This window comes from Oreochromis niloticus, linkage group LG6 (genome assembly GCF_001858045.2).
Source record: "Oreochromis niloticus isolate F11D_XX linkage group LG6, O_niloticus_UMD_NMBU, whole genome shotgun sequence".
Lineage (NCBI taxonomy): Eukaryota > Metazoa > Chordata > Actinopteri > Cichliformes > Cichlidae > Oreochromis > Oreochromis niloticus.
The window spans coordinates 4,789,291-4,861,221 of NC_031971.2; the positions used below are offsets into that span (position 1 = coordinate 4,789,291).

The 71,931-nt window shown below is 42.6% G+C and overlaps 2 protein-coding genes and 1 long non-coding RNA gene across 8 annotated transcripts; 1 reads left to right on the plus strand and 2 right to left on the minus strand.

The window, feature by feature from the left end:
• Positions 1-1,464: 1,464 nt before the first annotated feature.
• On the minus strand, positions 1,465-33,545 carry LOC100702690 (E3 ubiquitin-protein ligase TRIM41). Of its 6 annotated transcripts, XM_019355289.2 has the most exons (13): positions 33,414-33,544; positions 32,855-33,000; positions 30,506-30,732; positions 29,572-30,094; positions 23,470-23,623; positions 18,843-18,938; positions 18,409-18,498; positions 18,143-18,286; positions 16,701-16,848; positions 16,391-16,435; positions 3,696-3,722; positions 3,284-3,459; positions 1,465-2,947 (listed from the first exon to the last, which is right to left on the minus strand). In XM_019355289.2, the coding sequence occupies exons 4-13, from the start codon at positions 30,081-30,083 to the stop codon at positions 2,924-2,926; spliced, it is 1,416 nt and encodes a 471-aa protein (XP_019210834.1). In that variant the 5' UTR covers positions 30,084-30,094; positions 30,506-30,732; positions 32,855-33,000; positions 33,414-33,544; the 3' UTR covers positions 1,465-2,923. The 6 variants fall into 6 exon arrangements, with proteins under 6 accessions (XP_019210834.1, XP_019210835.1, XP_005465415.2 ...); XM_019355290.2 differs by lacking the exon at positions 32,855-33,000; XM_005465358.4 differs by lacking the exons at positions 30,506-30,732; positions 32,855-33,000 and having other exon boundaries at positions 33,414-33,542.
• Positions 3,730-6,009, plus strand: LOC109199941 (uncharacterized). The gene is made up of 4 exons (XR_002060196.2): positions 3,730-5,401; positions 5,500-5,562; positions 5,664-5,726; positions 5,838-6,009. It is a non-coding gene; the product is annotated as an uncharacterized LOC109199941 (long non-coding RNA).
• A 4,551-nt stretch (positions 33,546-38,096) lies between the features above and the next one.
• Positions 38,097-57,579, minus strand: LOC106096490 (zinc finger protein 638). The gene is made up of 24 exons (XM_025908148.1): positions 55,867-57,579; positions 53,745-53,806; positions 53,047-53,076; positions 52,347-52,540; positions 49,763-49,870; positions 49,405-49,583; positions 48,647-48,862; positions 48,354-48,452; positions 48,041-48,078; positions 47,535-47,581; positions 46,169-46,200; positions 45,942-46,061; positions 45,317-45,448; positions 45,117-45,158; positions 44,118-44,252; positions 43,541-43,705; positions 43,030-43,428; positions 42,472-42,945; positions 42,246-42,383; positions 39,772-39,973; positions 39,449-39,691; positions 39,137-39,262; positions 38,848-38,969; positions 38,097-38,544 (listed from the first exon to the last, which is right to left on the minus strand). The coding sequence occupies exons 1-24, from the start codon at positions 57,196-57,198 to the stop codon at positions 38,476-38,478; spliced, it is 4,704 nt and encodes a 1,567-aa protein (XP_025763933.1). The 5' UTR covers positions 57,199-57,579; the 3' UTR covers positions 38,097-38,475.
• Positions 57,580-71,931: the final 14,352 nt, after the last annotated feature.

Genomic DNA, 71,931 nt, shown 5'->3' on the forward strand with positions numbered 1-71,931 from the left:
CTCTCTGATTCTCAACTGAAGAAGTGTTTTAGAATACATCTCCTGACAGTACTTCAACCTCGGCTTGATTCAAACACTTCAAGAACTTTGTAGAACTGTACAGAGACGAGGCAGAAGTATGTACTGTCGTGCAAAAAGAACAGAACCTTGGTTCGTATTTATCCTCCCTTTCTCTTAAACACAGTGGGCGAGTCAGCCACGGCATTATTCTGGTATCATTACCAGAACTGGTTTCTTACAGAGTCCTTCCAGGCATGCATGCCAGTGAGATCTCTCAGGTCACCAGAGGTCTTTTTCCTGTCCTGTCTGGCAGCTTTTCCAATCACAGTTATGATCTGAATGCTCTGTTGTGCCAAACACACGTTGCTTTTCCAGGATCAGCTCTATAACTTCTCTATGGGCTCGTTTGGTTATTTATTCATGTTATTTCAGTTATTACATATATGTGGTGTACAGGATGACCCTAACTGTCACAGCTGTAAGAAAAGTAAACATACATGGACCACAGAAATTTAAATGTGCACAGGCATATAAATCAACAATATATAAAACAGTGTGGAGTGGGAGTGATGGAGTATGTAACAGCCCCCAGGAGCCAGAGACAGACAGAGATGGATTCGGGAGAGCCGGGCCATCCGCAGCCACACATTTGGGTGGTTTGTGCACGGGCATCCCAGCAGGAGAAGGAGAGAGGCCCTACAGGGGTCAGGGGTCAGGGGTTAGTTTTTGGGAGCAAGCAGACCGGAGATCAGCTACATCTGTGCTGAGATTCAAAACCAGACTCACATCCTTCTTCTCAGTATCGGTGTGTGTGTGTGTGTGTGTGTGTGTGTGTGTGTAGCACCAAAGTTAAGCATCTTAAAGTCTTTAACCAGAAACAACCTTTTTCTGTCTCAGATAACATCAACATTTTGCACTGTGACCGTCTAAAAGTCATCCATGGAAATAATTCCAAACATTCGAACCATGCTTGTCACATGTCACAGAAAGGAACAAGGAAATGACAAAGACATGTTTGAAGTCGCTAAGATAGCTGCGACAAGTAGATCCTTTTTTTCTGCATATCAGAGAGAGTGCAGTGCCACAGTACGTCGACCTCTGCGACCAGCGCCCCTGTACAGGAAGTCTGGACTGGATCTCTGCCCCACTGTCCGAGTGCCATCCCTGCTTTTCTTTGATAAAAGAAAGGCGAGCCTCCGTCAGCCACATTCATTGTGGCAGCTTGGTAATTAACTGGTTTCATTTTAGGGTTCTGGACAGTAGGTCACATGGGTCTGTAACCAGTAATAGCTATTCACACTGAAACTGGTTAATGCTCAAATTCTTACCTTCACTGTTTCACAAAAGGGAATGTCCACAATTTAGTCTTTTAGTTGCAGAAATTTTTTTAAAGCATTTTAGCTGAAGAAAAGCAAAAGCAGAATCAAATTATATTAATAATCACATAATAATGATCAAATCACATCAATTATACTTATTTAATTAATCTAAGAATTTATAAAGACAAAATAATAATCAAGAACAGTGACAGAGGTGTCAAACATCACATTACATTAGTGCTGCCGTGCTCCGAATCACATATGTGTAAAACCCTAATTCAAAAATTCCACTGATTCTACTTCCAAATGATTTGTAAATCAATAGAATACAGAATAGGACATTAACACATAGAACATATTGTCACGCCCCGCTCTGGGGGTACAGGAGCACAACATAAGGGTTAAAAAAGGTGCCCTGGTCCCCAAATTCAGAAACAGCCAAGTCACAGATAAAGGTGAGGTTTATTGCTACACCAGTCGTACCAAAACTGAAAGCAGGAACTCCAGGGTGAACCAAAAGCTACCTAAACTAGACAAGGACAAGCGCTATCCCAAACTCCCAAATTTAATAAACAAGAGAAAACGTACAAGAATAAATGGGCAGTTCAACACTTCTGCTTCAGTGCTGTTTACAAATGGACAAAGCTATTTACAGTACTATACACTAAACCTAGTTGTTGTCAGAACACACACCAGGATTAAATACTATGAGTTTGGCAGCTGAGGACAGGTCTGCCGGAGACAGCGGCAGCCATGTGTACGGCCCTGTCCCACTAAAGTCCTAAAGTCCAACTTTACGAACACAATGAAGTGTTTCTTTTTGAGGACGCAGCTTTCAGGTCTGTGCAGCAGTCTCTAAACGTCTGACGACTGAGGAGAGCACTTTCTGATATAACAGTCCTGGCTCTGCTTTGGTGTCATTTTTGTTTCGTAATGTAGTAAGTGTGCCTTTCCAGAAGTGTAAACTGCCAATTCCACAGGCACTAATGCGACTCCATGCCATCAGCTGAGGCTGATAGCAGGCCAGATGGCCTCGCTCGTCTTTAGTTTGAAGGATGCAGTGTCTGTATTTTCCAGAAAGAATTTCACATTTTGTGCCAATATTAATCACAATGGCAGCTTTAGGATATGCTAACCAAAGGCCATATTCTTCTTTATTGTGCTGCAAAGAATAAAATGATCAACTGATCTTTATTAGTTGCAGATGTTTCTGTATCCAAGTCTTGAAGCAGTACTTTGAAGCACTTGATACAGTTTATCATTCTGTCATTGCAACAGGACAGATGATTAGTGGAGCCTCATTTCGTCCTGATTTATTTGTACAGGGGCTGAAGAATGGATGGATGGTGTCAGAAAAACTATCTGTGAATGTAAACATTAGCACTTTGGCATCTACATTGTAGAAGGACAACAGTCCCTTGTCATAGTCAACATAGATTCCGACCCGAGATGGTCTGATGTGAACCGTCAAGTTGGTCGATGGTTCTGTTCGGAAGGCATACTCGGACTGATCCCGGAGACTGAGAAACCAGTATCCATGGGCGGGGCTCACGGTGATTTTACCCTTACGGTTGATGGACCGACTGGCCACGCCCAGGTCCCAATCAGTCTTCCCCCCCTACCTCCACCTGTAAGAGGACATTATGGTAATGATGCCACAATTAATTTAGAGATTGGACACCGAATCCGCAGTGCATGAAGTGCGCTTTGATCTTTAACGTGGATGTCATAGTTTTTCCAGTTATGATGGGAGATCCCCCATATGTTAAAAAAAGAAAAAAAAACACGAATTAAACAGTAAGTTAGCAAAAAAGAAACACATATTCACACAAAACCTTCTTACTAAATTCAAGATGTCATAAAGTTCCCTTTGCTCATGTCTCCATGTCCCCATCAGATGGACTGCTTTGTTTGTACATAGAGACAGAGTTTAAACTAAAAGAGCTTGTTTCCATATTGCCTACCTCCCAGTAATGGCGCCCTGAGTTGAAGCCCTGGTTGGCCAGCACACACACTACCCGGTCAAAGCGTTTCAGGTTGTCTGGTACCACCTGATGGCGATCTCCACAGTGAACCCTCTTCCCATCTGCTGAGACGGTGAGACGTGGGTGGGCTGTGGTGGGATCCAAAGTGATGTCAACTGACAGATACAGTGATAGAGCAATGGTTAGTTCTTCCATCCTGTAACACTGCTGACTTAACTTGAGTTCAGGTTAAGGACAGAATGATGTCCGGTACTTTAGAACACACAAGTTTGACAGAAAACTGTAAATGCCAAAATATAAGAGACTGTCGTTAAAATGGAGTTTCTAAAAACCTGCCAGTTTAGCTCGGGGCTCAAACAAAAGTAAACGCTAAAAGGATTTAAGCCCTTACCTGTATATTCTTGAACCCTCCTAACCTCTGCAAAGAAAATGTGATAAATTTACTTCTTGACATTTTCTTCAAGTCATTTATTTGAAGAAGAATATTAGTAGTAATACGATGGCACAAGTTCAAAATGGCGGCCAACCAAACCGGTTTGGCCGGTTTCGTGCGTGTGCGCATGTGTGTTCAGGTGCTGGGGGTATGCGAGTTCATGTGTGGAAACACACAGGGTGTCAGAGAGGTTATATGAGTTCATGTGTTTTTAACTTAATTTAATCAAACCATAAGGTTTTTAATTAAACTATTTTTTGTCACTTTGGCGTGTCTCAACATTCATTTATACAGACATATGTGTCCTTAAGAGCAATTCTTTGTTTTTGCGTGTAGGGGTGGAAGCTGTTTTTGTTCACAGTGCGCTTTAACAAAGTGCGAATGCTTTATATTTACATCTAGTCAAAAGTGTTGGTAATAGTGTTTTAATCACACTAATTTTGTGATTCTGACAATGTCTCAGCAGGCAGTGATGCAAGTATTTTATTTTATAAACCACTCAAATGGGAATTTCTTCTGAATGGACAATGTCAGCCTGTTCACAAGTCTTTCATTTAATCAAACCACTAGTTTTAATTTAACTAGTTTTTACGCATCTACTGGGGTTTCTTTCACGGGTTGATGCGATCATTTTATTTAAAAATCAGGATTTCGGAATGTTGAACTAAGAGGGAGATGGAGCCAGCTAGTTTTTAACACAGTAAATGGTCACAAATAACATTCAGACCCTTTAGAAAATAAATGCTATAAGCAGGCAGTATCACTCTTTTCAAACTAATCGTGTTTTAATCAAACTCATTTTGTGATTCTGATGTTACAGCAGGCAGTGATGCAACCATTTTATTTATTTAAAAACGGATCATTTTCTTCCGTAAGGAGTTTCATGGTTTCAGAGTAGTTTTTAACACAACAGATGGTCGCAAATAACATTCAGCCCTTTAGAAAATAAATGCTGCAGTGATACTTCTAAAACCAGTCGCACAGACCCGCTCCGTCTTTTCAACAGCCGGTTAATTGTTTGAATTTGTTCAGGATTGCAAAAGCCCACTGAGGGTATCATTTAATTGTTGTGATTCCTTAGGAAAAGGTAAAAGATAGGTGTATCACTTAGCTGTTGAGAGTACCATGTGAACAAGGGCCTGACCTATTGTTTAAAGTGGCCGGTATCGGCTCTTTTTGTAATTCCTCGAGAAGGTAAAAAGGTAAAAGGGGCAGGTGTAGCAGTCGGGTGGGGACCCCGCCTATTGTCTGAAGTATCGGCTCATTTGTAATTCCTTGAGAAGGCAAAAGCCCTGAAGGGTCTCATTTAAATTGGCTGGAGACATACCTTTCTTTTTGGAAACACCCATCCTATATAAGACACGCTCAGAGCCTGAAACCCTTAGCCATTTACCCGTCAAGATTCGCTGCGGAGCATACCATTTTCTTTGAGATCATCAAAACTAACATCGTTCTTTATAACAAGGACATCGTAAACGGTAAGTAAAACAAAACCTATTATTGTATTTTTAAAGGTGTTATGTTAACATATTATAGGATATTCAAACAATTTTTTTTCCTAAAACAAAAGCTTAATTTTTAGGAGTTCGGGAGAACGGCGCAGGACCCGTTTCTTTAGAAACGGGCGCTTTTACAGCTGGAACGAGTTCTCTAACAAGCACAAGGTGTGTACAGAATTACGGTATTTTTAAATGTATGTATGTTTTAAACTTGCGATTGTTTTAAATTATGTAATAACAGCGTTTTTCTTTGATCGTTCCAGGGTTAACAAACTGAGCAGGAAAACATTCAGACACAGAGACCACAGAGCCCAACCTTACAACAGGTGTGTATACAACGGGATGTATAGTTGTGTATTTAAAAAACAACAACAAATGGATTTAAGCAATTACAAATGTTCTAAAACCGACCGTTTTACACATACAGAGCCACGCCAGAGAACCGTGTGTGTGGAGAAGCAGGACCGTCCGGAATAACGCACACTACAAGGTAAGCATAGGTATATATAAATGAGATAAAAAGAGATAGAGAGGGAGACACGCTTATTCTGTTGAAATGGGTACATGTATAAAAGGTTTTAACACATGTCTATCTTCACAGGCTGCAGAACAGTACCCCTCCTCATAATGATCAGGACACCGTACGATCCCTGACGTTTTTGGAACGTTTAAGCAGTATCGACCTCCCAGAACAACAAAAACCTGGAGCTTTGTACAACAGCGGAGAGTCAGAACCGATCTTCATCAGCGGACCTGCAACACCCCCGAGTGAGTGGCTGCCTCGCGATTTCTCTGATGTTTTTGAGTACAGTATATCAGATTTTGATCTAGTTCATATACCCACCATCCCAGAATGTGCCAGAAATAGCGATGATTCACTCATAGATTTTGAAGAAAACAGTATAACAGACTCTCAAATATCTGCGGCTTATGATGCTTACATGAACGTTGCAGACGCTCAGCCTGCTGAACAGACCTATTCTGCTTCAAAAAACGATATACTATCTTTGATCGATGCTAAACTCAGCCAACAAGCGGTACAGAGGGATGTGCAAGAAATAGCAGCTAAACTCAATCAACATCAAGCACAGGGCAACTTGCATGAAATAGCTGGTGGTCTAACTAGTACCCGGCAGGCAATAAACAGTACCTGGGGTTTATTAGATCTCATTAGTACCCGCTTTTTAAATCGCTGACTTTTAAAATCCACACCATGGACCCACCCCATAAATTATTCAAACACAATGATGGTACCTCCACTCGAGCTAAATGCTTTGACTTTGAGGCTTATAACCAGTGGGCTGCGCAAATAGTAAACAAATGCCAAGTTTTGCATGCAAGACTTAGTAGTGTAGCTGCATCATCCTCATCCGATACACGTCCTTGTCAGACTGTTCCTACGCCGGCTATTGCTGCTAGGGCTATTGTTGTTAATAATGCTGATTGTACACCCGCTGTTGCACGGGCCGCTGCTGTTACTGATGCTAACCGTATAGCTGGTGCTGCTGGTGATTTTGCGTCTGATGCACAACCTAGCCGGGTCACCTCTGCTGCTGCTACTGCAGTTGCTATTGAGCCTGTTACCGCTTCTACTAATACTTCTGCCACACATGCGTGTCCGGGCGCCGCTGCTGATGCTGCAACACCACACACCCCCTCAATCATTGCAAATTTCTCACAAATAGATACTACAGTAATCGAGCCCGTTGTGCAGCCTGGGTCTGGCAGTCGCTCTCAGCCACACATTAGAGAGATACCTAATTTTAATGCTCGTGAATTGCGTGAGCGCCTTGATTTTAGGGGTATAAGTCTCGATCATCCAGAACAAGTGCCTGCGCGAGTGCTTAGCCAATGTGATATACAGAGCTGTGGCTGGATCCCAACAGGGCAGCGTTCTAAACGTGGTCCTGCGTGGCCCCTCGCTGGCTTCAGATGTTCAGGCTGTTTTAAATGCTGATGATCGGTATAATCCGGAGCTGTTTCTCGATCAAATTGCACAAGTTATGCAGAGTAATGATGCATCACCGATAGGTGATGATGGATTAGAGTTTATTGTCACGGTAGCTCAGAACAGTAGTGGCGGGGCTCGCTTAAGACTGGCGCACATACCTTATGATGAGATTCTCTCAAAGAAAGGCAGACATTTATACATACCAAACAACACACACAACAATTTGTGCTTCTCCCTATGCATAGCACATTCATTAAACTCATCATCCTCTGAGCATGAAAAACTTGCTACAGCTAAACAGATACATGCTGAAGTAGGTCTATGCGACACACAGCAAGTATCATTCTCTGATGTCGGTAAATTTGAGAAGCACTTCAACATTAAGATTGTAATCTATTACCACACAGAAGGGTGTAAACGCCTGGAATGTTTTTTCACACATGAAGAGCCAAACACAAACACGTTGATGATGTATCTCCATAATCAACATTACCACCTGATTTTAAACCCGCCCACTTTTTTGGGGGGATCCTATGTGTGTAATTTCTGTTACAGTATATATAATACACCATTACAGCACAGCTGTAAACATAGATGTAACACATGCTACACACTCTGTCAACATCACAGGGGTCCCACAGTGAAATGCAGCAACTGTAACCGCATCTGCAAATCACAACACTGTTACCAGCAACACAAATTACCTGAATTAAAACACAACATGATCCCCTGTGATAATATGAAACATTGCATGCACTGCGGCAACACATATAGAGAATCCAAGAAATTGCCACACAAATGTGCGCAGCCTAGATGCGAGCACTGCCGCGAACCTAAATTAGCAGGAGACTCCGACCATCAGTGTTTCATACAGCCTGTTGAAAAACAGAAGCCTAGCGATAAATACATTTTATATGATTTTGAGACGCGGTACCACAACGGTAAACACGAGGCTAACTTTGTGTGTGCGTCTGATTTGAAGGGCAATAAGTTCACATTTAATACATTAAAATGTGTGGAGGCGTTTGTGCAGCATTACAGACGCCCAAGGTTTCGTGGGTACACTTTCATAGCACATAATGCATCTGGCTTTGATAATTACATACTCCTGGAGTACTTTGTCAGACAGAGCATAACACCTAGTGTCATAATGAACGGCAGCTGTGTGATTTTGATGCATGACCGGGACTATGACCAGCGGTGGATTGATTCGTTCAGCTTTTTGCCCATGGGCCTTGCCAAAATACCCTCTGCCTTAGGTTTTCAAGACCTGCAGAAGGGCCATTTCCACACAGGTTTAACACGAGGGATAATAAGCATTATGTGGGCCCGTACCCAGACCCCTCCTTCTACGGCTATGAGCACGTCTGAAAGCGATAAGGTGCGATTCATGGAATGGTACCAGGTTGCCTCACAGAATCCCTTTGATTTTCAGGCTGAACTCAGGCGTTACTGTGTTAACGATGTTGATGTCCTGCGTAAAGCATGCAGCATATATCGTGACACTCTATTGGGTTGTACTCAAGTTGATCCATTCACGTATACCACCTTGGCTGCATTTAGTATGGGTGTGTATAAAACGCTGTTTCTGCCTAGAGACACGCTCGCTCTCACATATGATGGGGCATACGTTGAGCAGAATAAAACGTTTTCTAACGTCTCTATCGAATGGCTTCAATATGTGTCCCACACCACCAACACAGTGGTAAAACAGGCTCTCAGAGGAGGCGAACAGAGGGTTGGGCTGTATTTTGTGGACCCCACAAGTAATACTGTCATGATCCTGGGTCCTTTTGACCCAGCGTTTTGTGTTTCCTATTATTGTAATTTTGGTTCTGTTCTTCCTCGGTTAGTGTTCATTCTTTTCTACCCGTGTATCCCTGTGTTTAGTCTGCGTTTTTGAGTCTGTGTCATTACGTGTATGTGTTTCCTGTTTTACTTTAAAAGTCTCTGTCTTATCTCAGTGTGTTCAGTTTACTTTTCCCCTGTCTCGTCAGGTCGGATTACTCCCAGCTGTGCCCTCCTTTTGTGTCTCATTCCCTCGTTATCCTTCTGTGTATTTAAACCTCGTGTCTGCCTCTGTTAGTTGCTGGTTCGTCTGTGTTGTTTCCCCTCAGTCTCCCTGCGTCTCTCCGTTTGTATTTCCCCGGACCTTCCTGCACCTTCGTTTCTGGTTTGTTTTGTTAGTTTTACCCAGTTTAGGTTTTCCGGTTTCATGTTCACCTGCCATTGCTGTTTGTACCCACTGCTGTAAATAAATACTCACCTGCACCAGAGCTGCCGCCTTTTGGGTCCTCTCTACAAACTCCACACGCCTGCCACACCGGGCGTGACAAATACAGCTTATGAATTTGCAGGATGTTTTCACCACGGATGTGTTAAATGTTACCCCGAGAGTGAAGTAAATCCTGTCAGCAAAGCATCCTATGGACTGCTGCATCGCATGTTTTGTGACAAAGTGGATGCACTGAGATCACAACACAGTTTGAGCGTAATAGTGATGTGGGAATGTGAATGGGCTGCCTTGAAGCAGACAGACCCCACAGTTATGGCTTTCATGCACACATAGAGAAAGCCAGAACGCCTGAATCCCCGAGACGCCCTTTTTGGTGGTCGCACGAATGCTCTAAAGCTGTAACACAAGACTGCATGTGATGAAAAAATATTTTACTACGACTTCACCAGTCTCTATCCCACAGTGCAGTCTAAAAAAGACTATCCTGTAGGACACCCTCAAGTCATTTACACCAACTTCGACAAGCTAGAAAATTATTTCGGCTTTGTTAAATGCACAGTGCTCCCACCTAAGGGTCTTTTTCACCCCGTCCTACCCTACAGGTGCCACGGCAAACTGATGTTTCCACTCTGCAGTATGTGTGCTGAAGACCAGAACCAGCACACTGCATGCGGGCACAGTGACAGCGAACGGGTGTTGAAAGGCACTTGGGTCTCATTTGAGCTTGAAAAAGCTGTTGAGAAGGGATACAGGGTTCTTTCTATTGATGAGGTGTGGCATTTTCCCAATAAGACCGACACATTGTTTAAAGACTATGTGAAAGCCTTTCTAAAACTAAAACAGGAGGCCTCGGGGTATCCAGAACACGTGAAGACACCTGACGAACAGCAGAAGTACATAGACGAGTATTATGAGGAGGGTATAATGCTAGACCCATCCAAGATTTGTGTAAATAAAGCTGTTCGTAACTGTAACAAGCTGTTGCTAAACTCGTTATGGGGTCGTTTCAGCATGAGGTCAAACATGGCATCATCTGAGCTCATTACAGACCCTTCCAGATTTAGCCAGCTAATGTTTAGCGACCAGTACGACGTGCGACAGTTTTGTTTCATCTCTGACGATGTCGCAATGGTGCAATGGCGCCACGCCGATGGTAGAGCTTCCCGTGTGAAGGACGTTAATGTCTTTGTCGGGGCCATGACCACTGCACACGCCAGACTCATGCTGTATGATTTGCTAGACAACTTGCAGCAGCGCGTGCTGTATTGTGACACAGACAGTGTCATTTTCATGGCACGCCCTGGCGACTGGATGCCTCCTCTAAGGCCGTTTCTGGGGGATCTCACAAGCGAATTAGATTCTGGAGAGGGTGGTGTGGAGGATTACATAGCGGAATTTGTTTCCGGTGGGCCAAAATGCTACGCATATCACACATCGCTGGGCAAGACCCAGGTCAAATGTAAAGGCGTGACACTGAATGCATTAAACTCCAAAGTTGTCACCCACGACTCCTTGAAAGGTTTAGTCCACAAGTTTGTAGCCAATCAGACATCAGACGCACACCTAGTTGCCGTGTCTGATAGCATCAGATGTGATAAAAAGAAACTTCATTTGAAGAACGAAACCGTTGTGAAGAAAGTTAAAGTTGTTTACAATAAGCGCCGTGTGCTCCCAGACTATGCAACCCTACCTTATGGATTTTAAATTAGATCAGGGGTTTGATGCCAGGTTGCAGCACCCGTTCAGCATGGTGGTCAGCGGTCCCAGTAACTGTGGCAAGACTTTTTTTGTTAAAAGCGTCATTGAAAACTCTTCCCGGATTATATCACACAGCATTGATAACATTGTGTATATATACTCATGCTGGCAGCCACTATATGACCAACTTCTTAAGATAAGAGCCATAAACTTTGTTAATGGTATACCCGAATCTCTGGCTGATGACATGCTTCTGCCTACAGACAAGAACAATTTGTTAATTATAGACGATGTAATGAACGATGCCGCTAACAATTTAGAAGTACAAAATGTGTTCACAAAGTATGTGCATCATAGGAATTTGAGTTGTATATATCTAGTTCAGAATTTGTTTATTCAAGGAAAATCCAGTAGAACCATATCCTTGAACACTAACTACCTAATATTGTTTAAAAATCCGAGAGATAAATATCAGGTTATGCTTTTAGGTAGGCAAATGTTTCCTGGTAATACTAAATATTTTATAGAATCGTTTAATGATGCCACATCCACAACATACGGGTATCTTTTAATAGACTATAAAGCTAAGACACTGGACCATTTAAGTCTCAGAACAAATTTACTATCAGACGGTCCGGTTGTTTACATTCCAAAACAAAAATCAGCAAAGAGGTGAAAGGATGTCATCACGCCTGCGGAGGAATCTGTCTCTTTTGGAGATGATATACAAGGCTCCCCCTACTCTACGCAGAGTCATTATTAGTAATTCAAACTTAGATTTCATCAGTGCGTTGTGTGAGATAGCCTTTAACGTATTGCATGGTAACATTCCACTGACCAATCAGCAATACAAACAGCTAAAAAAGAAAAAAACAATAATCAGACTGTCTCCAAAAGTTGAATCTGTTCATCTGGATGTAGACTTCTTCAGTCTTCAGAGACTGAAGAAGTCACTTGGATGAGTGACGAAACGTTTCTCCCACAAAACGCTACGTCCAGATGAACAGATTCAACTTTTGGAGATTTACTTTCCTGGATGATTGAGAATGCATCAAGAAATAATCAGACTGATTGCTGACAAAAAGATCAAAACTTTGAAAAAGAGAAAGACAATCAACCAATCTGGAGGGTTTTTACTGCCGTTATTAGGGGCGGCAATCCCTTTCATAACCAGTCTGATAGCAAACAGGTGAAAATGGAACATGTGCAAAAGATGTTTTTGGTGCCCCAACACCAGTTGGACTTAATAAAGCAACAGCAGCAGTAGCAGCACACAGGCAGCATCAGACAACAGGCTCAGAATGAGTTGGACAAGGAGATGTTTCATGTGTTACAAGATTCTGACATAGATGTATATGAGAAAGCTAAAAAGTACAGCGATATTCTCCAAAGATACCTTACGCTTGTGAGACAAGGTGCCCGTGAAAAGAATGTATTGTCTTTATCACTACCGGAACAATTTAACAGGGGTGTGCAACCCCAGTCGGCGGACACATCGGCTGTTCATGGTGATGCAGGGGTGAGGGATCTTGTTGCGGAGAATGTTTTAACACATATACCTAAAAGGAGTAGGATGAATGCAGAACTTATTCTATCAGCGGTGAGCCGTTCGCCAAACTTGATTTCTTACAATGACAAAGGCGAAATTGTTGTTGATAAACACACCATCCCGGGTTCACACATTTATGATCTGATTAAAGCCGTCACAACCACACACACACCTTCTGAGGGTTTGAGACCTATCGGCTGGACAGAGTTTTTAAAAGCTGTCTCAGATTTAAACGTACCGTTATCAGCCATATCTAACACCGGCATACGTAAGACCATCGCCATGTATAAAACCGATCACACAGTGCCTGAAGACCCTGGTTTTTTAAAACACACACCAAAAAAGAACACCCCTGGCGGACCGCTGCGACATAGTACACTAAAAAAAATAAAGAATAAAAAAAATAAATTAAAGGGGGGTCCTCGAGTTTAACTGCTATTTCTTGCACATCCCTCTGTACCGCTTGTTGGCTGAGTTTAGCATCGATCAAAGATAGTATATCGTTTTTTGAAGCAGAATAGGTCTGTTCAGCAGGCTGAGCGTCTGCAACGTTCATGTAAGCATCATAAGCCGCAGATATTTGAGAGTCTGTTATACCGTTTTCTTCAAAATCTATGAGTGAATCATCGCTATTTCTGGCACATTCTGGGATGGTGGGTATATGAACTAGATCAAAATCTGATATACTGTACTCAAAAACATCAGAGAAATCGCGAGGCAGCCACTCACTCGGGGTGTTGCAGGTCCGCTGATGAAGATCGGTTCTGACTCTCCGCTGTTGTACAAAGCTCCAGGTTTTTGTTGTTCTGGGAGGTCGATACTGCTTAAACGTTCCAAAAACGTCAGGGATCGTACGGTGTCCTGATCATTATGAGGAGGGGTACTGTTCTGCAGCCTGTGAAGATAGACATGTGTTAAAACCTTTTATACATGTACCCATTTCAACAGAATAAGCGTGTCTCCCTCTCTATCTCTTTTTATCTCATTTATATATACCTATGCTTACCTTGTAGTGTGCGTTATTCCGGACGGTCCTGCTTCTCCACACACACGGTTCTCTGGCGTGGCTCTGTATGTGTAAAACGGTCGGTTTTAGAACATTTGTAATTGCTTAAATCCATTTGTTGTTGTTTTTTAAATACACAACTATACATCCCGTTGTATACACACCTGTTGTAAGGTTGGGCTCTGTGGTCTCTGTGTCTGAATGTTTTCCTGCTCAGTTTGGGTCTCTCCAAAGATCCTCAGGATCTTCTATACAGGCACTGTGGAGAGTATCCTCACACAGAACATGACAGCGTGGTTCGGGAACAGCTGTGTGAAGGACCAAAAAGCTCTCCAGAGAGTGATCCGTACAGCAGAACGCTGCTGCAGGATTGCTCTCCCCCCACTTCAGGACACCTACACCAGGAGATGCCGGACTAGAGCAACGCAGATACTGAAGGACCCGTCCCATCCTGGCAACAAACTGTTCCAACTTCTACAATCTGGTAGAAGGTTCCGCATCATCCGGGCAAGGACAGAGAGACTCAAGAAGAGCTTTTATCCTCAAGCCATCCGGGCCCTAAACCAACACCCCCCCCCCACACACACACACACACACATGCCATCTCACATCATCTATAATTGACTGAGACTCTGCTCCAGACACTCAATTCCTTTAACTTCCTTTAACTTTAAATATGTTTATATTGTCCATTCTGTAAAATAGTCAGATGTCTATTCATATTAATGTACAGAATTCACCTGCTTGCTGCTTCTACTGCACATTCACCCAATGTATATACTATATATATATATTTATAATGTTATCCCTCTACCCCCCCCCCATGTTTTTGCACATGTCGAGGAGCGTGTCAGGATACATTTCACTGTGTGTTATACTTGTATAACTATGCATGTGACAAATAAAGAACCTTGAACCTTGAACCTTGTTAACCCTGGAACGATCAAAGAAAAACGCTGTTATTACATAATTTAAAACAATCGCAAGTTTAAAACATACATACATTTAAAAATACCGTAATTCTGTACACACCTTGTGCTTGTTAGAGAACTCGTTCCAGCTGTAAAAGCGCCCGTTTCTAAAGAAACGGGTCCTGCGCCGTTCTCCCGAACTCCTAAAAATTAAGCTTTTGTTTTAGGAAAAAAAATTGTTTGAATATCCTATAATATGTTAACATAACACCTTTAAAAATACAATAATAGGTTTTGTTTTACTTACCGTTTACGATGTCCTTGTTATAAAGAACGATGTTAGTTTTGATGATCTCAAAGAAAATGGTATGCTCCGCAGCGAATCTTGACGGGTAAATGGCTAAGGGTTTCAGGCTCTGAGCGTGTCTTATATAGGATGGGTGTTTCCAAAAAGAAAGGTATGTCTCCAGCCAATTTAAATGAGACCCTTCAGGGCTTTTGCCTTCTCAAGGAATTACAAATGAGCTGATACTTCAGACAATAGGCGGGGTCCCCACCCGACTGCTACACCTGCCCCTTTTACCTTTTTACCTTCTCGAGGAATTACAAAAAGAGCCGATACCGGCCACTTTAAACAATAGGTCGGGCCCTTGTTCACATGGTACTCTCAACAGCTAAGTGATACACCTATCTTTTACCTTTTCCTAAGGAATCACAACAATTAAATGATACCCTCAGTGGGCTTTTGCAATCCTGAACAAATTCAAACAATTAACCGGCTGTTGAAAAGACGGAGCGGGTCTGTGCGACTGGTTTTAGAAGTATCACTGCAGCATTTATTTTCTAAAGGGCTGAATGTTATTTGCGACCATCTGTTGTGTTAAAAACTACTCTGAAACCATGAAACTCCTTACGGAAGAAAATGATCCGTTTTTAAATAAATAAAATGGTTGCATCACTGCCTGCTGTGACATCAGAATCACAAAATGAGTTTGATTAAAACACAGTTAGTTTGAAAAGAGCGATACTGGCTGCTTTGGAGAGAAAAGGCAACGTGTTTTAAAAGCAGCCCAATAGCTTTTATTTTCTAAAGGGTCTGAATGTTATTTGTGACCATTTACTGTGTTAAAAACTAGCAGCCTCTGTCTCCCTCTTGGATCAACATTCCAAAATCCCGATTTTTAAATAAAATGATCGCATCAACCCGTGAAAGAAACCCCAGTAGATGCGTAAAACTAGTTAGATTAAAAACTAGTGGTTTGATTAAATGAAACGCTTGTGAACATGGTGACATTACCCATTCAGCAGAAATTCCCATTTGAGCCATTTTTAAAATAAAATACTTGCATCACTGCATGCTGTGACATCAGAATCACAAAATGAGTGTGATTAAAACACGATTACCAACACTTTTGACTAGATGTAAATAAAAAGCATTCGGGCTTTGTTAAGGAGCACTGTGAAGCAAAACAGCTTCCGCCCCTACACGCAAAAACAAAGAATTGCTTTTAAGAACACATATGTCTGCATAACTGAATGTTGAGACACGCCAAAGCGATAAAAATAGTTTAATTAAAAACCCTAATTAAAAACACATGAACTCATATAACCTCTCTGACACCCTGTGTGTTTCCACACATGAACTCGCATACCCCCAGCACCTGAACGCGCATGTGCACGTGCACAAAACCGGTCAAACCGGTTGTCAAACCGGTTTGGTGGGCTGCCATTTTGAACTAATGCCATCTTATTACTACTAATATTAACATATAAAGAATTGTGTGCTGTCATTAAAACACTTACTCGGGTTGGGTCTAGATAAAGACTGGTTTGATGACGCCTGCTGACCTATCAGTAAGGAGAGACACATTTTTGTAATGTTCAGTTAATATTTGATGTTTGTTAATGAAAACATGACCATTCAGAGTTTGAACGTAGAACTACAGTAATGCTATGATGTTCTTTTTTTGGCTACCAAAATACCAAATTGAAGATGTTGCTGTTGTACAGACATTCCATTGAGTTGTAAAGGTTTAGGAGACACTATATGCATTTTGAATTTTCAGCATGACTTTACTGCCCAGTTTAACTTGAGGTGGGAATGAAGACTTACAGATTTCTGGCAGTATTCGCAGCTCTTTGTGAAACTGCTCCATCATCTGATTGACAGACCTGAGAATCACACCTGACGTCAGCTGAGATGACACAGAGACTCCGGACCAATTCTTAGCCTGCCGAGGTGCAGACAGGGCAGGGTACGTCTGCAGGGGGACAGGAATGTCATAAAGACATATAGTTTATGTTACATATCATGTTAATCATACTATATGCTCAAAGTAGCCAAATTCCAGTTAGTTAGGGCCAAATGACTAATTCCAATAATCACCTATTTCATTTTCAGCTGCGGTGTAGGAAAAGGTCCACCCTGGCTGCACTCTCTTCTGCACCTCTCTTATGCACTGTCCTTCAAAATCATTCATGTACTCCTTACATGTACCTCTCATTGAACTCTGTCCAGGTTCTACTAACCTTCATTCTCTCTTCTCTCCAGAGCATATCTGCTTGTTTTCAGACTCTCGTCCATGCACTCCCTCCCCTCACTGCAGATTACATCTGCAAACATCAGTAGTTTCTGCTGGAAAGGTAGTTGGCAGTGGTTCCTGGAGTTTGTACCAAAAACCTCCCAGTAAATGCTTTGGTGCTAGCAGATTGCTACTGACTACCTACTGGCTGAGCAGGAGTATAAAAACCAAACCAGAAATGCCTACAAAGTAGAAGTCGTGCCTCAGCCACAGCCAATGTGTTTCAAAAGACACAACATTTAGTTTAAGCCTAATCTTCTCTTTTTCTTGTTTGTACAACCTTTTTCACTGTTTCACTTCAGCTCGGAGAATCTGTCACTTCCAGTAAACTACAGTGCTACAATATGCTGCTGACCAAATCAATCACAAACTTTTTTGCCAGCTGGTTGGGGAATGCACCATCTTTTCTAATGACCGGTCGACTGGTCCAAGGCTTGAGGAAGAAATTTCCCACTGACTAACAGCAACCTCTGGCAACTGAATGGGCAACACTCATCAGCTTTATTCACTCGTTCCCGATGCCACCACGAGCACCTCTACAACCCTCTCCTCCCTGGTCACGTGTCTGCACCCTAACAAACACTGCTTATACTGAACTGTTTTGTGAGCGTGACTGGGGCGCCTGAGCTTTTAGTACAATTTGTGTAACTGTGGCTCTCAAAGCTCAAAATTATCTGACAATCATTTGGTAGTTTTATGCAAACAATAACATAAAAGCATCAGCAGTAAAGAAAAAAAGTGAGTGAAGAAGACATTTTCATGTCTCCCAGCAGCTAGTGCCTCTAGCATGATGAGTAAGGGCTGATCCAGGGTTTCACATTTCTGCATCTCAGTTCTCACCTCATCAGTATATTCCTTAACTGGACTTATAGCTACTTTCTGGATCTGTTATTGTGAGTAACTGGTGGAGCACTGCAAATGTATTACGTCTGTATTATTTTATCTGGTGCCTCATTTCATTATTTATTCATACCTTGAGAAAGAATATGTAGTCCTCAGACAGAGCCAGCTGACTTAGTGTTGTGCTCCTCCGTTTAAGCTCAGCTATTTCTTCTTCCAGCTCTCTCAGCATACTCTGAGCTCTGTGTTCTGCTGCTCGAAGAGTCATCTCTATCACCTGGGTGAAACAGAAAGTGTGTGTTCATGAATATACCTACAAATGTCTCGTCTACTTTGCGTTCATTTAAATAACTAAAGGTCCTTAGTGTGTGCAGTATGATTGTCTCTGTAGTTGGTCACCTCCAAGACTTCAGCTTGGCAGTGCTCCACGCTGGAGATCAGCTTGGAAAAAGCACAAACGGCTCCATCCGTCTCTCTCTCGACAGCATCCTGATTAAAGCACAAACAGCAACAGACACCAGCGGAAAAGTAGAAAAGAAGAATTCAGAGACAACCATAAATCCAAAACGTGACAAACTAAAGCGTGCTCAGTCATCGTATCTGTTCTGTCATTTTCTTTTCTGAGAAATTTCATTAGACATGAACGTGTGAACGCAAACTGTTTTTAAGGACAAATGTCAGCTAAAGATTTCTGCTCTCTGATTGGCTCCTGGGACAATATAGCATGCTATCTTAACAAAACAAACAAACAAAGTGCACGTGTTAGAGAATAAATATATACAATCCTTAAGCGAAGATTCTTCCTGCAGTCGTACTGACACCACATCACTCACCTTTATCTCTCGCAGGGAGCTGTGTATCTCCTCCACTTTTCTCTCTCTCTCACTGATGAGCTCCTTTAGCTCCGCCTCAGTAATACCTAACTGAGCCTGTATGAGACAGGAAACACACACTGTGTCCAATAACCAACACATTAAACATGTTCTGCTGCAGTTGCATGTATATAGTTTGTTGGTCAAAGACAGTTTATATAACTTTGATTTAAAATCAGCTGTGGGAGTGTCAACTGACAAACACTGAATATATGATTGAAGTGCAGATCTTCAGCTTTAATTCAATGGGTTTGACAAAAACTGTGGAACCAGGTATCTGTGTTACTGCTGATAGAAGTAGTATGAAATCTAATGAGTGAGGGCTGCACTCACTGCTCAGATTCACCCAAATGCTGCAAACATGATTGGATAATGAGCTAAAGCAAAAGCATTCGAAGAGTTTATCAAGATAAAGAAATGGGATATTATAGCAAAGTCTGTCACCCTAACTCAACTCTATAGAGCAGCTTATTGAATACAAAACTGAAGGCACAGACACACACGAACGAGCAGCAACTGGAGATGGTTACAGTTTAGGGTTCGAAACATCAGGCAGCCATTTTCATTAAAATATTAAATACAGGCCTTATATTTAGATGTATGTGAATTAATACATAATTCAACTTTTAAAATGTTTAAAATAATCTAGTTCACCTTGAGCCTCTGAAAAAGCGAGACTGTGTAAAAATACTTTTAATTACTGAACAGTGAGTGTAGTAGTTTTGCTAAAGCTGCTGAATGAAAGCTGAAAGCCTGCAGCCACATCTGGATTCATTTCAATCCACTGTGGTACTGCAGACGCAAAACTAGAGACACACTTCTAACAGAGTGTGGATGATAGCACAGCTGTGTGCTCCAGACAAGAGTTTATCAATGAGGATGTTCACAGCTCCACGTGATACTCTGACCTTTGGACATGCCAGTCCAAACTGGAATGCAGTGCAGAGATGGTCGGAGGAGAGCGAGGAGGCTCTTAAGGATTGTTTTGAGTCGACTGTGTGGGAGGTGATCTGTGACGACCACGGAGAGGACATCGACAGCCTTACTACATGCATTACTGACTATATTAATTTCTGTGTGGATAACACCGTACCTACCAGGACTGTACGGTGTTTCTCCAACAACAAACCTTGGATTACTCCAGAAATTAAAGCTGTCCTCAAGCAGAAGAGGAGGGCCTTCAAATCCAAAGACAAAGAGGAGTTGAAAAGGGTGCAGAGAGAGCTGAGGGGACTGATAAGGAATGGGAAGGACAGCTACAGGCAGAAGATGGAGAACCAGCTTCAGCAAAACAACGTTGGTGAAGTCTGGAGAGGCCTCAGAACCATCTCAGGCCACAAACATCAGAACTCTCTGCCTGGGAGGGATGTGAGGTGGGCAAATGAACTGAATCATTTCTTCAACAGATTTGATTCATCCATGAGGCAGTCTCCAACATTGGCTGCAGACTCACCCACCCCCACTGCTGCTGTTCCACCTCAGACACTTCACACCTCCTCTATTCACCCTGCTCACCCCTCCCCACCCCCAACAACAGCATCCAATACACACTCAACACAAGGCTCCAGCCTGTCTCTCTCAACCACCCAGGTTAGGAGGGAACTAAGGAGGATTAAAGCCAAGAAGGCAGCGGGTCCAGATGGCATCAGCTCGAGGGTCTGCGAAGACCAACTGTGTGGGGTGATGGAGCACCTCTTCAACCTGAGCCTGAGGCTGGGAAGAGTCCCACAGCTCTGGAAAACCTCCTGTGTTGTACCAGTGCCAAAGACTTCACGCCCCAAGGACCTCAACAGCTACAGGCCGGTGGCTCTGACATCCCACCTGATGAAGACCCTGGAGCGGCTGGTCCTGGCTCAGCTTCGGCGCCTGGTGAGCTCATCACTGGACCCACTTCAGTTTGCCTACCAGCCTGGCACTGGAGCGGATGATGCTATCATTCACCTCCTACATCGTTCCCTCGCTCACCTGGAGACCGCTTGGAGCACTGTGAGAATCATGTTCTTTGATTTTTCCAGTGCCTTCAACACCATTCTTCCCCCGGTTCTGAAGGACAAGCTGGAGAACTCTGGAGTGGACCATCACCTCACTACCTGGATTTTGGACTACCTCACCGACCGACCACAGTATGTGAGGACTCAGGGCTGTGTGTCGGACAGGGTCGTCTGCAGTACGGGGGCCCCACAGGGAACGGTTCTGGCTCCGTTCCTCTTCACCATCTACACTGCAGACTTCTCCCACAACTCCACCCAGTGCTTCCTGCAGAAGTTCTCTGATGACTCTGCAATAGTCGGCCTCATCACTGATGGGGACGACAAGGAGTACAGAGGACTGACTCAAGACTTTGTGGACTGGTGCCAGCTGAACTACCTCCAGATCAACGCCAGTAAAACCAAGGAGCTGGTGGTAGACTTCTGCAGGCACAAACATTCTCCACTGCAACCACTGAACATCCAAGGTATGGACATTGAGGCTGTGGACAGCTACAGGTACCTTGGTGTTCATCTGAACAACAAACTGGACTGGACTCTGTAAGGAAATGAGGTGTTATTTTTTTTATTTCAGTTTACTATTTCTAGTTTCATTATTTTGTTATTGCTATTGCATCATAATCATATAACAAGCATTTGCATTGACGCATTTATTAATAGTGATATTGCATTTAGATGTTTAAACATATTGGCACCCAATTAAGCTTTATTACAGGTGCAGTTATAACCACTTTAAACTGTTGAGTTGGATTTATAATCTTAAATGTTTATATGGAGACTGCATTGTGAAAGAGTAACTCTGTGCCAAAATAAGACAGGAAGTTACATGTTTTTGAAGTTACATGCTTTGCAGGAAGTGAAACCGAAACCAGAGTCTGAGTGAAAGTTAGTCTGAGGAGCAGTTTCGATGATGCTATTATCTTTTATACTTTTATGTCTTTTGATTAAGCTTTTAGTAGAGGTTCTTGATTAAAACATTTATTCAGTAGAGTACACACACATAGTTTCGGTTCGGTTATTACATACACGAGAGCGGCTTCTGTCTCTCTGTCTGGGGAGAGGTCAGGAGCTAGTCGGCGAGGTGAAATGGGGTGCGATTGTGGTTAGCACATAGACACACACGTAACCACACACACACACACACACACACTTAGTTAGAGGGAATCATTTGTAGGTGAAAGTTTAAGCATGTTTTGCTAGGGTTGCAGTTTTATGTTGGTGTACGTGACTGTTTGATGAAGAAGCAGGTGCACGATGCGAGAGCTGAGCGGGCTTGCGGGAAACCACCGGGGAGAAGATGGAAGCCAGTGTTCTTTTAATTGTGTCACAAGTTGTCAAACAGAACATTTGTGGTTTTGAGTTGACGTATCCATGTAATTTACGCAAGAGGGGGCGTTCTAATACCCCGATGTATAAAACTGTGTTCTGAAGTTTTGGAGATAGAGATCAATGCTGTCTGCGTACAGGATTTATCTCTCCACATGTGTCATTAAATCATTCGTTGACTCCAACTGACTGGGTCAGTGTGTTATTCCGATCTCCACCATCTCTCTCTCCTCAAAATGAACCTTAACAACTCATAACTCAGACGCCCTCTACAGGAAAGGGCAGAGCAGACTGTACCTGCTGCGGAGACTCAGGTCGTTTGGAGTGGAGGGCCCACTCCTGAAGACCTTCTATGACTCTGTGGTGGCCTCAGCCATCTTTTATGGTGTGGTCTGCTGGGGCGGCAGCATCTCTGCTGGGGACAGGAAGAGACTGAACAGGCTGATCCGCAGGGCCAGCTCTGTTCTAGGATGCCCTCTGGACCCAGTGGAGGTGGTGAGTGACAGGAGAATGGTGTCTAAGCTGTCATCACTGATGGACAACATCTCCCACCCCATGCATGAGAGTGTGACAGCACTGAGCAGCTCCTTCAGTGGGAGACTGTGGCACCCACGGTGTGGGACGGAGAGATTTCGCAGGTCTTTCCTCCCCACTGCTGTCAGACTCCACAACAAAGACTTTAACTGATCAAACACACACATCCACACATGTGCAATAACACTAATGTGCAATAATCTTTTCTGGCATCGTTGTATTTTTACTCAGTTGTATATAGCATTTGTATTCTATTTTTATCTTATTGTATATTTTATTCTATTTTATTCTGCTGTATATAGTATTTTATTTTATTCTATTCTGTACAGTTGTGTACTGTATTTATTCTTATTGTATTCTAATTTTTGCTATATAACTTTTGCACTGTCCACTTCCTGCTGTGACAAAACAAATTTCCCACGTGTGGGACTAATAAAGGCTATCTTATCTTATCTTATCCTATCTTATCTTATCTTAATTCATCGTTCCAGTTATTCTGTTGTGAAAATTAGATTCATGTCATGACAGCATATCAGGAGCCTGTGAGGAAAAAACCTTCAACATTTTGAACATTAAAGAAATACATATCAACATCACAATAACTGTAAAATTTCCCAAACGTACAACAAAGCTGCAACAAATCCCCCGCAGCATGATGGTTTACTCTTCTCAAAAAGAACTTTTACTAAACCAGTCAGTGAGGCCCAGTTAGCTGTGAGCTAACCACCACATGCACAAACCTTCTTCAAGTGCCACTCTCGTTTGGCGGGGGTGATGTTGTGTCCTAGGTGATCTGACGTCTCCACACACGTGCTGCACACGCACACGTTATCAGTGCGACAGAAGAATTCCAGACCTCTCAGGTGGATGGGGCACGGCGGCAGATCCGAGTCACTGGACATGTCGACATTTGAATAAATGTGACTGATTAACCTGTCTGTCGTTTGGTTTGCAGGACATATTATTCAGTTGTTTACAGTTTGACACGTGTATGGTTACATTTAGCTGTTAACACTAGATAAAAGGTTTCCATGCTCTTTCTGTTTTTCTTATTTCCTGTCATATGTACACTGTTACTACATGCAAACACTGCTCTAAACAATCTGTTTCACACACTTTTTTCCCCGACCTACATGAACATGATGTCATACAGACGAGATATCTTAAGATCACAGAACTCTTTGTAAACACAGCACAACCACTCACCTCCTGTTCAAACCCACTGTCTAAAACAAGACACTTGTTTTAGACAGTGGGTGACCTGAGCAACACCCAGTATAAAACAAAAGATGCTTTCGAGCTGTGAGCAATGCAAAAATACTCCAGTGGTCTAAAAATGAGAATAGGAGGCCGGAAACGTGCACCATACATGTTTCTGTTGGCCAGCTCTTGTAAATATCAGTACTAAAACCTTGTCTCACTTGAGGACTAATACGATTAGTAATGGTTAAGAAGTCTCAGTACTCCTTCCAAGAGGACAACCATTACTAGAGTCTCCGTCTGTTGTTTTAAAAGTGAAGAAGCCTCGTGGAGGACAGGCCGGATGTCTTCACGAACCTAAAGAAGTCCACTTGCCTTCTCTTCAATCATTGAAACTGCTGAGTTGGTTTAATAACATGTATATTTCAATAAGTGATGACACATTTGAACCTTTTTCTTTTTTTCAAAAAAGGACTGAGTGAAGGGGCTCAGGTGATTCTAACGTAAACAACGACTCTCGTGCTATTAATCGTAACAAAGGGAATCTCTGTGGGTTTGGACTGTTTATCAAACAGGCATAAACATAAAATGTGCTTGATACTGTAAAGTAGTTTTGTTGTAAAGTTCAACAATCAGATATGAGCAGGAACTCGGCGTGGTAAGGAAGGACTCCCTTAGAGCAGGGGTCGGAGACTATCAGAAGCATTTTAGCTCAAACTACCAAACAGCCACGTGAGATGGATGTTTATTCACATAAAATCTATGAGTATGTATTTGATTGTTTTTTTCATTTTTCGATTTCTCGCTCCCTCATCAGGTCTGCTTGTCCAGTGCTGTTGTTGAATCATCCCATCAAAGCGTTTCTGCCGTTGTGGCATCAAGCTAATGTGTCCACTAAGTAAATCTGCTCCTCTCTGTGGTAGCCTTATAGCATTTACAGTGGTATGCAAACGTTTGGGCACCCTTGATCATTTTCATGATTTTCCTTCATACATCATTGGTTATTTGGATCAGCAGTTTCATTTCCCAGTACCTGCACTGGCCACACAGCCCCACAGCATGATGGAACCACCATCACATTTTACTGTGGGTAGCAAGTGTTTCTCTTGGAATGCTGTGTTCTGTTTCCTCCATGCATAACGCCTCTTGTTATATCGAAATAACTCAATTTTAGTTTCATCAGTCCACAGCACCTTAGAATAGAATAGAATAGAATAGAATAGAATAGAATAGAATTCAACTTTATTGTCATTGCACATGCACAGGTACAGGGCAACGAAATGCAGTTTGCATCCATCCAGAAGTGCTTTAGCCGTGATATAGATATATTACAATATATATTAGCAATAATATAGATATGTAAGTATATTACAGAAATGGGTCTATTATGGTATGTTATAATGTACACGGTATGAAGTATGTTATGAATATGCTATAACTATAAGTATGTACAGGCTGTAGTGAGTACAAGCTATGTACAGGCTATGAACAGGATATAAATATGAAATAAAAACTATACAGAAATATGAGATATACAGTTATACAGAAATGTGAACTATGTAAGTTATAAACAGTTGTAGGATTAAAAATTATTGTATGTACAGAATGATTATTTACACAGAACTATACAGTAGTGCAGTTAAGATAAGTGAGATATGTGGATAATTTCTACAGAGGCTATATAAAGTGCTAGTGGTTGTGAGTAGGGCTGGGTATCGTCACTGATTTCTAGAATCGATTCAATTCCGATTCACAAGGTCCCGAATCGATTCGATCCACGATTCGATTCACGATTCGATTCAATTCGATTTAAATCAGGGAAATTTTGACAGTATATTATAATTCAGATCAGTACATTTACATATTTTTGTATCAATAAAAAGGAAGCTGACACACGCAAGACTTTATCAAAGGTGTGAGCGTCACAGCAGATGCCTTTGTGTCAAAGTAACTGAAGATAAAACACAGAAAAACATGAAGGTGGTTTTCCTGGCCTGGGATTTTATAAAAATATTCTGCAGTACATCAAAAACGAAAGAAAACCATTAATCAACACATGAACATTACCTCTGACGTTACAGCGGTTTTATTAGAGACACGGTTAAGCGTTTTGCATTTTGCATAATTTTAAAAAGTTTAAATTGGTTCAGTATTGAACGGCAGAAATTAGGTTTTCTTTTCGGAAGTATGTAAAAGGGAAATAAAACAGCGGCGACAGTGCTGTAAACAACAGTAGACTTGTGCGTAACAAGCAAGCGAATAATGCAGAAAACAGATTTTTAGACGGGAAACTGTTCTTGAAGTACAGAGAGAGAGAGAGAGAGAGAGAGCTGTGCATCGTGGTGGAAGCAAAACAGTAAAAGTCAGAGTTGTTGTTGTTTATGTGAAGCGTAGTTTGGATCTTCTTTTGCTGCTGGTTCGGTCAATATTGTTTGGAGAGAGATCAAACTAACAGCTTTAGAATCAGCGCAAAAAGGGCGTGAACACAAAGCGCGGACCCGCCGACAGATCAGAATCAGCGAGCTGTCGGCTTTCAGCCCCGACCGTGAGAAAGGCAACATCTCACTGATTATGATCCGCGTGTCGCGCTATGTGCTTACGTCTTTGTGCAGAATCCGTGTTTCTGCTCTCACTTACTGTCTTAGCTGTTTGGTGGTTGTTGAAATTTTGTGAGATTTCACCAGAGATTCTGGCATTTCGGGCAAAATAAATTTATATTAAAAAATCGATTCAGGATTTTAATGAATCGATTTTACGTTATCCAAGCCAGAATCGATTTTAATCGATAAATCGATTATAAAAACCCACCCCTAGTTGTGAGTGGTGGTTCAGTCCATGTTATTATTGTGTGTATGAGGGTACGGTTGTCCATTGTGTGTGTGTGTAGGTGGTTGTGGGTGATTGTATGTTCAGTCCATGAGTTTAACGTGGGTCAGATGTCAGGAGGCAGAGTTCAGGAGTCTGACAGCTGTTCCGGTCCCTGGTGGTCTTAGTCCGGAGGCTCCTGTAGCGCCTCCCAGAGGGCAGGAGGGTGAAGAGTCCATGTGATGGGTGACTGGGGTCTCTGATGATTTTCCCAGCCCTTTTCAGACACCGCTTCCTGTAGATGTCCTTTATGGCAGGAAGTGGTGCTCCGGCGATGCGCTGGGCAGTTTTCACGACCCTCTGCAACGCCTTCCGGTCCGAGGCAGAGCAGTTCCCGTACCAGACTGTTATACAGTTGGTCAGGATGCTCTCGATGGTGCAGCGATAGAAGTTCACCAGGATGTCTGAGGACAGGTGGTTCTTCCTCAGAGTCCTCAAGAAGAAGAGGCGCTGGTGAGCCTTCTTGACCAGCTTGGAGCAGTTGGTCGTCCAGATGAGATCCTCGGAGATGTGGACTCCCAGGAACTTGAAGCTGCTCACACGCTCCACAGCCATCCCCTTAATGTGGATGGGTGGATGTGGGTCAGCATTCCTCCTGTAGTCCACGATGGGCTCCTTAGTCTTCTCGGTGTTAAGCAGCAGGTTGTTTCTGTCGCACCACTCAGCCAGACGATCCACCTCCTCCCTGTAGGCGGTCTCATCGTTGTCACTGATGAGGCCAATCACCGTGGTGTCATCTGCAAACTTAATGATGGTGTTGGAACCATCAGCAGGTCTGCAGTCGTGGGTGAAGAGGGAGTAGAGGAAAGGGCTCATCACACAGCCTTGTGGTACACCGGTGTTCATTGTGATTGTAGATGAGCAGCGGTTATCCAGCCGGACATGTTGGGGGCGGTTGGTCAGGAAGTCCAGTAACCATTTGCAGATGAGGGAACTGATGCCCAGGTCTGTCAGTTTCCTGATGAGTTGTGAGGGGTGGATTGTATTGAATGCTGAACTGAAGTCTATAAACAGCATTCTGGCGTAGGTGTTGTTGTTGTCCAGGTGTGAGAGGACAGAGTGCAGTGCGATGGAGACTGCATCCTCTGTGCTCCTGTTCTGGCGGTATGCGAATTGGTGGGGGTCCAGGGTGGGGGGGAGACAGGATTTGAAGTGTGCTAAGACCAGCTGCTCTAAGCACTTAGTGATGATGGGGGTGAGGGCTACTGGTCGGTAGTCATTGAGGCTAGATGGGTTGGAGTTCTTGGGTATCGGGACGATGGAGGTGGATTTGAAGCAGGCCGGTACCACAGCGTGGGCCAAGGACCTTATTAGCATACCTCAAGCGACTCTGTTTGTGGCATGTGCACTTCTTCTGCATCACTCTCCCATACAGCATCTCCTTGTGCAAACTGCGCTGAATAGTTGAACGATGCACAGTGACACCATCTGCAGCAAGATGATGTTGCAGGTCTTTGGAGCTGGTCTGTGGGTTGACTCTGACTGTTCTCACCATCCTTCGTCACATTTTTCTTGAACTGTCACTTCGGGCCTTAACTAGAACTGAGCCTGTGGTCTTCCATTTCCTCAATATGTTCCTCACAGTGGAAACTGACAGCTGAAATCTCCGAGATAGCTTTTTGTATCCTTCCCCTAAACCATGATGTTGAACAATCTTTGTTTTCAGGTCATTTGAGAGTTGTTTTGAGGCTCCCATGTAGCCACTCTCAAGAGAAGATGCAAAGAGGAGAAAAACTTGCAATTGGCCACCCTAAATACCCTTCCTCATGACTGGATTCACCTGTGTATGTAGGTCAAGGGTCAATGAGCTTACCAAACAAATTTTATGTTTCAATAATTAGTGCTAAAGGTATTCAAATCAATAAAACAACAAGGGTGCACCTGCCTAATTTAGTTTAAGTAACTATTGCACACTTTCTGTAAATCCTATAAACTTCATTTCACTTCTCAAATATCATTGTGTTCGTCTGCTATATGACATATTTAAATGAAATTGCTGATCCAGACAACCAATGATTTATGAAGGAAAAACATGAAAATTATCAGGGGTGCCCAAACCTTTGCATATTATTGTATTCAATTCAATTCAATTCAATTTTATTTATATAGCGCCAAATCACAACAACAGTCACCTCTGTGTGCGTATGACTCTGTGTAGAGGATATGAAAATTTCCATCTTTGATGGCAGAAACAAACCCCCACATACCTCACCACTACAGGCATAGACCTAAAAAGTTTTAAAGTCAAATTTGGAAAAACAATAAAAAATAAATAATTTATTCTTTGTTCTGGCATCACTCTCACAAACATCCCGCTGACACACTAATGACAAACCTTTCTCTGGATGATGGTTTGTTACTATTTGGTAACTTCATGAATGTCTCTTTACATATGTGAAGTCATTTATTGAGTCCAACTTTACAGACTTATTGTGGCCCTCAGGTAACTGCTGCTGTGATTTGGACATATATAAATGAAACTGAACAGATATTTATCAGTAGAGCAGGTCAGTGTTAGTGGTTTAATCCCTGGCTGCACCAGTCTGCGTGCCAAATCTCCTCAGGCAAGACAGTAACCCCAAGCAGCTGACACATCCATCAGAGTGTGAATGTGTGACTGCTACATGAGAAGCACTGAAGTGTAGAAAAAGGTGGCTGCATGAATGGGTGAATGAGGCATGTATAAAGCACTTGGAAAACATAAGATCCAGTCCATTTACTATCAATGTGGTTCAGTCAAATATATTGTAATGCAATATTTTAGTATATTTCGGTACCTGGGGTAAGGTGGTGGGGGGTCGTGATGCTCCGTCCTGACAAAGGGAGCACCATCTCGACTCTGGCTTTGGGGGAGTGGAGCGTGATTCAGCCCGGGGTCTGGCAGGCGCTGAAAACGTGACATCATTTCTGCAAAGATGTTCTCGGGCATCTCCCTCTGCCTCTGGAATCCGGGTGACAGTGGTTGATTATGATGGGAAGGGGACCTGGAAGGCTCCATTCCTCCAAGTCTTTCAGCCACAGGAGAGCTGGCCATCTGCTTGAATTGTTCAGTTATTTCCTTCAGGGTCAGGTTGATATGGAGCTCTGGTCTCTTGAGGAAGGACTCTTTGCAGAGAGGGCACTGGTATGTTTTTGCACTCCGTTTGCTTCCGTCCCAGTAGGAGGAAATGCAGGTTTGGCAGAAACTGTGTCCACATGGTGTTGTGACCGGTTTGTTGAATACTTCCAGACAGATAGAGCAGGTGAACTGGTCTTCAGACAGGAAGGCAGCAGGTAGTGACATAGCCATTTAGTTTTAAGCTGCATATAGTGACAGACAGAAGATCAGAAAAATATTAAACCGTAAGGATCAGCAAACTATCGAATAAATGCCCCAGACATGAATTTCAAAAGCTTTACTGTTCAGATCTCATCTAATTCTTGTTGCCACAGGAAAAGACTGAGTTTATACGTTGATATCATTTTACAGAACTGGTCTGAGTGTGGAGCTTTTTCATGGGAACTCCAAACTACACTGAATCAGAACCAGAACTCTTTAATTATCCCTGAAAATATGTGGTCCCAGTTGCTTGAGGCAGTGAGAACAGTAACCGACTAAATAATACAATATGTTATAAAGTTACAAAATAGAAACAAAATAGTTTTAAGAGATACTAATAGCCAAGTATATTAAATATATATACATAGATATGTATGGTTAACATCCCGTACTTTGTTATTTTCTCTGTAGAGGATGTGATAGTAAGGCTGGAACTACTGCACTGTATCCTGTGAATGAAATGGAGGAGTTGTACAGAGATATCCACAGACAGGAAAGATATCCTCTGTTGTTTAGTGGTGCATTATGGGTAATCTCATTCTGCTCCTGTGATTGGCCAGCGAGTGATGGAGTGGGTGGGAGGTATTATCTTGGGCAACATCCACCTCTCCAATACAAGCTGAAATGATAAACTTAGAATTATTAGATGTTTTTATCTACCCATCCACCTGTTCTTCAAAGTGTCTGACACACCCAAGCCACGCCCTCTGACCAGCTTCCTTCATTTCCTGTCGAAGCACCTGTTGGTCACTGCTATGAAAGATGGGAGCCATATTCCATTCAGCAAGTCCCAGCTAATTTACTCAAAATTCATGACCGCAGACGAGGAACAGTCATGTTACACAATAATATACAGGACAATGACAGTATTGCTGCAAAAACTCGCTGCCCGTCTTGCTTTCATTCACAGGGTTTTCGTCAGACCCAAGTTTTCATCAGAAAACCTGGATCATCCTGAAACCTGGATGAGCTGGACTGATAGGTTAGTTTCACTCGTCCAGCCTGGATATCTGCAGTCTGATACAGCCTAATAGCCCCAGTCTTAGCTCATGTATTACTATCATTAAAATTATCTCATTGTACCAGTCTAAAGCTCGACTTCAGCAATATCCATCAAGAATCAAAAGTGAAGGACAAACAGGTGCCGAGAGGATTCATGCCCCTTTTTGCTGGGTAACATATAACCTAAGTGTACTCTAAAACATTCACTGTTCGCCTAATCCATCAACTTATTCAGAAGCTCTTTTAGAGCTGTTGGCAGCATGGACATAATACGTGAGACTCTCAGTGTGAGTGCGCACTTCCTTAACTTAAACACACTAAAGCTAAAACACACAGTGAAAATATACAAAGGAGTAGTTGCGCAAGATCAAGAAATTCAGGCTCGGCTGGAATATTCTTGGCCAGGACGTCATCATTACCGAGTTAAACGAGGCAATGAGGAAAAAATCCTGCAAGTCATTCGTGTCTCTTTAGTGTATGTTGTACTGAGATCAGCTGACTCTGATTGGCTGGAGGATATGTATTTATGTCGTATAAGCACATCGCTCCAACATTCAACAATAAACTGTTATTTTATGAATAAGAAAAGTGAAAGGAAGCCTGCTTATGTCACAGTGACCTCATGAGTGTGATCTTTCTGTTAGTTTCTTTATACCAGACAGAAATGTGCTGTCGTGTTAAATTAGCAGAATGGAAGCTTCACAGATCCAAAAATCAGCTGCTTTTTGTACAGCACTGGAAAAAATGATGGAACACAATCTATGAGTGCTTTAGGAAGGTAAAGAAGCAAAATAAAATCAATAACAGACAGATTTACTGGCACATGAATACGTGCAAACAGCTGCAGTACAGGAAGCACCACCACCGCATTGTTGAGCCATTGCTCAGACATTTGGTAAACAATCTGAAGACAGTGATCATTACTGAAATATGGAAGACATCAGAGAGCTGTCGTGTATCTTAAAGCGTCCTCAGAGAGAAGATGATAACATTTTATGAAAAGTAATGTGTAAAATCATAACTGTGTGTAACACTTTATACCAATGCTTTATATTAACACTGGTGAACCTATGATGGAGGTGAAGAGGAAGTTTTGTGTTGTCCTTTCAGTCACAACCCACTGTGCTAAGAAAAAGTATAGGTCACAATTAAATGTATGACATTAATAATCACTTTTTTTATTAGACAAAGATGAACTTAACTGAATACAAAACGTGGTTTTTAAATGGTGATTTAGCCACGCCTACCCAGCCCTATGTGAAAAAGTGCCAAATGGCCATCATGAGAGAAAATCACTGTTGACCAATAAGAACACAAAGACCATGTAAATTTGAAATAACCATGTTGACGATCCCAGAGACTTTGGGGGAAATTCTGGTATAAAACCAAAAAGCTGATAGCAAGAGTCAAACAGGGTGGTGGAGCTGTTTTACTGCAACTAATGGAACAAATATTTACTGTATGTATTTGAAACTGATCAACAGTCAGTGTGACCGACAATGACGCAGTCCATCACTAGTTGTGCTTCTGTTAATGTTTTTGGTTTATAAATCCATTTTTGGTAAAAACATCATGATTTACATAAAACAAAAGAAAAAAAGTAACGATACACCAGATGAGCTTTGGAGGAAAATGTGTTCTAAACACGGCGCACACATGTCAACAACAGACTGTACAATTATTGACCACACTGGTGTCAAAGGCTTATATAAAGTTTCATGTGACATAACGACCCACACCCACGGCTGCCTTTCTCTGCTGATTTCTTTCACGTCATCATGAAACAGATTTGGAGCATCAGACAGCACACGCTATCCAAGCTTGATCCTTTCTGTTCTCATGTGTTGAGTATGCTTCAAGGTTGCGTAATACAGCTCGATAACACCTGTTGGCAGAACCATTTCCTGAAGTTACATAGTGAGATCATTTAGCTCTGATATTAAAGCTGTAAAGCTCCAGTATAAACAGGTATTATCTGCCATGTATGACTTTCATATGCTCAGATAATTTTGTGATCTGTTGAACAAAGACGTGATTTATGAGTTCTCCACCAACAGCCATGTTTTTACACACTTGTAATCACCTATCGAGTGTAACCGTGCTCTCTGTGGACCGTCCTCTGGATGATAACATTAAATATCAGTACTTATGTTACATACAGGCATATACAAAGCTTCCTTTGACATAGTACACAGACAGATGACGCTCTACAGGCTGCTGGGCGCACTAATCCTATTCAGACACTAACTAACAACAGGAACAGAGTCCAGAGTTCATATGTTAGTTAACATGTCTTACCTGCAGTTTCAGGAGAGAGGTTATATTTGAGTGTTTGTACGAGATGTTCCCTGTGGCTCGTTGCTCTCCTTCTCTTGCTCCTGTCAGTCTGGATTTCACTTTTCACATTCGTGTCATTTTTCCTTACTTCATTGTTTTGTCGATCCCTCCTCTTAACCCCCCCACCCACGACATTTATCCAAACAGACCTGCTCGACAGGTGCAGCTGTAGAGGTATGCAGTTTTAAATAAGCTCTGTCTCACAGCTCTTTAGCAAACACAGCTCTAATTAGATAATGCACAAGAAACATACAGGACACTTGATAAAATGCCCACATCAGACTTTTGTACACTGTAATGACGCGTGTTTGTTCTGGGAGTTGAAACAATAAAGAGATAAAGTCTGTTTGAGATGCTTCATTACATGCACATGGGTACTCATCTGCATGCAAAAAAGGAAGAATGATGAACACATGTGGGACCAGATATCTGTAACTGCACGTGAATGTATACCTGACACGAACCAAGTAGGTACAGAAACCGATGTATATGTCAGACTGAGTGTAAGTGTATAGGCATGTATATGTGTCTATGTGTGTCAAAGTGAGAGTGTATGGGAGAAAAACCTCCTAACACATCTCTTAGGAGCAAGCACTTGTTGGTATACACTGGGAGCTGGGCGAACTCCAGGCCTCGAGGGCCGGTGTCCTGCATGTTTTAGATGTGTCCTTGATCCAACACAGCTGATGTAAATGGCTTCAAGTTCTCCAGAGGCCTGGTAATTAAATAATCATGTGATTCAGGTGTGTTGACCCAGGGTGAGTTCTAAAATCTGCAGGAAAACCAGCCCTCGAGGCCTGGAGTTCCCCACCCTGGTACAAACGGATATATTCTATTAATTTAGCATTTTTACCTAACATGTGTCATCATGTTTTCTGCTGATGTAGGCCCATTAAAGGTGTTAGGTGTCGTGTTTTTTAAGCCCTGACTCTTTATAATCTACCACCTTGGAAATAGCATGCACAGGTATTTTGCATAGTCAGGCTTCTGCTCAGAACATTTAAATAAATGTGTTGATAACATATATTATAATTTAACAGATTTAAATATCAAAATGAATTATTTCTAATTAGGGGCAATAATGCAGTAAGCATCTTTTATTATCTAAACAAAGAGGTAAAGTATAGTCATTTCCATTTAAATGCACAGAAAGAAACAGAAATCCTATAAATCATACAAATGTTATTCCATGTTATGTAACTACAGCCCAGCCCATGCAGCAGTATATTAATGACTAACCTCGTATTGTGGATGGATTATCTCAGGAAGTGACAGCAGAGCTGTACGTTTGAATGTTTCAGAAATCTCTCAGTCAGAACATGCTATATCATGTTTAGCTGGAAACCAGCGAGCTAACTTCCTGCTAACTTCTAACTAAATTGATTAAATCCTGTTTTCATGGATGTTAAACTTAATTGTTACACCTGGTAGAGCAGCAACGCTGATCATTTTATTAACGATGAAAGAATTTAGACAGTTTGTAACTCTCAGTGATGCCGCAGTGTTCGTTTGACTTTGGGACCTGAAGCGGAGTTTGGGCCCAGACACGGCTAATGACGTCAGACTTAAAGAGCGGATTACCTTCTATGGCAGCCATCTAGATCTTCTAAGGAAGAAAAAATCCCTCCACTGAAATTCTAACAGTAGACTGTACAAATGCTATATTTATTAAATGTACTTGAAAAACTGTTGAGTGCACATTGAATCGAAGCACATTAAAAAAAAGCATAATCAGTATGTTACAATATTTTTTGGTTCCTCATATAAATTTCTGGGTTACTATTTCTTGCCATTCAAACCCTTGGAAGAGTTCTGACCTGGCAAATATCTACTTAGTATTTACTCCTAATATGTTAGCCTCCTTAGGAAACGTTGACATTAAATTATGCTTGATAGGATTAGATGTTACAATGTCTAAAATAATTGGCACAATTCTTCAGTAGGTTGAAGGTGGGGGAAGTATTCAGTGTTTCGACCAGTGCCCTGTTGTGACAATGTAACTCTTCAGTAAGCTGAAGACTTACCACCAGTGTTGTGCACCCCGGACTCATTGGGTGTTTCTGACATTTATCACAATACACCCTCATCCAAGCCACCATGTTGGTCGCATGGTGGTTTCACATGACCCATACTGCTTCTTTTACTGATCACTTTCAGTGATGTCTGTTCATGTCAATTTGATGTTTCCCTGGAGTTTGTTCAACAGGTGTTTGGCACATGTGTTGGTTGTTGTTACTGTTGTCATGTCATCCATGTACAAAGTGACTGGAGAAAGCTGGAGACCATTCTTCAGCTGTTCCCCTCCAAGCATCATGGATGATCAACCCTAATGTCATAGTAAAAGCTAATGGTGAGATGGTGCAGCCCGCCATTTTGCCGACCTCCAGGTGTTTTGCTGGACAGCTGTATCTGCCTGTGTTATCAAACACAGAATTGGAGGTCCTGGAAATAGGTTTTGACCAGTCTTGTGTTTCCTTTTGGGATTTGGAAAAACTCACAGGCAGTCCACAGCACCTCATGAGGCACTGAGCCAAAGGCATTGGCAACATCTAAGGATACCACATGAAGGTCTTTCTTCTCCTTCTTAGCTGCCTATAACTGGTGCCAGATGGCATTAGTATACTCCACACATCCAAAAAATCTGCTTTTCCCAACCTTCTGCACCGAGGTGTCAACTAGCCTGTTTCTCTGCAAGAAAGTAGATATCAACAGGGCTGCTTCTGCAGTCAGACTGATTTGGCTGAACTGTGTGATGAATTAGGACCTCTACTGCCGTTCGACAAGTCCTGGTATGACTTCTTTCTCCAAGTTTTCTCCTTTCAATTTCTGATGCCTTCTTCCACTGTTTCTTAAACCTCCTAATTTCACCAATCTGTCAATGTCTTGCTGTGCCCTGATGTAACGCTTCCCATTTTTTACAATGATTAGGGACAGACTTTCTCGACACTCACTCACAGGAAGAGCACACCCAGTTATTGGTGCCAAAAAAGCCATTAGGAAATCATTTTCCAGGTGGCTGATGGCAAATGTTCTTCTACAATGCTTTTGTACTCTTCCTGAGCACTCAAAGTACTTGATACAATTGCCTTACTCACCCATTCATACAAGCAAGAAGGGGATGAGCACACTGTACTTTCTAATGAAGCTCATATGCTTTAATGTGTGCAGCAAGATGTTGGAGATCTTCTTCTGTGGTAGTGAGTACCATCTAGTTTGCTGCTGTCTGCTGGGGGGCAGCATCAGTGCCAGAGATGCCAGCAGGATGAACAAACTAATCTGCAGGCTGGAAGCATCATTGGTCAGAATTTGGAGATGTTTGAGTCAGTGAGGGGCAGGAGGTCACTGAACCTACCCTCTCCATCAGGGACAGCCCATCACACCCACTCCACTCCATACCTCTGAGGCAGCAGAGTGATTCAACCTCGCTGCCATAAAGAACACTTTAGAAAGCCTTTCCTACCATTCTCTATAAAGCTGTAGAATAACTTCATTCTGTGACAGGTTTACACACCTGTCAGGCAAAAGATTTTCATTAATGCAATCTGCACTTCTCGCCTACACAACGTCAGTCTTACTTTTACTGTTTTTAACTAACTTCATTTGAACTTTTATCACTTTTGTATATATTTACATTTCGCAATTATCTCAGAGTATAAGGCACTTTTATTTAACTGTTTATTGTAGACTGTACTGGTTTCACTCTTGCTGCTGTAAATCACTTTCTCTTGTGGGATCAGGGAGCCCACACCCATGACTTTCCCGTGTCTTTTATTCTGCAGACAGAGCGCCAGAGGCTGTTTTGTTTCAGCCGGAAGCTGTTCAAACAGGAACGCTGGTACAGTCTGGGTGAGGGGGGAAAAAAAAGTGCGTTTGGCAACCTGGTGGGGAATCGCCTCCCATTAGGTAATAATTCCTGGGAGGCCCGTTGACCCTGCTGCAATGGCTCCACCGATGCCAACAAGCTGGAGACTCGTTGGATGGAAACATGTCGAGAGCCAAGTGCACGATAATAGTAATTGTTTTCTTACTGCAAACAAAACATCAATAACCTGCAAACACAGACTGTGTGTGTGTGATGCTAGGCTGTGTTATGGAATTCTCTGATCAATAATATGAGCTGCTGTGTGGTACAGCCTGACCAACAAGTTTGTTTTGGTAACCGAGCTTCTAGTATTCCATGAGTCTGTTACTCAGCACTGATTAGCAGGTGTGTGTGTGTGCGCGCCTCCAGGGCCGGTGTCCTGCAGGTTTTAGATGTGTCCTTGATCCAACACAGCTGATTTAAATGGCTAAATAATCTCCTCAACATGTCTCGAAGTTCTCCAGAGGCCTGGTAATGAACTACTCATTTGATTCAGGCATGTTGACCCAGGGTGAGATCTAAAACCTGCAGGACACCGGCCCTCGAGGGCCGTAGACATGTGCTACAGTACTCTGTGTATTTTAACCGACACTGTTCCCTTATTCTATCATGTAAGTTCTACTTCTGCTGCTCTCTCTTCAGATGTACGTAGATGCTCCAAACTCTCGTCAGTGTGCAGAACATTTTTACACTTTTTACCCTGACTGTGAAACCTAAACGCTCCATGCTTACTGGATAACAGCTTGTGATAGACACATCTGGCCAATCAAATATTACAGAAGTGGGTGCTCAGAATATCGACATCTTTATTTCACATCTGAAATGAGACTCAGGAGGAAAACAATAGTTCACTAAAAGCATTTTGATTGTGCACGATTCCTGCTGGAGTTCATCTTCAGCCGTACAGTTTCCATCATTAATGTTATCAATGAGATGCAATCAAAGAGATGCACCCATCAAGAACCAAAATAAACATCAGATTTGGATGTGGTGACCACCATGAAACAAACAGTAACTGTCTTTAGAATTAGCTTAAGTTGTTAAAGTTTTCAATTAAACCTCAAACATTACAAAAACCCCAAAAAACTTAACAGTCCAAGTTTAAAATGTGACAGTTTACAAACTAAATCTTCATCAACATGAGAATCTGGACCCAAAGTTTCAGGAGCACACCCCGCTGGAGTCGGGCTTGGCAGTCTCACTTGTTGTTTTGGACGTCTTCAAGTATTTCTAGGAGAACGTGGACAAAATCCATTAGGAACTGATTAGAGCAGAACATGTTCTTTGTGATCAAACAAATGTGTGGACATGTAAAATGGTCTGTTACAATTAGAGCCAAAAATATAACATGAATCTAATCTCACAGACAATTCTAGATTAGCCAGGTGTGCTTTACCTGTAAGGCTTTTATTTTGGTCACGTTAGCAAACCTGGGGCTTTTTGCCTATTTAAGTCCCTACTTATTGCACTTAGAACTGTAAAAACAGAACTCCATCTTCATACATCCAGACTAATAACTGTGTGTGTTGCTACCTGCAGGTTTTCGTAGTGTTTGCGGGTTTTGCAGTGGCTGATTTCAGCTTCCTTGGAGCCACTGAAGAACCGAGCGCACACCTTACAGAAAAAACCCGTCTTTGGGACCAGGAACTCCATACCTGTGGATGGACACACAAACACACAGAATGACACTTGGTCTAACTGTGGAGTGACTTTTAGCATTAATGCATAAATCCTGCTGACTCTGGGAGTTTCAATTCAGATGTCAGGACATCCAAACAGCTGTGAATGAGCCATGCTAAACAAATACAGACAAGTTTCTTACCAACTGGGTTGCTGGGGTCAAAAGGAGGGAGGGAATGTTCTGTTTTTTTGGGAATTTCCACTTCTAATGTGGGCTTCTCACTCTCCTCTTCAGCATTTGGGTTTTTTTCAGACTGCTCCTGTTTCCCTGCAACAGACCAGACAAAAACAGGGTTTAGCTCAATCCCTCGATCTTATCCCGGGTGACCAGTGCTGTTTGTTCAAACAGAGTCCGGTGATTTCTTCGGGGGGCAAATCTGTGTATGACACCATCAGCCAACCACTTCTTCTTCTTAAGGTGCTAAATGTAAGAGGCAAAATGAATCCACCTCACCAGTTTCTGCAGCTGTCTCTCTCCTGTTTTTGTTCTCCTGATTCTGCACCTTCGAGTGTTCCTCCTGTTCGACCAATCCCATCTTCTCTTCTTCAACAGACTCACAAGGTTTCAGAGGATTCTCCTCATCGCCATCTCGGCTTCTTTCTGCTGCTGCTGCTAAGGAGGAAGCTGCTGCAGCTGCAGGGACAGGGATGGGAACACTTTGGCCCTCTGGGGTGAACTCAGCAGTTAATGAGGTATCTGAAGGGCAATGACAGACTTCAGGTTCAAGTATGCCACATAGAAAAGGGCTGAAAGAAAACATGGTTTATTCAGAGTACCTGGCTGAGGTGTGATGTCAGGCTCAGATGGTTTATGCACTGGGCTGTGTGCAGGCTCGGCTTGTGAAGCCGGCGGTGGGGACACAGCAGCACCGGGAATCAGATTAGCTGTTACATCTGGCAGTGCACAGCTGCCTGTTACATCAGTCACATGTTCACCCTCAGACTTCGCTGGAGCTGCTGTGACATCAATGGCTGCGTCCTAGAAGTAGAAAACAAGAGGCGGCACATGCTGCTGTAAAGTTTCTCACACACACTCAAGGCCCACCTCATGTACAAATGACACAAAGATCAATAATGCATACACCAAACCCATATTAACATCACTTTCTCAGTATCTCTAAAGTTAGAAATATCCTGTCTCAGAGTGATGCTGAAAAACTAGTTCATGCATTTATTACTTCCAGGCTGGACTACTGTAATTCTTTATTATCAGGATGTCCTAAAAACTCTTCAGCTGATCCAAAATACCGCAGCAAGAACCATTTCTCCCACAGTGGCTTCCAGTAAATCCAGAATTGAATTTAAAATCCTTCCCCTCACATACAAGTGAATTTTCAGGCTCCATTTCATCTTATAGACAGTACTGTATCAGTCCAACAGAGCTCTCACACTGCTGGTTTACTTGTGGTAAGTAGACTGGGAGGCAGAGCTCCTCCCTGAGCCAGTTTCAGCGGTTTTTCCTGTTATAAGGGAGTTTTTGCTTCCCACTGTGGGGTTTCTCTGTATTATTGTCCCAACCTTATAATATAGAAATGCATTGAGGTGACTGTTGCTGTAATTTAGTACTGTAAAAATAAAACTCCACTCCTTCACAGTGTTTACAAGAGCCTCTAAGTCATTTTGGACTACACGTGCTGGCTCTCTATGACTCTCTATAATACAACACTTGTGCTGCTACAAAACAGGCTGCAAGTCCAGAGACTAGCAGCTGTTGTTCTAAGACTTAGTTTCCCCAACACATCTTTTTGATTTCTTCTTATTAAATATGTGTGAATAATTAAAAAGTAATTCAGTTTACAATTACTGACCAAAAGAATGGCTTGCTTAGTTATTCTCAGAATTGTAGCAGCCCTTACTCTATGGAACGCCAGGACTGCCATAATGAATTAATTTAATACGCCATTAAATAATTAAAATGGGAAATAATTAGCTAAATAAATATTTTGACACATTTAATTATTTATTTATTTATTTCACATTTTAATGAATTATTGCCACATTTAAATAATTATTTAATGGTGTGTTTAATTAATTCATTTTGGCACACTTGAGTCCTTCAGGTCTCACCATGAAATAATTTTATCTGTCAACCTCACCCATCAAACCCAGGGGGCGGGGTTAACGCTGATCGAGTCAAAACCATTGCTTTGGCCTGGTGGCCATTGTTTTTAGCACACAACAACCGGCATGTGGAAACTAACAGAACTGAACTTTGAAAAACCCTGTTTGTGTGTCACCAAATACCGTTTGAATATTTTTTAGCCGAGAATGTGGTGGTTTAATCTTCATAGGTCTGGTCGGTTTGTCAAGATACAGCCTCTTTGCAAAAGTGCTTCGATGATTTCAGAGATCTCTGCCCAGCCCAGTCTCACGGCAAAGCGTGGGATAGACCCGCTCGCCTCGCAAGCAATCGAGCTGTTATTACCACCGACAAAGCGCAGGCCCCGGTACACAGCTGTAATAACCCCCGCTGACACTGACTTCTTTTACTGAGGTTATAATTATCGGGTTTTTATTTCCTGATGTTCTTATGTGTCCCACGTGTTTCAGTCGCCAATTCTGAATTATAACTAACATTAAAAACCACCACTGTGAGGTCAGTTCCTTAATCAGCCCATTGTTCCTTCAGTGGGCTGGTTTCAGTCATTATACAAATGTCCTGTTTATAAGGTTTGGGGAAACCTGCAGTCAGCTGAGACTGAAGAAGTCACCTGGATGAGTGACGAAACGTTTCTCCCACAAAACGCTACGTCCAGATGAACAGATTCAACTTTTGGAGATTTACTTTCCTGGATGATTGAGAATGCATCAAGACATTTAATGGTGTAATTATTTAATTCATTATGGCAGTCCTGGCGTTCCATATTACTCCAGCTTCATATCAGGCTTTTAAAGTCTTCTTTGGTGGGGTGGGGTGATGGAAACACCCCATCAGCCTTTACAGCTGAGGGGTAAAAAGATATTCTGGGTACTTCTTCTTTATAGTCCCTGAGAGCCTTGATATCATTTGAAAGATAAATTAACTGCCACTCCTAGCGACAGGTTGGACTTCAGAATTCACCGAGTATAAAAACACCAGTGGCTAATAGGAGAACAGAGCATCGGCTGAAACGTCCTTAATCATAAATGATAATCGCAGGAGAATAAAAAGTAACTACCTATCTATTCTATGAAGTTCTATGAAGTAAAAAGTGTGTGAACCTTTAACAGGGGAACAAACAAGTGTGAGCACACAGCCATGGTGAAGCTACCTGTGGAGTGTCCTGTGGGACACATGTGGGCGGGGTCTCCCCTTCCTCTGAGGTTTTGAGTGGAAGCTCAAACACATCTCCGACTTCGTCCACTGTGACAAAGTCACTCATGTCGAACGGGAACTCATCCAGCTCCTCCTACGTTCAGGGAAGGACAAAGAAACAGAACTGTAAATAAAATGATGCCCTCCACACGCTTTAAACTTCAGACTTTGCGTCTCCTCACCGCTTTGGTTTCAGCCTCCATACTGTGGCGCTCATCCCTCCCGTAGCTTTGCCTGGATGCCTCCGACCTGGAGGACGACCTCGACCCCGATAAACCATTGCCGTGGGCCCTCTTCCTCTCCCTTCTTTCCCTTTCCTTCCTCTCCCACTCCCTTCTTTCCTCCTCCCTCCTCTCCCTCCTGGATTTTTCAGTCCACTCCCTCTTAGCCCTCTCCTCCTTCTCCCAGCCCCTTCTGTCCCTCTCGCGTTGCCTCTTCTCTCTCTCCCTCACCTCCTTCTCCTTTCTTGCCTCTTTTTTCTCCTTCTCCTGCCTTTTCACCTCACCTTCCACCCCCGTCTGTTTTTTGGTCATCTCTTTAGTCTCTGTCTGGTTTTCCCCCTTTTCTCCACTGGGGGGTGCTGCTCTGCTGCTGGAGTGGCCGGTGGGCCTTGTTCTGCACTCCACAAGCAGCGCATTAACCATGGCTTGAGTTACCTGGTGACGTTACAGCAGAAACACTGTTTTAGTTGTCAAAGATCATTTTGTATGCATGTAATCACATGTTTTGTGTGTACACACCTTGGGCAGCTCTGGCGCGGCTGCTTCCTCAGAATCTGCTTTGCCATCCAGGCGAGGAGGCTGTGACTCTTCTTCTGCAGGAGTTTGTTCACGTTCTGCTTCAGATGCAGTGACTTTACTCTCTGTCGTCTTGATGTCAACGCCTGACGTTCCCGTTGTGTCTGCTTCTAATTTATTCTCCGGTGCAGAGTCACAAACCACAAGCTCGTCTTTTTCCACGTTACCGTCTTTGCACGCTTCTAAAACCTCTTCAGCTGTTTCCTCCCTGCCCATCATCTTATTAGCATCTCCATCACAGTCTTTTTCAATCCTCTCCTCGGGAGATTCTGAATTGTCTTGGTGTGCTGCTTCCTCTCTGTCTGCAGATGTCTGCTTTACTTTGCCATTCGCAGGTGTATCCTGCAGACGCACACACACACACACTAGTCACATGCAATCAAGCATTTAAGAAAGAAATTAGCAAATGTACATGATGTCCTCTTAACTCTAACCAAATATCAGTGGTAGTCACCTCAGATGAATCGTGAGGGGCAGTGATGGCTTTAGTCTGCGTGCTGGCTTTGGGGTCAGGCTTGCGGGAGAAGAACAGCGGGTTGTTCTGGATTATACACGGAAACGCCTGAAAGCGCTTGTATACGGACAGGGCCATGGCTGCAGTGGCCATCTCACAAATCACCTGAGCAGGAAAAGAAAACGTGACATTAAGCACATGACATTTCGTTGTTTTGCAAAATATTTGTAGGGACTGTGAGGGGTTCATGTGCATGTTGCTGCAGTGATGTCACCCACTGCATTTTAAATGCTTACTCTCATCCACAAAGACAAACAAGCTTGTTAGCAAACTGCATCCATAAACTGTATGTGTGCAACACACGAGCAAAAACCTATTTAATGCTATAATGTTGAGTCCTATATCAGCCTTTACAACATCCCTCGAGGTGAATGTGTGCTGCTATATAAATGACATTTTACTGAAATCACATGAGTGTATGAGAATGGACTCGATTGTAGGGTTTTAAAGCCGAGCAGCTGAGTGTGAGTCCTGGAGAACAAAGTGGTGCACAGCTGCACAGACGCATAGCTCTCACCATGCTGCTGAGCACGAGGGTCTTGATGACTGTTCCAAAGCGTCGCACCAATTTCTCGACTTCAGAGGACCCGCTTGGTGTGTCGGGAACATTCCCAATAACCAACAGGCTGTTCCAGCCTACTGGAGCTCGACTCTGTAACACGCAGCAACATTTAACGACTTGTAAACCAGCACCGGATATTGTTGTTGCTTCATTTCCTTCAACTGTATTTTTGTCATTAGATTTTATTTAGGTTAAGTAAAAAAAAAAAAAAAATGAATAATATATGGTACATGGAAAAAAATGTCCTCAAATGTGTTCAAAATTTCAAAATCCACCTTTGCCTTTTTCTCAATTTCCTGCATCCACAAAATGTTCAGAAAGCAGGACCTCTCACTCAGCGGTGGATCTACAGGGGTGCCACCCTAAAATAATCTCTTGCCACCCCTAGAGCTACTCCAGCTTTGTATATGACAGTGCTGTTTATTAAAGTAAGCTGACAGTAACACTTTTAGCATCGCTATAATAAACATTAAATATACCGCATAGGCGGCCAAAGATATGGGCTAAAGAAAATAAAGTTATAGACTATATGTATATGAATGTGTGTACTTACTGTATTTGAACCATATTTCATGCACATTACAGCACTAACACCTGCATATGGGTGTAACATAAATGGCTCTGATTTTGCCACCCTAAAACATGTCTCTAGATCCGCCCCTGCTCTGACCTTGAAGTCAAGGTCACTGAGATTCAAAATCGTCATTTTTTGAAGTACACACAGCTCTGGTATTAATAGGTGACTTTCAGGAAGCCTGACCTTTGATCTTGAGGTCACTGTGATTTTTGTAGACCCACTTCTGGTATTAATTTAAACTCCTACGTCACTTCGCTCTCGAGTTATCTGATTTACAAACCACCATGTGACAAAACCCCATCAGCCTTTCATGACTCAGGGGGAAAAACTCGAAAGACCTCATAATGTTGGAATGAAGGACGTGAAGATGTACTCACTAATGGATCCACTGGTCCCATCAGAAGATTGTAGAGCGCCACCTGCGTGAAGAGTGTTGTGTTTAAATCAATGATTGTTTAAGGAAACCAGAACAACGCAGCACTTTGTACAGATCACATCTTTCAAACTTAAGATGCATGAGACAGAAAACTAGAAGTAACAGAGGAAGAAAGAGAACAAATCCACGGACGAGTCGTACCGGTGTGTTGAAGCCGATGTGTTGTTTCAGGGGGGTCAGTTTAACCTCACAGTCTTTCACCTTGGCAGGCACTAATGTGTGGACTTTTACCATCTCCTGAACAACGTCCATGTCTGGCACTGACACAAGTGCCTAACACACCAAAGGAAAGTCATTTGTTATACAAACAGCATCATCATTTTCCACTTTAAACATTTCTGAACAAGGACATTGAACAATATAAATAAGAATCTATACAGGAAACGGTCTGCAGACATATTACTTATGGACCCTATTAAAAGTGAAAACACACTCTTAAGAAATGTGTTTACTAATGCAAAAAGACGAAGGAGGAAATCCCACTGATCCAGTTCCAGGTACTGGCCTTAACCATCCTAGTACGAGCCCCCTGTATGTGTAACATTAGCCTGGAAGAGTGGGTCAATGTCATCAGTCATAAGCACAAATGTAATATCTAAAGCAAACTGACGGGAGAGACGACACTTCAGTTCCTTCATCTTAATCTGAGACTTTTCAGAGACCCACAGCAAAACTACAGCAGGTGAGGATTTCTGTCTCGCATGGCTGTGCAGCTGTGTCAAAGCATTTTCTCATCTATTACAAACAACAACGTTTAATTACTAACCTTTCCTATTTGTGTTGCCAGGATGATGTCAGAGGGAGTCCCAAATGGCTGGATCAAGTTAATGATGTCACATTCTGACCAGCCGCTCTCAGGAAGTCCTGTGATCAACAGCCTGCCTTTCTGTATGAGACAGGGTCATTTGTATTTGTCTTTCGTGTTAGTACTTTTCCCAGACAGACATAGTGGAATATGTCAAAATAATTAAGCTTTAGTATACAGATGTGTACCTCATTAGACGTCTTCTGGTCAGCGTTGCCTTCTGCAGCCGAGAGTCATAGGGAGAGGGCGACAACACGAGTTCATAAACAGAGCTTTCAGATACCAAGGCATTAGCCATAAAGTACACATCTGCACATCAGCTGGGTGTTTAATTCATCTAAGACAGACAGTTCAGTGGAAGTCATGATGTTTGGATTTTGTTGAAGTGAGATATTTGGATCATGTAGTGATGACTGAGTCTTATCTTCTGTTACTATGAGCACATTAAAGGTTTGCTAAAACTTTGCCAAAACAATGTGGGACTCTGTAGTTTTCTCTGGTCCCCTCCCCAATCAGACCAGGAGTGACATGTTTAGCCACATGTTCTCCTTAAATTGCTGGCTGTCTGAGTGGTGTCCCAGAAACGATGTGGGCTTCATAGATAATTGGCAAACCTTCTGGAGGAAACCTGGTCTTGTTAGGAGAGACGGCATCCATCCCACTTTGGATGGAGCAGCTCTCATTTCTAGAAATATGGACCAATTTATTAAACCCCCCAAAATATGACTGTCCAGAGTTGGGACCAGGAAGCAGAGTTGCAGTCTTACACGCCTCTCTGCAGCTTCTCTCCTCCTGCTACCCCCCCAAAAACCCATCTCCATTGAGACTGTGTCAGCTCCCAAACAGACAAAAAACAAACTAAAAACCAGCAATAAACAACTTAAACATAAAAAAATCACAAAGAAAGAACAATACAGTATCCACATCTGAACCAAAGAGTAAAACAGTGAAATGTGGATTATTAAATATTAGGTCCCTCTCCTCCAGTTTGGATTCAGGAGACAGACACTATCTCTACTTTCAAGATTAGGCTTCAAACTTTCCTTTTTGCTAAAGCATATAGTTAGGGCTGGACCAGGTGACCCTGAATCCTCCCTTAGTTATGCTGCAATAGGTGTAGGCTGCTGGGGGACTCCCATGATGCACTGAGAGTTTCAATTGTGATTCACTATGTGTTAACAGACTCTGCATCAAATCATATCTGTTATTAATCTCTGTCTCTCTTCCACAGCATGTCTTTATCCTGTCTTCCTTCTCTCACCCCAACCAATCACAGCAGATGGCCCCGCCCCTCCCTGAGCCTGGTTCTGCCGGAGGTTTCTTCCTGTTAAAAGGGAGTTTTTCCTTCCCACTGTCACCAAAGTACTTGCTCATAGGGGGTCATATGATTGGTGGGTCTACCTTACAATATAAAGCGCCTGTTGTTGTGATTTGGCGCTGTATAAATAAACTGAATTGAATTTTTAAGAACCACAAACTACACATTTATGGCAGTAGCTGGTAGTTAAATAAACAATGACTCATGTCTTTGGTGGTACTGCAGATGTTTCCTACCTGTGTCCGTTCCAGCTGCATCTTTGTTCTGTTCTACAGATGGTTTGCTGTGAACGAAAGAAGCAACAAATTATATGAAGATTAAATGAAAAACAGGATTTAAAAAGAACCATCAGGAGGGGTCATTCGGACCCTGTCCTGCAACAACATTTAAGTTTTTCATTTTTTAATCATATTCTTCTTTACATTTTAATTAAGACAAAACAAGTATTTAGGTAAATTTTTGGAGTTTGTGTTTTTACAGCTCATAAAGTTAAAATACAGATTAGAAGAAACTAATAAATAAGATATCTAAATATTGTCATTATTACAGAGGAAGAACACTGAAGTTTTGGATAATGTGTGGCATTAGTTATAAAGATGGTATAAAAACTGCTCACTGTGAGACAGACTGAACAGCTGATTGGCTACATTCTAACACTGGCCTCACAGCTGACTACAAACATTACATGAATTACTGTAGGGTGTTTGGCAGTTCTAGTGTTGAGCCAATAACTGTGACAAACCTGCTGTTAGCATCAGTAGACTGTTCTCCTTCAGGGTTCTGTAAGAAAGAAGGAAGAACAGTGAAACACAGGTGTGTATGAATCCATTTTAACACTGCTTCATCTTTGCATCAACAGGCTACAGGAGGGTGGGACAGAACACCTACTGTAGGTGTTACAAGTATATTCCCCACAGTTGTTTTCAGCTTTAAGCCTCACTGAGGAAAGTTCTAGATTATCATCTTGTTCTGGAAAATTCTCAAAGGCCAGAAAACTGGCATTGTCTGGATTATTACACGGATATGATTCAAAATAGGAAAAACATTTCTCACACCTTAGCTACTGAAGCTGTGATGTGCTGCTCTCTGATGGAGAGGTTTGTGGAGGTGGCCAGAGCCTGGGCGTCTTCAGCCTTCACCATACATACAGAGGCCTGAAACACCAGGAAAGAGATTAGACTAGACTGAGAGAAAGAACACATCCAGCAAACTAACAGATTACCACATTTACAGAAAAGATAAATGACACAAAAACCAACTGCACGGTTTATTTTTAGTTCTCATCTGTTTAAAAAAACATAACAAAAACACCCTGCCCACTGACCCACATCTGACACTTCAACTGCACCTTCTGTCCTTGGCCCTTCTCGCTCTCCTCTGAACACGGCATGAGGATGACATTATTGATCTTTCCAAAAGCTCCGACCAAATCGGTGACCTCCTGTTCAGAGGCGTCCTCTGGGATGCCCGTCAGATACACCAGACGATCGGCAACAGACTGAGAGTCCTGTGAGGCTGGAGTCACAGTTTTCTTCTTCTTCTTGGCCGGCAGAGGCTTGGCAGACTTACCAAAGAGAAAGCAACAGCACATGTTTAACGTTAGTTTGTGATAAACATGAGCACGACGGTCAATATGGGTTAAAGAGCACAGGTTTAAGTTGGAAATATAGTTACCAGTAAATGATTTAGACAAGATCTGGATGAAATTACACAGGTGAGGAGGGAAAAACAGTAACCTGTAGCACACCTTTACTGACTTGCATTTTTTTTTTTTTGACCAGGGTAACTTTTTTATTGTGTTGTCTCAAATTAAATAGTCTAGTCCTTGCCCTTCCAGCGGCTGCCACTGTAGGCAGCACCGCATGTCTGACACTACATTACGCTACAGAGCTGCAGTGTAAGCGTAAGGATTATATGATCTAAATGTTTTCTGGAATATTACTCCCTCTATCTGTTCTGCTTTTTATGAGTTGAACATTTACCCAACACGTTCTTCCAGTGTTACCAAGTTAAAACTGAAAATGTGGCCTGAGGTGTGTCCGAACTGTGGCTTTTGTTTAAGCTAAAATAAACTTTATTAAAGATCATATTAGTTTTGTAACTTACCATCTTAGCTGTCTTAGGTCCATGCTTGGTCAGAGCCTTAAGGCTTTTGGTGGAGGGCTGTGATGATCCATGCTTGGAGCCGTGACCTCCCATGTGTGAGGGTCGATCTCGGCTAGTGTCAGTGGAGTGCTTGGTTGAGTCACTGTGTGGACGCTTCACAGCAACGTGAGAGAAACTCGCTGATACGGATATGCCGGGAAAACAAAATCACATATATATATATATATATACATATATACATATATATATAGACAGACACGCTGAGGGGGGCATGCCTACTTTTAAATCTATATATCAGACATATGTTGGGTGTTTTCTGACCAAAACAAACAAAAACCCACCACACAGGGGTACTAACCTGATGACACCCTGTCCCTCCTGGCGCTCCAGTACTCTCTGGATGTTCGGTTCATATTAGAAGGACCGCGTGAGCCAGAGTGGCGGTGTTTCAACCAATCCCTGTGTTCTAAATGCAAAAAATGAAGATGAGTGAGTTCAGAAGTCAGCACAGCACCTCATACATAACAAAAGCATAGTGCACACCTTATTTAAAAGCCACAGGTTGCATCATATCCGATCTATGTAAATGGATTTCATTAGGCTACTGGTCCTGTTAACTGTTACCAGAAAGTTAAAAAGTGATTAAAGATTTGACATGTTTAACCATGCGGCTAACCAGTCCAAATATATCCACTAATTAAGACAGACTACCGTATTTTCACGACCATAAGGCGCACATAAAAGTCTTAGATTTTCTTCAAAAAGTGTGGCGCGCCCTATAGTGCAGTGCGCCCTGTGTGTGTTGTGGTTGTAAGGAGGACGTAGTAGAGAACACCATGAGAACGCTAAAGGGGGAAATGTCGGCGTTGATTGTATATAAAAGAACGGGTATGTGCGTTATGCAGAACATCGTTGTATTAACAACCCTGAAAATGGCAAAGAGACACGCTTATGAAGCTCAGTTTAAACTGAAGGCCATCAGCTATACTGAGGAACATGGAAATCGAGCAGTCGCGAGAGAATTTAAGATTAATGAATCGATGGTTCGCAAGTGGAGGAAGCTAGAAAACGAGCTCCGACAGGTCAAGAAGACGCAGCTGAGTTTCCGCGGACATAAGGCGAGGTGGCCCGAGTTGGAGGAAAGACTCGAGCAGTGGATCATCGAGCAAAGAACGAGTGGGAGAAGCGTTTCGACGGTCACCATTCGACTAAAAGCAGTAACGCTAGCAGAAGAAATGAAAATTGAACATTTCCAAGGAGGTCCGTCTTGGTGCTTTCGTTTCATGAAACGGTGCCATTTTTCCATCCGGACCAGGACTATGGTAGCGCAGCAACTTCCAGCAGATTATAATGACAAGCTGGCCATCTTCCGCTCCTACTGCAGCAAACACATCGGTGACAAAAACATCCAGCCCAGCCACATCACTAACATGGACGAGGTGCCGCTCACTTTCGACATCCCGGTGAGTCGCACTGTGGAGAAGAAGGGGACCAGCACGGTAGCGATACGCACAACAGGGCACGAAAAGTCTTCTTTTACCGTTGTGCTTGGCTGCCATGCTAATGGACAGAAACTGCCACCTATGGTGATTTTAAGAGAAAGACTTTGCCTAAAGAGAAGTTTCCAGCAGGAATCATCATTAAGGCAAATGAAAAGGGCTGGATGGATGAGGAAATGATGAAAGAGTGGCTGAGGGAGGTGTATGTAAGGAGACCAGGTGGTTTTTTCCACGCATCACCATCGCTCTTAATCTGTGACTCTATGCGTGCCCATCTCACAGCCGATGTGAAAAAACAAGTGAAGCAAATGAACTGTGAGCTTGCTGTCATTCCGGGAGGCCTGACAAAGGAACTCCAACCGCTGGACATCGGTGTGAACCGCCCGTTCAAAGTAAGGCTGCGAGCGGCGTGGGAGCGATGGATGACCGATGGAGACCACAGTTTCACTAAGAGTGGAAGGCAACACCGGGCGAGTTACACCACAATTTGCGAATGGATTGTAGATGCTTGGGCTAACATGTCTGCTGGCACTGTTGTTCGAGCTTTTGCAAAAGCCGGCATCATTTCCGAGGAGCCGCACGGCACGGAAAGTGACTCTGACAGTGAAGAAAGTGAACCTGGCATGTTTGATGGAGATTTAGCACAGCTGTTCAATTCAGACACAGAGGATGAGGACTTCGATGGGTTTGATTGATGACGATTACCGGTAATAAAAATGTGAGTACCAAACTCAGTTTTGCTCCCGCTCTATTTTTAAATACGGATACTTGTATGCTTGTGTGTGTTGTTGTTGTAAGAACGTTATGTAAGAAGGTCATGAGAACGTTAAAGGGGGAAGTGTGGGCGTAGATTGTATATAAAACCCGCGCCCTATGTGTGTTAAATACAGTAATGGCACACATAACTGAGACTGCGCCTTTTATTACGGTGCGTCTTATGGTCATGAAAATACGGTACACCTCTCCTCAGTCAGCCGTGCTTCAGTGGGCTCCTGATGAATAAAAAGCTGCCTGTTAGTGGGAAATAAACACCCCACTGCCCCTCAACATTTCCTTCCTCTCTCATCCTCTATGCAAATCTCTCTAAGCCTCCATACAATTAGCATCAGAGGGGGTGGATAGAACGATGTCACCCTTGTTAAAAATAGATCGAGGGTTAACATTTACAAATATATCTAAATAACTAAACTAACTTTTTAATTAGAGCATGCGCATTTAAACTACAGCTCAATGCAACAAAAGTCATCTTTAAAACAAAACTTAAAAACTGATTAGTGAACAGTTGAACTCAGTTTGGGAGCTATTAAAGGTGACTGCTGTTGTGATTTGAGGCTATATAACAAAACTGAATTGAAATGGCACAAAATTATATTTCAGAGGAGTGTAGCGTGGTTACACATTGTGAACTGTGTAAATCATGTTCCCTTCTGGCATGAGATGTACCTGTGTCATGCGCCTGCTGTGGGTAACGCTGAGGGGAATTACGCCTCCTCTGTGGCCTGTATGGGTGGCTGTCCGCCCGACGTTTTTTTGAAGGAGGACTTGGAGAACGAGAACGAGACAGGGACTGAGACATGGAATGTGGAGAGCCATCCTTAGGATCCCACAGAGCACGGCTGCCATATCGTCCACTCCGACTAGAAACAGAAAGAAAAAAAGACATTAAATTGTAATAACCCTCCGTTTTAGCCAGGTCGCACAGTATGCGGAGACCCAATCAAAGGTCAGGCTCCTGTTTCTAACTGCAGGGGGCTTTGGCTCTATGATGGGACACATATCTGGATCAGGAGAGTTGATGCAGGAGGAGCTTCATGAAATTCTGTGTTTGCGGTTTCTTTCCATTTGTCATCAATTTCTTAACAGCAGCCAATACTGCACAGACATGTGATTGAACATTTTTATAGCTGGTTACACTGTTGTGTATAGTTAACCCTACAGAGGACTCATGGACTCATTTATGGAACAAGAGAATTCAGAACCACCTTCAAATGTATAAGCAACAAGATTTCTAAGTAATTTCTTCTTTTTTTAAACACTATCAAGTTATGTGAAAAGTTTTCAAGCCATCTGATTAAAGTGACTTTCACCAGTTGTGGAGCTAAAAAGAGTTTATGGGAACCATTAGAGGACAGGTCTGACTGACCTTGGCAGATTTGGTTTCCAGCCAGGGTACCTTCAGAGAAAAACAAGCAGAGGGGATTATCAGGAGAGTTAGGAACCTACCAAGTACAAGACTCTAGGACTTTTTCCTCAGGATATGATCATCTCATCATATCCTGAGGAAATACCTTCAGTAGCCTGGAAGGTATTCATTTAAAAGGTCATTGTCCTTTTGTGACAGCTGAATCATTGTTGGCCTCATCCCTTCCCCTCTCTAACTGTATTCTCCCCTGAAAGGTCACTACTGGTGCTCTCCAGTAACAGTAACCCCTTTGCCCGCCCCTCACCCCAAGTGATCGCTGCACATGGCCGCCCCTCCCGGTGCCTGGTTCCATCAGAGGTTACTTCCTGTTAAAAGGGAGTTGTTCCTTCCCACTGTGGCCACATGCTTGCTCATAGGGGAGCGTCTGATTGTTGGGCTTTCCTTTCTAATAGTATAGGCTCTTTTTGTCCAGACCACCAGCACCAATAGAGCTGGAGTCCACTTACATAACAGAGCATTTAACTTATTGCCCCGGTATTCATCTGTCACAAAGTAATACACAAACAATATATGTGTAACTTTGCATTCATTTCTTACTTTTTGACACCTAAAAAAAGCACAACAGATAGCCAGTCATTACTGATTATCCTGCTACACTGCAGGTAAAAGGTTTCAGGAACACATTAAAGATTCCTCACTTGTTGCGCAGATCTCTGCAGGCAGCTGTGTGGTTGACAGTGTTAACATGTTTAACCCAGTCCTGGAAAAAACAACAACATCATCATCAAATCTTTATCAAAGACAAAAAGTCAAAGAAATTTATCGTAAATTCTGCATAATGGATCTTTGGGTCAGCTGGCCCGTGTCTTTGATTTGGTATTTCTGCTCACATCATGTTACAGATGCTGGCAGAAGTGACATCATTTGTTTATCTGGTTGCCCTCTTCTATTTCCACCACCTGAAGTGTAGTTACTCATCTTCAAACTAACAAAAGTTTCCTCGCTGCCAGAGAAAAAGGCAAATGCTGTTCAGACCAATCCAATGTCTTTTTCAGACTGGGTTGGTCTGAACAGCATTATTTATGCACCAATCAGTTTCCTATGCTGTGGAATCCCTGTTAGATCCTGGGATGTATGGCACTTAAGGTGAAAATGAATATATTCAACCATTTAAAAAGGTCATTATGCCAAGTGATTAGATTGTCTCCACCTTTATTCTGTCTTTTTTTTTTTCTTTAAGAAAAGCTAAACCAATTGTCAAATATGGGAACTGTTTGTGTGTCTCTCAACTATACAGGTTCTTACAGTTGTATTAATTATAAGCCTAAACATAAGTGATTACAGACAATTCTACTTTATTTATATAGCGCCAAATCACATCAACAGTTGCCTCGAGGCGCTTCAAAGACAGAGTACAAACAATTTTCAAACTTTGATGTCTCAATGAAAACACAATCTGCAGGGATACCCACCACAAAACCAAAAACCAGAGCACTGAGTAAAGGAGTTTATTCAATAGTAGTAATTTTAAGAATTATTTCATTATCCTTGATTTTCCTAAGTTTTAACAACTTTTTAAAAGGATTTATTCAGTACACATGCTTATTACTACAGCTATTAAAAAAGCAAGAAGTAGTATCCTGTTTAAGCAATAACTCGATGGAGTTTCATATAAAACCGCTAATCGGGAGAGTACTTTTTGAAAAAGCAGTTCCAGGTTTAACCTTTTGATAAGTTTGCGGAGTAACATGTTTCACAGTTAAGAAACAGCCGATTCCTCCTCCCATAGTGGCAACGCTTTCAAATCATTTAACTTCACCAGACAGTTGCCTCTTCCCTTGAAGAAAACCTGGTAGTGACAAGACCCTGAGGTTTCTGAAGAGGAAAAATCTAAACCAAATGTCTGACTCTTCTGTTTGTGGAAGCACCTCCTAATTTGGGCGAGGATACGCAGATGCTGTCAGATGACTACACATCAACCCCCACCTCTAATGGTTGTTCGAAAGTATCAATGAAATCATTATGAGACAAACACAAAAGGAAGTAAAGAAAAATTGGTTTTTAAGTTGTTGCCATCTTAGCAAGTTGATTTCCCAAACGATCAAAAAACCAAAGCAGCAACCCCCCCCCCAAAAAAAACTCCAAACCTCGATTTAATTACTATTGTGATTTACCATCATGGATTCTCCATGAGGTTTTGCCATCACCAATGTTTTTTACCTGTCCCCAAATAGTTGACTAAAAGTTGGTCAGTGAGAGGCATCTTAGTCAACCACAGTCAAAGTTCACAGGATGTGGCAACATTTAGAATACTTTAATAATCCCTAAGGAAGGAAATTATGTTTTCAAATAACCATTTACTGCACTCCATAGATATTTAAGAGTAATTACATATAACAGGGAGTAATTTGAAAGTGTGGGATTGCTTTCTTTAAAGTGGGGAAGCACATTAAGTCTTTGATGAATTTTATTTAAAGCTTGTTAAGTCCTATCTACTGATGTTAGTACCTCCACAGTTCTCTTTTTATCCCTGTGGTAGGGTGTGTTAGCAACATTCAAGGGCACTTCAGCTGTGACAACAGGTTATATCCAAGATGGTGACGGCCACGTGTAGCTGTCAGAAGTACAAATATCTGGCTTAATTATTGAGGATTTGTGCCTTTTTTTGTGTATAGGAAACATCATCCATGTAAAAATATATAAAAGACAACATCTCGACAACTGTCTGGTGAAGATTGCGGACTACAATTTATTACTCGAAGGTACTCTTTTAGGAAAACTCTTGGACATTGTTAAATGGGCATTCACGAGGGCACTCACCTTTTCCTGGTCACACACTATGTGGCATAGGGAGCAGGTATGGGGATACACCTTTGGAGACACAGCCGAGAAATCACTTATCATGGTGGGTGTAGGTAACTTCTTGCCGCTGCTCTGTGGTTTTGACCCACATGAAGAGGACAGGGACCTTCTCGAAGAAACGTCACTCCTCGTTTCAGATGGCAGTCTTTGTTTGGTTCCATCACGCCTGTAGTCTCTGTCTAGATCACGGGATCTAGGAGATGGAGAAAGTTCTTTCCCTGGTGAATGACTGCTCTCGCGCTGGAGGCTGCTCGTCCTGCGATAGTCACTGTCTCCATGCTTGCTTGGTTCAGTGTGTTCCAAATGAACCTGCCGTCTTTCACTTTTATCCACTTTTGTAGCTGATGAAGAGGACAAGGCTGGGAACATTTTAACTGTCTGTTCACTAGACAGTGGTTCTCTTTTGAAGTTCCCCATGTTACCGCTTTCGTCCTTGGTGCGACTGGCATGCCCATAGTCAATGACTTTACCGGCTGTCTGTGTAACAGTAAGGAGGCTGGGCACTTCTGGAGAGTGAGAACATGCCAATGCAGACGAGTGAGAAGGAGGCAATGGCATATCATGGGTGCTGTGTGAAAATGAGGATGAGCTAGTGGGAGCCAAAGTCTTCTGTTTCCCTGACTTGTTGATTTGGATATCACGGAGTATGAACGGCAAGGTATCTGGGGTTAACTGATCATCAGGGTAGTGACTCAGGACTTCCAAGTCCTCATTTGAAAGTCCAAAGCTAGCCAAGATACTTCCTGCGCTCTCTGGTGTGTATAAACTCGGACCCTCCCCACTGGTACCATGGACATGCCGAACTTGGTTCGAAAGAGATTCACATACAGATGGAGTCCAAATTGAAAGTCTTGATCCTGCTTGGGTGTTCTGAGGCTGTTGGGCCCCTTGTTGTGACTGATGACTTGAAGAAGGTGGAGGACCAGCAAACAGTTTAGCTGGAGGTTGGTAGCTTGACCAATCTACTCTCTGGTGGTGTTCAGACTGATTGTCAGTGGGGAGGGATACTGGGTTAGAGCCAAAGTTTCCATGCTGACTGGTCCCAGAACCTTGGTTCTGGTGTGGATTTGGTCGGTTCATATGATCAATCTGGCGGTGGTCCATGTCCCTGGCACCCCGGATTGCCAGAGCAGACTCAAGCTCATCAGGTAGTTGGGTCGGACGAGGAAACTGGAAACCCATCACCTGCATATTAGAGCGAGTCTGATGTTGATTCGGAGGTGGCTGACGAGGTGGCGGTCTGCCCCCATTAGAAAATGGCTGTGAGCCCTGTGGGTGTTGGTGATACATGGCAGCAGACAGACAAGGCCGTGTGGTTCTGTAGGTTTTATAGCTTGTGTACCCCACAGCCTGAGGTCTATTGAAAAGAGTCAGGAGGGCCAGGTGAGGAGGTAGCGCTGCTGTAAACCAGTTGCTGTGACACTGGCTGCCGAAAGCGATGGTTGCTAAAGCAGCAAGCTGCCGGAGAGCAATCTGTGCCTCGGTCTCAACCTGCGCCAATCGGAGAGCTATCACTCCAGCAAGACCAGCCGTAGGCCCAAATATGAAATGGGTCCCTCTGGTAGTGTCGGCGATGGTGAATGTTGCACTGGGCTCCAAATTAAGGACAGGAGTAAGATGTGAATTACTGTCTGTGCGGACAGCGAGGCTGAGGTGAAAAGCAGAAATATACTATTACAAATAAACGAGAGTTAATTTTTCATTTCAACAGCAGCTTTTAAATAAAGTCTCTGTTTCGTCTTCCAGGCACTTGAACAAGTTTGCCAGTCCTCGCTGTGTTTGCCTTCTTGAAAACTTTAAGAAATTTGGTCAGCTTTAAGTCTAGCAGTGGAGCGTGCTGCCCATCCTGCTTTTCCTTCATCATGGAAAAGCAAAGCAACATTATGCACAAACTACTAACAGTGAGAATGATGACCCCAAACAGCAAATACTAACGAAACAACCAAATTAAACACTACACATGTTAACCTAACCTGACAGGTAAAAACCTGAACATTTCATCCAAAGCACCAATCATTACCCTGCTATGTATATTAAATACAGTGCAATGTGGCCATGACAGTCGTCTCCTGGGTAAAATGTACAGAACAAAATCACCCTACAAGTGTATAATGCAGTTTTACCTCCCACCATTCTAATATTTAGAAATTAGGATTAACACTTACCATTTGCTGAAAGAGTCAACATGATCAAGCAGAAACAACAGCGTATAGCATTTTGATTGGTCTGTATGATTAGAAAAAGCACTATAGAAATCCAAACACGATACATTAAAGCTAATAAACCTTGCTACAGGGCTGGGCCATATCATACCGTTCACGGTAATACCGGTGTAATGTTGGGCAATGATAAGAAAATGAAATATCGCAATAGAATATGGGTAAAACGCACATGCGCAGTGCCTTTGTTTTCATATGCACATGGCGTTTCGCATGGCGCCGATGGAGAATGAGAAGGGTGAAAGCAGATCGTTGAATGAAACGGATGAACCAGAATTGGTTTGTAAAAATGCTGCAACTTCAGTGGTGTGGAACTGGTTTAGCTTTCGTCCGTCAGATATACAACAAAGCACTATTTTTGGTAGAGCATGCTAGCGGGCCGTCGTTATTACTGTGTTTTTTGGAAAATACGGCACACTTAAAATCAATCCTTTGATTTTTCTGAAAATCGACAGTGCCCCTTATAATCCCGCGTGCCTTATGTATGAATTCTGGTTGTGTTTACTGACCTCGAAACGATTTTATGTGGTACGTTGCGCTCGAAAATCTGTCAAATGTTTTACTTTGCTAAGCTACGAAGCCGCACCGCTTGATGGATTGTCGGAGCATTACGGCTATCGTAGGCAGGAGCCTTGCGGAGTGATACGTACTGTGCTTCAACATAATATTACCGTATTGTGTGTGTATAACCTCTTTTTAAGGTTTGTGGATATTATACATGGTTATGCTGAGGATATGTCGGCCAGTTTACACTGGAAATGCCTTTTGGTTAAACTGTCAGCGAGGAATTTGCATTTGCACTGTTAAATATTTATATAACTTTAATGCACATAAAAAAACAGCTGCTTGTTTAAGTGAAAATACATTATTAGTGCAAAAAAACCCATCAAAGTTGTGGAGTTGTAAAGTATTTTGTCTAGTGTCAATTATATCGTCAGTTATATCGTTATCGCAAATTTTCAAATGTATATTGTGATAAATATTTTTGGTCATATCGCCCTGCTCTACATTGCTATGCTTCCTTTAACAAGATGTACCAGTCAGGTTGAACTGATTTTTAAACAGCATGACTACGCATTGCATTCTTTAATGATCCTTATAGTAAATAGCATGACCAAATTTTCTGTGTCTGAGGTCAATGTTTTTGAATGAATCTTACCAACCTTTAACCAAATTGTGTGTGTGAGAGACAGAGAGAGCGTTTGATGATTCATTAAAAGCAATGCAGTTTGTAAACTAAAAGTGAATCTAGGCTGTTTAAACGTAACATTTTTCCATCTCTAACAGAGACTTGAGTCATCAAAAAAAACAAACAAAACAAAATGGATACACCGATACAAAGTGACACTAAAGGTTACTGCTGGATTGGACACATTTGCAACAGTACTGATACCCTGACACAAACATCACACAGCACGGATTCAGACAGGCCCAGCTCCTCCGTCACTAACAGCTGACGTAGTTGATGTTCACAACACCAAAGGACACTTCATGAGGAATTTCAATAGATTAGTAAAACCCTCTTTTCCACAGCTATCTAACAGTTATAAATGTTAACATGGCTGTTAACATCAACCAACTATTAGTGATTACCTAGACGCTGGTCTTTCAAAATCCTTCTCTGGACACTGGCTGCTTTTTCATTTATTTTCAGTCCAATTCTTGTACCTGACTATTTCCAGAGAAATGTTATCTTCTTTGTTAAACCACTTGATACTGACATATGAATCACACAAATATAAAAAAGGCTCTTAACTAGTGGAACAAACCAGTGTTGTGCCTACACAAAACAGCAAAGAACCAAATTTTAATGTATTGCACTTTTTTACTAGAACCCTGCCAGAAAATACATAACTTGGTTCCATTTTCTCAAATTGAATCTATAAAAATGCTAAATGTAACACATTTTAATGGGCATAAAAGTTTTACACAACGAGGTGAGTTAACCTAGCATATCTTGGCTGATGTGCAGCATATTTTGAAATAGTCAAGAAAAGTGAATAACAAAAGAAAAATTGGGAGGCCTAAAACCCTTTAGCCAGTGGTATTGGGGATCTCATCAAAACTGATGGAATTATGAAAGAAGAAAAGTGCCATCAGATCTTGATCTACCATGAAATACTATCTGGAACAAGACTCAATTTTTCAGCATGACAGTGGACCAAATACAGACCCTTTCCAAAAAGAGTATCATGGAAAAGTTTATTTATTTCCATAAAATTTCATTCAAAATGTTAAACATTCATAGGTTGTAGATTCAGGGCCCACAACTTAAACAATTTCAAGTACTTAGTTGTTTATTTGTACATGATTTGGGCTTCCAGCTTATAAAACCCACGAAAACAGGAATTCAAAAAATTAGAACACTGTGAAGACATCAACCCAAATTTTACAGGGCATGAATGTTTTAATTCAAACAGAGAAGATTCATGAATCTGGCAGAGATCCAGAAAGAGGGGAACAAGGCAGGAGTCACAGCTTCGAAAACCACCACATTCAGACGCATGCAGGAGATGGGCTACAACTGTTGGGCTCCTCGGGTAAAGTAAAGTGTGCTTTTCATTCGGGAATCAAGGTCCAAGGGTTTGGAGGAAGACGGGTGAGGAACAGAACCCAAGCTGCTTGAGGTCCAGTGTGAAATATCCACAGTCAGTCTTGATTTGGGGTGCAATGTCTGGTGCAGGTGTTGGTAAACTCTGCTTTCTTAAATCCAAGGTCACTACAACAGTCTACCAGAGTGTTTTATATGACTTCATGATTCCTTCTGCTGAGGATCTGTATGGAGATGCAGATTTTATCTTCCAGCAGGACCTGGCCCCTGCCCATACAGCCACAAGCACCAAAACCTGGTTTGATGGCCATGCCATCACAGTGCTTGACTGGCCAGCCAACTCGCCGGATCTTGAAGACTGACATATCATTTTGAAAGTACCACATTTTTATTTTTTTATTTTTGCAAAAACTGAGAAGTAAATGGTGATGTCTTCACAGTGTTCTAATTTTTTGAATTCCTGTTTTCGTGGGTTTTATGAGCTGGAAGCCCAAATTATGTACCAATAAACAACCAAGTACTTGAAATCGTTTAAGTTGTGGGCCCTGAATCTATAATCTATGAAAGTTTAACGTTTTGAATGGAATTACAGAAATAAATAAACGTTTCCATGATATTCTAATTTTTGTAAGGGGTCTGTATTTACTCATTTTTGCATGGAAACATTCTTACCCTGCACAAAAAAATTAGTTTGCACACAAAGTTACCGTTAGATTTGTGAAACATGCCCTATTTTGTTCTCATCACAGAGCTTGTAAATGTGAATTGTTTGGAACTAAAGGCCTTGTGCAATCTCCATATACAATCGCCAGATCTCTGTGTACTGTCCCGCCCCAGTTTCTCTAAATAAGGAAACATGTTTACCTCCAGATGAAGAAGACATTAGTAATAGAGAAACAGAGTAACAGTGTCTGAGGTCCAAGAAGAAAGCTAGAAGAGGTGCAGTAATCCAAAGCGTTTCTGTGGAATTGACAACCACTTAAAATAAAATGTAAAAAGCAACAGACTAACCCTGAGATACTCAAGTTAAAAAATACAATTATGGAATCAAACTTGATATGTATCATATGTATCAAGCTTGCACCAGTGCAAGAAAAATCACGTGACCGATACAGCTGCTGAGTCATGTAGCTCAGCGCTACATGACTCAGCGGTGGCAAATTCTGTTCATTAGAAAGCACAACTGTGGGTTCATTTGCACTCGTGCTAAGGAAACCGTCTTTGGTGCCGTTTGTGCGTTTATGTTTTTAGTTCATCAGCGGCTGAAATGACTGTCCTCCCAAAGGTGGATGGGCTCTCTCGTAGCGACGCAGTGAGAAGTGCAGTTATTACGGAGGGGTTCAGAGCAGAGTACTCCTGCACATGTAAAGGAGACGACGTTTATCACTCGTTTGGTGTCCACATATCAGAATGAATTAAATTGGTTTAGTCTCTCTCCACACTATTTATCCAGGTTATATTGTTTGAAATCCACCAGATGTCACTGTTAAGCAGCACACCAACACAGTGTCTGTCTAACAATAAAGGCAAAGTGCTTTGAAGTGAAAGTGACATTGTGGACTTGGGCACTTATCAAATAAACTCAACGTGAGAATGTGATCAAACTGTTTATCAGAGCAAAATGTGAGTTTTAGGACACTCAAGCCTAACATCAGCTGACATAATATTAGCTTCTAATCGGCTGTTGTTGTTTAGCCAGCTTGTTGTCCACTGTCTAGAGACGGGAGGTCTGTATTATCTGCTGACAGTAACTACAACAATACTGTAAATAAATCAGCCTTTTTAAGCCCATTTTGTGTGTTAGAGCCCTGACCCTCAGGATCTGAGGAGGAAAAGGATGACATCCAGACACAGGTGGCGCCGTCTCTTTCTTTCATGTTTTCACATCTTTGGTGAAGGGGACCCCTTCTCACATGAAAAACACAGATATGATGTGTTGTACCTTACTGAAGCCAATGAATGAAACACAAACTGTGCATCACATTCTCCAGCACATATCTGTGCATTAACGTGTGTAGAAATTGATAAAGTATTGTTCTACTTGACTCCAGTCTGCCGATGAGCGTTTTTCACACAGGATGAAATACACCTGTTCAATCCATCAAATTTTTTCACTTTGATCTGTGACAAACTGAAGCACTTTCCACATCTCCTTTATCAGGCTGTGGGACTGTAATCTTTAATGGTTACATGGAGCCAATTTAAAGTTTCATAGCTCTGGTATGTAGCTGTTACCTTAGCAATAAACAGCAGCACCGAGAACGCGCTCAGTGATAAATTAACTAACTGGAATTAAAATGTTTATTTTATTTGAAAATACATTTTAGAATGTAAATGAACTTCTATATAGTTATAGTTAGGGATGGATCAGGTCACCTCCCTCAGCTAGGCTGCTGGGAGCCAGCAGATAGCCCCTGCCTGAGCCTGGTTCTGTCAGGTTTTTCCTTCCCACTATCGCCAACGCAATTGCTCATAGGGGGTTATCTGACTGTTGGGGTTGTCTCTGTTCAGTTACTGTATGGTCTTGCTTTACACATAAAACTCCAAGTTGTGATTTGGCACAATATGAATAAAACTCATGAAGTCTTTACAGATTTTTCATCGCCCTTTGATAATGTCTCTGAAGTAGATGTGACCAATTTTCTGTGGAAGTAGAGTCTAGGTGATCTATGAAACACCCAGATTGTTTAGATGTGCCTGGAGCACTTCTTTCATGTGATCAACATTGTCAGTGTAAATTAATCCAGATAATGAAAAGGTACCCTGGGTATGTGGAACTCGCTCTGTGCTACAGGGTGCTGTCAGTGTAGAGAACAACCCACACATTTCATCCTGAGCCTGGTTCTGCTGGAGGCCTCTTCCTGTTAAAATCATTTTTTCCTTCCCACTATTGCTAAAGCGCTTGCTCACAGGGGGTCATATGATTGTTGGGATTTCTCTACTTTCTTTGTATTATTGTAGGGTGTTTATCCTTTATAATAGCAGGGTGCAAGATGCCAGCATGCAGGGCATAAATGGAAAGCCATAAATATACAGAAACATCTGTGCCGAGTACGGACTGGAAGACCCGAGGTCAAAATGGGAGACGTCCCCTAGGGTGGTGGAGAATGACCGAGCAAAGATCCCGTGGGACCCACAGAAGCTATGTTATAAGGATTTTTACAGCTGCTGCTGATTCCACAAATGTAGATTTTGGGAGAAATCGACATCTCAGCTTGATATTTCGAACAGGAGCCACGCCTCGTCATTTCACGCAGCACTGTTTTCTGACCATCTAAAAGTGAAACTATCCGCAATTTCAGGTGCAGATGGACTGAAAGAGCACAATCCTTCGGACACATCCACTCAGTGCTTCAAGTGCGACAATGTGGCCTTTGCACTGCGCGCATGCAGAATGCACAGGGCGAGCATATTTCCGTATGTCTGTCTTGTAGTCTAATGTTCCACAGAGACTTCGTGAGTTTTCTGCACGGTGCGCAGAAATCCGCTCGTGATGCAGGGCCTACACAGTTGAGGTACTGGTGTTCTGAACCGGGAGCAGCTACCTTATTTACCCTTAACGTTACCGCTTACACACCGGTGCAGACGTACGTACAATCAATCGAGTCCCTAAATGGGATACAACAGCCTGCGCTGCAGTAAACGGAATACTATATTTGCTCTGGAACCTGCTAATGTAAACCGGGAAAACACTGGGTCTCGCTACATACCAGCCATTTTGGCTCTAGCTGGTTTTTAGCTATCAGACCCGCTAACGTCTGCTACTGGAAAGCGTGCTAGCAGTTCCGTTACACGAACAGCCACCGATACAATTTCCAGAACACGTCCCTGGATCTGAATAAATACCTTTCACTGTGAGTTGACGTTGGTCTTTGTTTTTGTCGAAAACCGCGAATCCTCTTCAGCCAGTTAGTGTTTGCCCGTGTTCCGCCATCGGCTGCAACGGGAAACGCTTCTGCCTTAGTTTTTCAAAATAAAAGCAATCTGACCCTTACCTCTAACCATATTTCAAAAAAATATTCATAATAGTGATTTGGGTGCATTGTGTTAAATCTGTATCTTACCAAAAGCAACAAAATCAAGTGTGTTTCTCAAAAACATTGTTGTTGATAAACTGCAATGCCGCATTCAGACCACTCGCGACACTAAAGTCTTAGATCATGCGTCTTCACTAAGACTTGGACTGTTATAAACCCAATGATCTCTTTAATGTGGAACAGTTAGGTAACTGCAGAAGATAACCTGCTCAGCAGTGTCTTCATTTATACTTCTTTTTAAAATCTGATTAGTTTGCCTTAATAGCACAGACTTTTTGTATGGGAATAGTTTAATAGTTTTAACTCATGACAGAAAGCATCAAAACTGTCTCCAGGGTTACTGTGAGGAATATGGCCGTACACTTTCTACACAGTATATGTCTATTAACTTTAAATGTTCTTGTCACATGATGCTCATGAAATATGAAAGACCTCAGTATAATATCCCAGTGAAGCACTTTACTCTCCCAGTGCACATTTGGTTCCTATAGTTTCCAAGAATAGGGCGGCAGACCCTCCGTGTTTGGGTTCAGACTCCCTGTCTGGTTTCGAGATGACCTTTCTGTAGCTACACCCTTCTCATTATTTGTTGTTGTTCCTCAGGACTTACTAATGTGTGTTGTTACTGTTGTAACTATAATCATTAGTATTATATTATCAAACTGATATTAGTATATGCACTTAGTGCCATTCTTTATCTGTTATCTTAAGCACAACAGTCAAAAACTGTAAATGAAAGAAACAGTCCTGGTAACTGTTGGAGCGAGACAGTCAGCACAGTTTTAAATATCTGAATCATAGATGTTGACAGTAACACAACTTCGAGGTGTATACAAGTCATGCTCGTCCCTTAATGTGACAGATGCCACGAGTCATGAGAGTGGCAGTTTATCCATTACAATATGTTGGTAGCTACTTTAATGACTAGATGCAATTTGCAGCTATTGAGAGGCAAAGTGTGCACTTTAGTGGAACTTTTATGAATAAAGTTTCGTCAAAAAAGTCTAAGGAGCTTGGAAATAAAGTGACTTAAATTCTTTAAGTTTCTTAAAGACGTTTCAGCTCTAATCCGAGAGGCTTCTTTAGTTCTAAAACCAAGTGGTAGAGATTTCCAGGTATTTAAACCCTAGTGGGAGTTGTCCCTTAAGAGGGTTGTTGACTCACTGTTGATCATGTGTGATGAGCCAAGGTACGAAAAAAGGTGTGGGTCATTATGAGCAGAGGTTTCGGTGAAACAGGTGAGAAATGCATCACCCTATCGTGTGTCCCATTGAGATCACCTGATGCAAGATGTGAGTGGGGGTTGAGGTGCCTCGGAAGGGATCTCAAATCAAAAGCATCTAAAGGATAAAGGTCACTCTTTCGAGAATGCCCTTTGTCAGGTTTATATTGTTGGATTGTCATTTATGCTTAGAGGTATATAATCGATTGCATTTTGATAGGATGTCTGATCCTTAGCAGTCTGCAAAGACTCTGTGTGTGTATGCCAGAGTGCTCTGGCATACACACACATCCTAAGGTCATGAGAGAGGTCGTACCTTCTCTTCCTGATTTATAGTATAGGAGGACACCTGCTCTGTATCTGTTTAAGTATAAGAGCCCTTTGTTTAGGTGGACCGCTGGACTCCTAGCACCAGCTTTGGGGAGTCGTTCACAGGGTCATATTTTGACCCACACACATACACACACACACACACACACACACGCATAGCTACACGTACACACAGACGGTGCTCTTTGTTCACATATATGCCTGTTTGAGATGTCACATGTTAATGGAGCTATAAATATTCCTGTAACCACAATAAAGAGCAGTGCTACGGGGGAGCTGATGGAGAGTGACTGGGGTCCGAGCGGCAGGAACAGCGCTCGTCTCAGTCATCTCCCTCGTGCACGAGAGCACACAAAGAGCTCTGGTGACTTGCGTCTTGCTTTTGCCATTGTAGTAGAATTGTCTCAGCTGTTCCAGCAGTAGGTTTGTGCCAACATAAACCTAACACCATTGTTCACATTTTGGACAGAAAAGCCGGTTTGAGAGAGGTCGTTTATGTACGCCGTAAATAACCTTCTTTGAATATAGGGTGTGGCTTACGACAACTGTCTGCAACTTATGATGCAGTTTTGAGATGACTTCCCAGGTGCCACAGCCTCCCACGCACATCTTGGGTCAGGTGACCTCAGTAGGTCACATGACAGGGTAAGGCAAGCTCTCACAGGAGGTGTCACACGAAACCTCTGCTGATTCTCACACCTTGGCTCATGTGGTGAGGCAGATGATCAATAGTGGGTCAATGAACCTCTTAGTTGGAACTCCCACTAGGGTTTAAATACCTGGGAATCTCCAGCATTTGGTTTTAGACCTGAAGAAGCTTCTTGGATTAGAGGTGAAATGTCTTCAAGCAACTTAAAAAAGTCCAGTCGCTTTCTTTCTGAGCTCCTTAGACTACCATGACCTGGATGACTGAGGACCTACGCACACACTTCTTCAGAAAAGAAAACACTATCCCATTTTCTGTGGTGGAACTCGCTACTCAGTTGAGGAGGACCACCGTGTAGATAATGGTTAAATTAGCTTTCGAGAGGGGTCGAACAGCGAGGGAGAAAACAAGCAACAGGTCGGAGAGCACCTGAAACAGGAGGCATGATAACAGAAACAAGAGCAAATGAAAACCTAGATTAAAAAGAATTAAAAAGTCCAAACTCAAAGACCCAGGGTTAAGAAGCTCTGTTTCTTTCTTACTTCAAATTCTGAGGCGCTGTATGAAGTTGTAAACTAGAGTGTCCAGCACACCTCTGGATAATATTTGACTCAAATGTCAGAGTAGCAAACTCCCCTCTAGCTACATTTCATAGATGACTTGTCGGTTAGTATGCCACTATGATTAATAGGCCTTCTTGTTGATTAGTTAGAATCTTACCACTATAGACTATATAGACTGCAGTCTTTGTCGAGCAGTCAGACATTAAAAATAAACCAAAACAACTCCCTCAAGTTCAATTATGCAACGTATGTGTTATGTGAGAGACTCAAATCTATTGGCTGCAATGTGGTCATCTGTTTCTGCAATGAGTTTGCACTGCTGGCTCATTTTAAACTGAATGTCAGGGGTTGAACTTTATTAGCAACTGTTCACTGAGTGTGTGTGTGCGTGTGTGTTTTAGCCTTGTGGTGATGCATTATGGCTTCTTGTCAGCTGTGACTGAACTTTGTGTCTGTCATGTCTCTCACACTTTGTTTTGAGGTTGAATCGTGTAAAGCTCGTCAGGGTTCTGTCTATTTTAGTTAGCTTTCAACATAACTCCCATTAGTTTGATGAATTTGAGTTCCTGACTTAAATCACACTACCACTGAGAATACTTAGACACATGGAGTCTTGTTCAGGATGAGCCACATGCTGTGGAGTTAGACCTCATGTTCCCACTCAACTCGATACCTGTATCTACACCCAGATAAGATTCCTGCCTTGAGTCATCCAGATGACTTAATTAGCTCATCCATATTGAGTGTTTGCGTGGAGAGTAGATTAATATACTGTCAGGAATCAAAACTACTGTTTAGGTCATCTGAATGGAGCAGAACAGGCATGTGGTGCAGTTTCTCTGAGTTGGTGGTACCACAGAGTCTTTTCCCCACAGTCACAACATGCATGTAAGCTTGTTTATCTAAACTGATTGTAGCAGTGAATGTGAGCAGGAATGGTTGTCACTCTGTCTATGCAATATGTTGGCTATCCAGGATATTCTCCAGCTTTTCCTCTAGTCACAGTATTTACACACGTCCACTATCACACACCAGTAGCTGCTCCAGACCATCTCAAAGGCAAGCTTTCCCAGATGAATGTGCCTGATCCCATCTGCCGGTGGATCACTGACTTCCTGACGGACAGGAAGCAGCATGTGAGGCTGGGAAAGAATGTCTCGGACTCCCGGACCATCAGCACCGGCTCCCCTCAGGGCTGTGTTCTTTCTCCTCTGCTCTTCTCCCTGTACACTAACTGCTGCACCTCCACCCACCAATCTGTCAAGCTAATTAAGTTTGCAGATGACACCACCGTTATTGGACTCATCTCGGACGGGGATGAGTCTGCCTACAGGAGACTCATCCCCTGTAGGCATCTATCTACTTAGCACTTTTAATTTTAATTTTTATGTTTATTTAAGCATTATATGACAGTATGTTTGCACTAAGTACCTCAGCAATTTCCTAATGTTGTAAACCTGCTCAACATTTGGCAATAAAACCCTTTCTGATTCTGATTCTGATTAACTTTGGGAAAGCAACATGGCTCCGTTGTGCTCTGACATAGTGACTGATTCTAGCTGCAGTCAGTCGGTGAAGGGTTTTTGAACCGAGTTCTGATAAGGAGTTGGATACTCTGCAGCTTCCATGTCCACAGAACATTCAGTCCATTTTAAATGGGAATTGCCACAGAGAAGCAGATGGCAATGTTCACATATGGCTTCTTCTTTTCACAATGCAGCTTTAACCTGCAGGAAGGCACAGCACTGTATTCACAGGCAATGATTTATGGAACTGTTCCTGAGCCCATGCAGTGCTTTCCACGACAGAATCATGCTTATTTCTAAATGCAGTGCCTGAAGATCACAGAGACCCACTGTTGATTTTCAGCCTTGAGATTCCTCCAGATTCTTGGAATCTTTTGAAAGTGATCTTCAAAGTCTTTGTAATTTTATATTATAGTTTTTTTTACATTATAGTGAAGGGTTAGGATTTCCCCCTTTTTTTAACCGCAGTTAACGGTGGGTTCATCTTCCGATTAATTGCTCCTTCCATAATTCCTCTTCTACTCCACTGCAATCGGGAAATATAAAATATTTAGGTATTAATGTTTCTCCCAAGCTTGCAGATCTAACTAAATTAAACCATATCCCACTTTTAAAGAAAGTAGAAGGTGATCTGGCTAGGTGGAAATGTCTACCCATATCACTCAAGGGAAGGGTTGCCGCTATAAAAATGATGGTCTTACCAAAAATAAATTATTTATTCTCAATGATCCCAACTAAACCGCGGCAAGATTGGTTCAGATCTCTAGATTCATATATGTCCAAATTCCTTTGGAAAGATAAACCCCCACGTATAAGCTTAAAAACACTACAAAAGACCAAGGATAAAGGAGGATTAGAACTACCTAACTTTCAGCACTACTTCTTAGCCAACAGGCTTCAGTTTATCTCAGGATGGCAAAAACATACCCTCTTAGATGAACCTTGGCTAGATGTAGAACAAGCACTTTGCAATAATCTAGAGATTTCAGATCTACCATTTATCAGCTCAAACATCCAACGACATGAATGCTTCAAAAGCATCAACATCAGCTCTTCTCTGACAGCATGGTGGGAGTTTCTGAAGCTGACTGAGTCTTCATTAATCCCATGCAAACGTACACCTATCTGGAACAACCCTGACATATTACAAAACAATAATATGATAAACTTTTCAGATTGGAGTGGTAAAGGAATCAAATATTTAGAACATATACTAGAAGGAACAGAATTTATTCCATTTGACAGACTAGTTACACAATATGGGATCAACAAGAAAAGATTTTTAGAGTATCAACAAATTAAATCCATAGTAAAAAAGAGATTTAAACCGGGTCAGGTTGAATTACAAACACCACCAAGTGTGGTTCAATTTCTTACTCTTAAAACCCCCAAATTACTTTCCAAAATATACAGAACACTTTCTAAAACAGATGAATCAATATCACTTCCTATTGCAAAATGGGAAGCGGATTTATCAGTTAACTTAGACCAAAACTTCTGGTCTCAGATTTGCTTAAAAACCTTTCATCTAATTAGAAATCCCAGTCTTCAATTAATTCAATACAAAATACTACATAGAGTGCACTATACAGGTCATCGGATGTTCAAGATGGGCTTTACGTCTACCAACAACTGCTCACATTGCCAAACCAATTCACCGGACAATTATATCCACGCTCTTTGGTTCTGTCCACCAGTTCAGAAGTTTTGGCGCGAGATATGTGAAGACTTATCAAAGTGTCTGAAATGTAACATTCCAACTTCTCCTTTAGTGTGTTTGTTGGGCAGCTTAGATTATGTCACTACGGAAAAGAATATAGCCCATATGGTTTTCACTGCACTATGCATAGCCAAGAAAACAGTCCTCATGAACTGGAAAAATAAAAATAATCTTAATTCTAACCAATATAGAAATTATCTATTAGATCACATTAGTCTTGATACAGCCTCTGCCACCACATCAGATCAATTGCTCTGGGCTCCTTTGATCAGCTCCATCACCTAGTGGGGGTGGGGGTCTTAGTTTGGTCCCACCTTCACTGTTGTGATGGGTGTGGGGTAGGGACAGGCTTAGGGTGTCGGGGGGTTCCCCAGGAGCATCTTCCTTGGGGGGCTCAACCCGGGGTAGCGGTCATGGCCAATTAAGGGCTCTGTTGGCTCTTAGGTGACGGTTTCCTCATGGCTGCGTGCAGCAGGGCTAGGGGAGGGTCTGTGCTGACGGACGTGGGTTACTGACCTGGTAGCCTGGCTGCCCCTGGGTGGGTCCGGGATGGGCGTGAGGTTCTGGGGGCACTCCGTCTCTGGGCTGGGGCCCTGGCCGGGCCTCAGGGGCTGGGTCCTGGTTGGTGTGTTGCCGGGGTTGTGGGCGGGTGGGTGTATGGGGGCCCGGCCCTGGCGCAGGGTGCCGCCGGTGCTTCGAGCCACCTGGGGGCTCTTCAACTGGTGGGGGAGGTTGTCACATCTTGCAGGAGCTTTCCTCTCTTCAGGAACTCTCTCTGCAGGAGGGGGAGATACAGGAGAGGTGGAGGAAGCTCTCAGCCTGGGCGTCTATTGTCTAGTGTAGTCTGGAAGATGAGTGGATGATGGGATGGGTGCAGTTTTCTCTGTGGTGGGGTCGGGTGGACTGTCCCGGGCTCTGTGGGGCCGGGCGGCGCTGCCGCGCTGGGCCCCGGTCCAGATGGGCCTGGGCCCCCTTTCCCTGGCGGGTTGCAGAGTATGGGGGTGCCTACTGGGGTCAGCGGGGGAGCTGGCCCCAGGGAGGGGTTACTTGCCCCTCCCTTCCTTCCCTCCCCATCTCCAGCTACCTCCCTCTTCCCGCTCCACCACAGTCACCCACACATGCAGGGCCTTGGGGTAGGGGTGTGTCACCAGGGTGCAGAGGAGGCATCCCCCCCCTCTGTCCCCTTCTGGCTGCCTCTGCCTCAATTTT

What these genes read in the sequence shown, in the direction of transcription:
- LOC100702690 (XM_019355290.2), bottom strand. Translation starts at nt 30,083, where the DNA reads ATGGCTATGTCACTACCTGCTGCCTTCCTGTCTGAAGACCAGTTCACC. An exon ending in GCTCCCTGCGAGAGATAAAG is followed by an intron (nt 18,499 to 18,842) that starts GTGAGTGATGTG and finishes TGCTTTAATCAG; the next exon opens with GATGCTGTCGAGAGAGAGAC. An exon ending in GCGAATACTGCCAGAAATCT is followed by an intron (nt 16,436 to 16,700) that starts GTAAGTCTTCAT and finishes CCTTACTGATAG; the next exon opens with GTCAGCAGGCGTCATCAAAC.
- LOC106096490 (XM_025908148.1), bottom strand. Translation starts at nt 57,198, where the DNA reads ATGTATCACCAACACCCACAGGGCTCACAGCCATTTTCTAATGGGGGC. An exon ending in ACATCGGCTTCAACACACCG is followed by an intron (nt 45,159 to 45,316) that starts GTACGACTCGTC and finishes CTCTTCACGCAG; the next exon opens with GTGGCGCTCTACAATCTTCT. An exon ending in AACACTACGAAAACCTGCAG is followed by an intron (nt 38,545 to 38,847) that starts GTAGCAACACAC and finishes ACGTTCTCCTAG; the next exon opens with AAATACTTGAAGACGTCCAA.